Raw genomic sequence first — 70,198 nt, forward strand, 5'->3', positions numbered from 1 at the left:
TCTGTTCCTGTCGGGAAGTGGGGCCCTGCTCTGTTCTTGCCTTGTGACGGACGCCACCTCAAATATGAGATGAGCTCCGGGAGGGAACCCCGACCAGAGTGCCCCCAACCAGGCTTTTTCCTCATAACTGGTTGGGTTTTACTTCTTCTTAAAAATCTCATGAGCTCAACTAATCTTGGCCTCTTTTGCTTTTCACGCTAACAGGGCAACACCCTTTCTTTGGTTATGTTTATCTAAAATTATTCCCTGATTCCCGCATTTTTCTTGGTATAAATTACCCTCTATGTCCCTTTGTTGTAACAGAAGCTGGAAATAAGAGCTCTGTGTCCCCCTTTTCCCCAGTGAAAAGTGGCGCCCAGGGCACGGGCTTGAAACCAGTGCTTTGCTTTTTTGGGGCAGATGGTCTTGACCGTACTCAAGGCGCTTCTCCTGTCCTGTGTTGCCAGGGAGGCTGTGCAGTACGTTCAGTGCCTCCCAGCACCTGCCTCGGGGCTGGGGCCCAGCTCTGCGCTTCCCAGCTTGAGGCCTCGGCTCGTTGTGGCCTCCTGCCCCCAGCCCCCTGCCTGCCCCCAGCCCCCGCCCCACATCCGGTCTGTGAGCTGGAGGGGCACTTCCCGGCGGGGCTGCAGGGGGGACTGTGCCTGCCGCACGGTAAACGTCGTATCAGCTTTAGGTATTGGTATTGGTGTTGTTTGTGTGACTGTTTAGCTTATTAATCTTTTAGTTCATTAATCGCGTCGACAGAATTCCCGGTATTAAATTACCTGTCTATTCCAGGTGTAAACCTCACTGAGGTATTGTGGTTAGTAGTCCTCCAACATTGCCGATTCTCTTTGTTAATATTTGACTCAGAGCTCCTAGCTGATCAGAGGCTGGAACTACTGGCCCGCGGCAGGACCGGCTCCCCAGTGACGGGCCTGCTGCCCGCATGACTGCGGCTGTGCCTCCGCCTTGGGGGCTCCCAGGGGCTCTGCACCTGCCTCTACACTCCGCTGTGCCGCGCACCCGGCTCATCCTGGTGTCCTGGGCGGACGCCCACCACACACACGTGCAGGGACACGTCGCCGGACGGTGGGGTGGGTACGCACGGCTCCATCCGTGCCGTGTCCCTCCTGCCGGCCTCCAGTCCACTGCACCGGGCCAGGTCACGCAACATCAGAAAACTCAAGCTGTTCTTGGACCGACGCCTGCAGAGCACCAAGTCTGCAGGCCCAAGGGGCGGGCTCCGTGCGCTCCTGCCCTGGTCTCCGACTTCTCCCGACTCGCGGCTCGCCTGCAGTTGGCGCCCCGTCTAAGTGTCCCATCCCCCGTCCAGGGCGAGGGCAGGAGGGAGGCCGCCCACGCTCCCCTTGGGGACCGTTCCCCAGCCTCTGGACCTTCACATCCCATTGGCCAGGAGGCCGTGAGCGACTGTCCTCTCCTCTCCAGAAGAGGCGCTTTCGGCTCTCTGACCTACTTGGAGCACACGGCCGAGGGGCGGGGGAGGGACCGAACGTGGACTCAGCCTTTTGGGCGGCCAGCGGACCAGCCTGCAGCTTGTTTGTCCACCAAACCGAGCCCCTGGAGGGTGAGGGATGCTCCTTGCTCGGTCCTGCGTCCCCAGCACAGGCCCCTGCTAGGAACCGAGTGTTAGATGGACGGTCCCTGCCGTGGTCAGCCTCCCACTGTGGCCAGAGGGTCCAGGGAAGGCAAACGGTGCACAGACAGGCTGAGCACCTGCTGTGTGCAGTGGCCGGCGCACAGAGAAGTCGGGCTCCGGGAGCCACGGCCCCGGAGGGTCAAGTTCACACCCAGGCCTCACCGCAGGACCAGAGTCGGGTCCAAGGGAGTCCCACCATCTCCGCAACAGAGGTGTTATTAATCTTGAAATGGGGTGTTTGAAATAATCGGAATGTTTGCAAGCCGTACGCTCTGATGTAGGTGACACCCTAGACCCTGGGCACTGCCCCAGATGTAGGACAGGAGTATCCCTGGGTGAAGCCCACACCTTCCCAGCAAGAGGAAAGACCCGCGCTCCACGGCCTCTGGAGCAGGGAAGGAGGTGAGCAGGCAGCCAGCCTCCCAGCCTGGCACGTTTGTCTGTCCGGACACCTGAGTGAGGAGCCGGCAGGCTGTGTGCAGCGCTCGCTGAAGTCAGGTTGTGTCGGCCCGAGTCTTTCTAACGTTACCTGAGACCGGCAAGAGCATTTTCCTGCAGAAGTCTCCCCTCCTCCCCAGCCTCAAGGACATGCTCCACACTGTGCGTCCTCCAGGAGCCAAAAGCAGCCAAGAAGCTCCGTGGGTTTGTGCAGTCCTGGCCTCCTGCAGCCTGATGGGGCAGTGAGCTGTTAAACAGGATAAATCAAGTGTGTGGGCCCTCCCCCCACAGGGCCCCTCCACGGTCTCTCCCCGGCACAGCTGAGGCCCTGGGTGTAGCTCTGGACAAAGCACAGCTAACGGGGCAGAGCCGCCGTGCGCTCGCCACAGCCGTGCGGGCCTCAGATGGCACTTGGCTGGCGGGACTTCTCCAGCTCCCGTCTCTGGGCGAGAAATCTCGCGCTGACGCGTGCTGCGCCTGTAGGCAGTGTGACTGCTTTACTGTCCAAGTCTACTGGCCCTCCCCCGAGGAGAGTGCCTCAGGGCTCGGGCATCACATGCCACGTCCACGTCTCCCTTCTTCACATCTGAAGCAAATGCTGTCAATGGCATATGTTTGACTAGTTCACAGTCTGCGGTCAGGCGCACGAGCTTTGGAGCCAACTTGTGGTCACTCAGTGTTGTGGGACTCATGTAAAGCAGGGCTGGGACTGGCCCTCCTGTGTTAGGGCAGAGTGCGTTTGCATAAGTGCAAGCCTGTGTACCGTGTGCGCCTGGCTGCACGTTATAGCCACGTGTTTCTTAGGACAGTAGTTATTGTACTAGGACTCCTTTGAGTTGAATATTCCTTTAAAAAAGAATGATTGGAAAATTTCTTTATCAGAATTTCACTAAGTAGTACTGGCTATAAATAGATTTTGCCAATTGGATCAGTATAAAAGATCAAATGAGGTTTTGGTTGTGGAGCAATGGCGTGAGCAACACCTACCAACTCACATCATAGTTACTGGTGAAAAGCTACTGCTTTCCCCCTAAAATCATCAACAAGACAAGGGTGTCTGCCCTCACCACTCCTGCTGAACAGAGGACACAGCTCTAGCTAGTTCAGTATGACAAGTAAATAAAAGAAAAGGCATACAGATTGGAAAGGAAGAAATGAACCGTTTCTATTTGTAAAAAAACACGATTGTCTACCTCGAAAATCCCATTAAGGCTACCAAAAAAACTCCTGGAACTAGTAATAATTAGCAAGTTGTTAAGAAAGCAAGGTCTACATACAAAAGTCAATATTGTTCTATATACCATCAATGAACAATCAGAAACCAGAATTCAAAACACACCGTTTACAGGAACTCCAAAGAGTATATACTTGCTATACGTGTAACAAAATATGCACAGCATTTGTGTGCTGAAAACTAGAAAATACTGATGAGAGAAATCAAAGATCTAAATAAGAGACCTCCGTGTTCACAGCCGGGACACTCAACATACGGTGCCAATGCTTCCAAGTGGGTCTGCAGGTTTAATGCAGCTCCTGTCAGAGTCCCGGCAGGACTGTTTGTAGATGCAAACAAGATGATTTTTAAATTTATATGAAAACAGAGGAACTAGTTAAACCAAGAGAATGTTTTAAAAGATTGAAGTTGGAGTAATTTTATGTCACCGTAATGCTGCAGTAATCCAGACATTGTGGTATTGGTGGATGGATAGGCACTTACGTAATCAAACAGGATAGAGTCAAGAATACACCCGCACACATATGGACAACTGATTTTTGACATAGGTAATAAAGCAATTTAATACAGAAAGGGCAGTCTTTTCAAAACGTGGTGTTGAAACAATTGGCTAATGCATAAGACAAAACAAAACAAAAAAACCCTTGAACTTCACACCTTACATAAAATTAACTCAAAATGGATCAAATATCCAAATGTAAAATCTAAAATTATAACCTATTTAGGAGAAAATATAGGAAAAGAAGGCTCGCTCATAAAAGATAAAAAAATTAAACAAAAGTCATAGAAGGTAAAATTGAGAACTTGTATTTCCTCACAATTAGAAGCATTTGCTTCATGAAAGATCCTGTTAAGATATGAAAAGACAAACCAGAGCCTCAGAGACAATCGTTGTAAATCACAGATCCAGCAAAAGGCTGTGTCCACAGCATAAAGGCCAAGCCCTTTAACCTCCATGCAAAGAAAACAAGACAGTCCAGTTAGAAGATGGACAAAAGACCTGAGCACACACTTCTCCAAACAGGGTGAAGGGATGGGAAATACGCACCTGGCTGGGTGTTCGGCACCATTCGCTGTCAGGAGAAAGCAGATTCAGTAGCAAGGAGACGTCACCACCGTCTATAAAAATGGCTGAAGTGAAACACTGACACCCCCAAGTGCTGACGGGAACAGAGTGCTGGGTCTGTCTTGCCCTGGGCAGGGGCGTTGGGGGGGGGGCGGTTGGAGGGGTGGAAGACGGCACAGCTGCTCCCGCAAATAATTTGCCAGTTTCTTAAGAAGTTAAAGGTATACTTAACATATGATTCTATGATCACAGTCGTGCTTTGCTGTGCACCTGAAACCATCACAACATTGTTAATCGGCTCTACTCCATATAAAATAAAACGCTAAAAAAATCACAGTCCTGGGTATTTAGCACAGAAAGATGCAACCTTGTGTTCACACAAAAACTGCACCCTGTTGTTGCCAGCTGCTTTATTTGTAATCCACCAGAGCCGAAACCAACCCAGATGTCCTTCATGGGGTAACTGCGTGCGCAAGTCGTGGTGCAGCCATGCCCCCCAGCCACCAAGATGAACAGACTTCTGTTAGGTCCAGCAACTTGGGCTCTAGACCTCAAGAGCAGTATCATGCTGAGTGCATTTGTTTGATTGGATTTATATGAAGTTCTTGAAATGATACAATTGTAGCGACAGAGAACAGATCAGGGCTTGCCTAGGAGAGTGAGAGGCTATGAAGGGACCACCTACAGAGCTCCGCATGGTGGTCCCACTTGTGTGCGTGGTTAGGGAAATCTACACACGTGATAAAATTTCATAGACCCATACACCAAAAGAAGGGCGTGTACAGACTGGGGCCACTTAGGTAATAGTGTTTGACCAGCGTCCCTTACTGGTTTTGCTAATGCACTGCAGTTATGTCAAATGGAAGCTGGCTGAAGGGTACACGGAAACTCTGTATTATTTTTGCAGCTACTCATGAATCTAAAATTATTTCATAATTATACAACACACACGTATAATACACATACACAGACATTAGAGTTGACAGTTATTAAATCTGAAATATAAAAAGTAAATTGTGTAAACAGATGTTAAAAGTAAGAGACGGTCAGAGTGGAAAAAAAAGCCAGATCAATCTGTGCAGCCAGCAAGACACCAACATGAAATCTAATGCTCTTGGCAGGTTGACGGAAAAAGATACGTCACGTTAACACTGATCGAAACCAGGCTGGAGTGACTACAGTAATGTCAGAAGAAGGAGGCTTCCGGACGAGACGGTGACTGGGGTAGGAAGGACATTGTGTGAATGTAAAACGGTCGATTCTCCAGGAAGACACATCCGCCCCAGATGTACACACGTCACCTAACAGAGCCTCAAAACACACGAAACAGAACCTGATAGAACAGAGAGGAGGATAAATTCACAATTGTAGCTGGCGATCCAACTGCGCTTTCAGTGACTGACAGGACAAGTGGCCTTGCAGGACGCCACACCTGGCCACAGGAGGGACATGTTCGTGGCACACAGGGTGTTCCCAAGGTGGACCGTGCTCTGTGTAAAAAAAACAAAAGCCTAACGAACTTAAAACAATTGAAATCACAAAAAGTATATATTCTGACCAGAGTGAAACTGAACTAGAAATCAGTAACCAAAGGTATCTTAAAATTTTCAAAGTACTTGAAAATCAAAACACTCACCTCTGAATAATGTGGTCAATGTGCTGTATCAAAGGAATTTAGGAAATATTTTGGAATATTGGGAAATAATATAATATATATATAATAAACGCACATCTCTAGATCGGTAGGAATCAAGGAAGTCAGTGCCTCTAGAGAAACCTATGGCATGAAATGCTAACATGAGAAAACGTCTGCAAACAACTATCCAAGTTTTTACCTTAAGGAACTAAAAGAAGAAAAGGCAAGCAGAAGGGAGGGAATAATAAAGCAAGACCAGAAACCAATGAAATTGAAAACAAACTCACTTTTCAAATTGGACCAACTCAGATGAAGAGAGAATGGGGAAGAGAGGGGCAGCTTGGTTGGCCGCGGTTCGCTCTGCTTCCTGGTACTTGTCTGCATCCTTTTGTTGGCCTCACAAGACATGTTCCTTCGTGAGTGTTTCCTCTGCCCCTTCCTGGGAACTGGTGGGTTTGTGAACCAGCCTGAGCCTGGGAGGGAGGAGGGTAAGGTCGTGCAGCCTGGACGGGTCCCCAGCTGGCCGTGAGGGAGGAGGCCCCTGTGTCCCGGCTCTGCCTGGAAGCTGGGCCTCGTCCTGCCCTCGGCTGTGTGTGTCCCCAGGGAGCCCCTCCCATCCCAACACACAGCAGACCCTCACTGGTGACCAGGTGAATGAACGAGAGTGGATGGGGAGAAATGAAAATATCATCTTGGACGTTCCATGAGTACTTGAGTTTAGAAATCGCTACATTCTGATTCCAGAATACCCTGTGAGGCCCTAGAAATGGAGCTGGGCTTGGTGTCCACTGCACGTGCTCACCCCGTCTTTAAGTAGGTACTGAATGGGCTTCTGCTCACGGTGGCCCGGGAATGGCGCTGGGAACTGCCGGTTCCGTGTTGAATGGAGGAGATGAACGTGTCCTCTGCCCGCAGGCCGGGGCTGTGGTGGTACGGGGCACAGGAGAGAGGGGGGCGCTAGCAGTTGGGGGTGCAGGTGGAGGCCTGGCAGGGAGTGCCCTCAGCAGAAGGGCCCAGACCCCAGGCTGGCTGGAGCTCAGTCTGTCGCAGGAAGGGAGGCCACCGAGGCTGGGTGGAGGACAGCAGAGTGGAGACTGAGGCAGGCAGTGATCTGTTCATTTCTGTACTTTTGTCATGTCAAGAATGTCGTATAAGTGGAATCATAGAGTGTGTGACCTTTGGGGACTGGATTTTTTCACTCAGCCGAATTCTCCGAGGTCCCTCCCGTTGCTGAGAGCGTCAGCAGCTTGTTCCGCTTTGTGGCGGAGTAGGTTCCGCGTGTGCGGTCCCTGTCGCGCTGCCCCCGGCAGGGATGCACCGTGACTGGCTAACCAGCCACTGGATGAAGGTGCTGCTTCCTGTTTTTGGCAATTACAGATAAAATCACAGCCTTTTGTGAGGGAATAAATTGTTATTGCTCTATAGTAAATGCCCAGGGGTGCCACCACCAGGTCGAATGGTAGTTGCGTGTTTGGTTTTCTAAGAAACTGCCAAACCGTCTTCCAAGTGCGCAGAGGCCGCATCCCCGCAGCATCCGAGTGGCCTGCCCGCCGCTCCGCGTGCTCTCCGGGCTTGGCGTGGCCACTGCTGTTTATTGTGGCCGCTGTGACACGTGAGTGTTGGCCCCTCTCGTGGTGTTAATTTGCATTGCCCTGATGGCTAATGATACTGAACATCTATCTTCTCATGTGCTTGTTCGCCACCTGTCTATCCTTTTTGCTGAAATGTCCATGTCTTGTGCCCGTTTTCTAATTGGATTGTTTCGTGTTTACTGTTGAGTTTGATCATTATATATGCTTTAAACTAGTTCTGTGTTGGGTGTGTAGTTTGCAAATATTCTCTCCCAGTCTTGGCTTGTCTTTTCATCCTCTTAGTATGTTTTATGGGAAAGCACAGGTCTTTAGTTTCGACACATCTAATTTATCAGTTTTCCCTTTTGTATATCACGCTTTTAGTGTCAAGTCTAAGAATTCTGCCTTACCATGGACCCTTAGGATTTTTCCTTTTCTTTTCTGAAAGTTTCGTTGCTTTACGTTTTACATTTAAGTCTGTGATCCTTTTTGAATTAATTTTTATATAAGGTATAAAGTTTAGTTCAAAAAGTCCATTTTTGCCTACGGATGTCCAGTTGCTCCAGCACCATGTGTTGAAAAAGCTGTCTTTCCTCCGTTGAACTGCTTTTAGATCTTTGTCAAAAATCAGTTGGGCATATTTGTGTGAGTCTGTTTCTGGGTTCTGTATCTGCTCCATTGGTTTTCTCCACCAACACCACAGGCTTGATTGCAGCAGCTGTATAATAAGTCTTGAAATCGGGGAGGCCAGTTCCTTCTACTTAATTTTCCTTTGTCAGAATTGTTTTAGCTATTCTAGTTCCTTTGCCTTTCCGTATAGATTTTACAATGATCTTTTCTGTATCTCTGAAATTCTTGCTGGAATTTTAATAGGAATTATGTTAAAGCTGTATGTCAACTTGGAGAGAACTGACATCTTTACTATGATGAGTCTTGCAGTCTGTGTTCTGTCTCTCCATTTATTTAGATCTCTAATTTCTTTCAACATTTTGTAGTTCTCAGCATATAAGTCCTACACGTTTTGTTAGATTTACACCTAAGTAGTTCATGTCATCTGCAAATAGGGACAATTTTATCTTTTCCTCTCATTACCTTTCCTGCCTTTTTGAACTGACTGAACTCCCCCGACTGTGTGAGTAATGGCCGTGAAAGGAGAGATGTTGTGACTTGCTCTAAGGGGAAAGGATTTAACCCTAAGTGTGTTGTTGGACGAAGGTCTTTTTGTACATGCTCTTTATCGAGTTGAGGAAGTTCCCTTCCATTCCTGTGTTTTTTCCTGAGAGTTTTTATCACGAGTGGGTGTTGAATTTTGTCAAGTGCCTTTCTGCACAATATAATCCAGTGATATCTTCTTTAGGTCTGTCAATATGATTGATTACACGAGTTGACTTTTAAATACTGCACCAGCCTTGCATCGCTGGAAGAATGGGCATAGTGTATAATTCTTATTGTATACTGATGAATTCTATTTGCTAATGTTTTTAAAGGATTTTTGCACCAATATTCTTGAGGGCAGTTTTCTCCTTTTGTACCGTCTTTTGTACCATCTTTTGTACTGATTTTTGTATCAGGCTAATACTAGCTTCATCAAATGAATTGGAAACTTATTTCTCTTCTCTTCCGTTTTCTGAAAGAGATTATGTAGAACTGGTAGTAATTCTTCTTAAAACTGTTGGTAGAATCCTCTAGTGAAACCATCTGGATCTGGAGAATTTTTGCAGGGGAGTTTTAAGACTATGAACCCAATTTCCTTAACAGTTATGTAGGGCTATTCAAATTATCAGTTTCATATTGGATGAGTTGTGGTAGTTTGTCTTTTCCAAAGAGTAGGTCAGTTTATCTAAGTCAATTTATTTGTGTAGAGCTGTTCTTAGTGTTCCTTTGTTATCCCTTTGATGTATGCAAGCTTCTTAGCAATAGCTCCTGATTCATTCCTTATAATGATGTTTTGTCTTCTTTCTTTGTCAGTCGTCCTAGAAGTCTGTCAATTTTATTGACCTTTTCAAAGAATCAGCTCTTTATTTTATTGATTTTCTCTGGTTTTTCTGTTTCCAACTTTAATTATTTCTGTCTTATTTCCTTCCTTCTGTTTGCTTGAATTTATTTTGTTCTTTTTCCAGATTCCTCAAATGAGAGCTTAGATTATTAGTCTGAGACTTTTTCTCTTTTCTGATATATGTATTTTGTGCTATAAATTTCCCTCTAGGCAGCGCTTTAGTTGTGATTTACAATTTTTGATATGTTGTATTGTTTTTCGGGTATGTATTTTTATTCAGGTATACATTATACATTCAGGTCAACATATTTTTATAACCCTTGAGATTGCCTCTTTGACCTGAGGATTACTTAAATGGGTGTTGTTTTAGTTTCCATGTGCTTGGAGATTTTTCTGTTATTTCTATTATTGATTTCTAGTTTGATTCTTTTGTGATCTGAGAACACACCATATGATTTTTTGTTTTTTGTTTTTTGTTTTTTTTGCGGTACGCGGGCCTCTCACCGCTGTGGCCTCTCCCGTTGCGGAGCACAGGCTCCGGACGCGCAGGCTCAGCGGCCACGGCTCACGGGCCCAGCCGCTCCGCGGCATGTGGGATCTTCCCGGACCGAGGCACGAACCCGCGTCCCCTGCATCGGCAGGCGGACTCCCAACCACTGCGCCACCAGGGAAGCCCCACACCATATGATTTTGAGTCTTTTAAATTTGTTGAGGTTTGTCTTATGGCCAGGGATATGTTCTGCCTTGCTACATATTGTGTGTGTGTTCTGCTGGTGCCAGACGTGCTGTAAATGTTGACTAGGTCCAGTTAGTTGGTCGATGGTGGTGTGAGTTCTGTATCCCTGCTGGTTCTCTGCCTAGCTGTTCTTTCAGTTGCTGAGACGGTGTGGAACTCTCCAGCTGTCACTGTGGATTTCTGTGCTCTCCTTTCAGTTCCCAGTCTTCACATACGTCACAGTCCTGTGCTGGATTCGTACACTTTTAGGACTGCTTGCCGTTTGCTCCTTCATGGGTTGGCCCGCCTTTATATAATGCCTCTCTCCATCTTTGATGGTTTTCACTGCTCTGAAGTCAACATTATCTGGTATTACTATAGCCACTCCTGCTTCCTTTTGGTTAGTGGCTGTGTGACACATCTTTTCCGATCAGTTTATTTTCAGTCTGCTTACGTCTTTCTATTTGAAGTGAATGAGTTTCTTATCAACAGCACATGGTTGAGTCATTTTTCTTAATCCACTCTGCCATTCTGTTTTTTTAATTGGTAAATTTAGACTATTTGCATTTCATATAATTATTGAGATGTTAGGGCTTCCGTTTGCCATTTCGTTTTTTGTTTTCTGGCTTTTCTCCCTATTTTGTTTCTCTGTTTCCTTATTTCCTGCCTTCCTGTGGGTTACTCAACATTTTTTTAATAATTCCATTTTGACTTATTGACAGTGTTTTTGAGTATCCCCTTTGTGCAACTTTTCAGTGTTGCCCAGATATTACATTATATACATATAACGTAGGCGCTGTGCTCTTGAAAGGAGGCATTGCCTCCACTTCCTCACCATTACCTCCCACGTCTGCCCTGCCCCCAACTCACTGCCTCCTCCCGATTTCTTTCACAAAAGGAGAAAAGCAGGCGCGGGGTTATGTGGTTGGTTCGGTCCTATTACTGGCAGCCTCCCAGAATTCCTAACAGATCGAGTGGGGGAAGAGTTGGAGTGGGATTATGACCAGTGGCTCCCAAACATGGCCTTGCTCAAAAGGAGTCTGGAGAACCTTAAATGCAGCTTCTAGGACCACCTGGGTCTCCTGAGTCAGGCTCTGAGGGGTGGCACACACACACCTCGACTTCAGTGCCAAGGCCTCCATGCTCTGTCATTGTAAGATGGCCAGGTGAGCCCTAGGCCACCAGCTGAGCCCTGGGATACCAGGTGCATCAGTGTCTCCTTTCCCAGACCTGAATCTTGCAGGTACACCACCCTCCTGGGATGGGACGAACTGTGTAGCCACTGCCCTCTGAGCAGTTCTGGGAGTTGGGGCAACAGTCCTTCTCAGAGCTCCCCCCGGGAGCACACACAGCCCCCAAGTGCTGCTGCCTGAGGACTCAGCCTGGCCTGTGACTGACACCCAGAGGGCTCCACGTTGGGTGGGGGCGTCTCCTCCCGTTCCTCCGGCTCCTGTCTCACCATAAGGATTCCTTGACAGGCCCATCCCTCCCTCAAAACGGTGCCCTGTTTACTTCTCTTTGTAGGACAGCACAGTGCCTGGAGCTTAGTAATTGCCCAGGAAATATTTGTTGAATTAACAAAGTTATTTATTACCAATTACCTACGAGGCAGATTTCAACCTGCATCTTGCATTTATGTGTTCTTGTAGGAAAGGACAGGGGCGGGGAGCAGCCAGCACTGGCTCTGGTACTGGTCTTTGACGCCCTGTCTCCTGTGCCCTATCCAGCAGGGCTGTGCCACGGCGGGGGGGGGGGGGGGGGGGGGGGGGGCATGTGGCTTCAGCAGGCAAGCGTCCCTGGAGGGGCCATCGGAGGCGTTCTCAGGAGCCTTCCTGTTGGGCTGCTGAGTGGCAGGACGGCCCTCTGCGCTGACCAGGCACTTGGCATCACAGGGAACTTCGCCTCCTGCCGGCTTCCTAAATGCAGCTTCGGCAGTTTACCCAGAGCCACCCATTAATGCTGACTTCCTAAATCCACCAGGAGTTTTAAGTGAAAAGTAAACGAGTGTATTTTACACACGTGAACAGAATCTGTACATGTGATGATTATAAAGTTAGCATGTCGAATAGCCCTTATGTTTGCTTCCCGAATGGACACCGAGAGGTGGTGGCTGGTAGGGGGCAGCAGAGTCGAGGCCGGAAAGCTCAGAGGCGCTGCGGGGCCGGCGGAGCGGGAGAGGGGCATACTCGTCAGATGCGGGCACGCCCCACGACTGCCGGCGACGGCAGCACAGACGCCACGCCCTCTGTGTGTGTTTCCTTTGACTGGAGAAGAGTCCACTCACACGGCCTGGGTATGTTTAGAAATCGTCAGGATTCTGCCGTCCACCCCATCCTGCCCAGATCTGAGTGGGGGGACTGTCGGCCGGGCTCGGCGAGGCTCCTCCAGACTGAGGCTGGTCTTTTCTGCGGGCGGGCTCCGCAGCCTGGACCAGCTGCGCAGCGAATGTGAGGCTCCATCTGCTCCCCTAGTGTCTCGTCAGCCCGTTTTCCCTCCCAAGGGAATCGCAGCGCCCCCGGGAGACCCGCTCTCCCTGCCGCTCGCCCGGACCTTAGTCTCCCCACCAAAGTGCAAGCGGCAGGACTTGGAAATGGCCGCAGACACGTGTTGCTGGACGTGCCCCTCGGCTCTGAGTGTGCACCCATCTGTGGCCCCAAAGTCCTTGAGGGAAGGACACGAGGTTTTATATAGACACAGGGGATTGCAGTGTCACAAAACCTGCCTCCATCCCCCCAGATCTCCCCAGCCTGGCATCCTGGGGCAGATGCCCTTGAAAACCAGGGGGCTCTCTTTCGCGTGGCTGTAGCACGTGGCTGCTTCTGCCCTGCCTGGACGTTGAGGCCAGCTCCTGGCCCTGGTTCCCCCGGTGACCTCAGCGCAGGACCCACACCAGGGCAGCCGGAGTCCTTCCTCGGGACACCACAGATGTGGACTGAGTGTCCCTTCCCGGTGCTGGGTGACATCGGCTGAGGACACTGGGATCTGTGGCAGGGCGCCTGCAGGCTTTCTGCACAGGAGAGATCAGAGCAAATGTGAGACCTGGGCTGCGGGGGGAGGGCTGCGGGTTCCCATCCCGGGCCTTGTCCCTGCGGCCACCCTTTCCTTAACTCTAGCCTCAGGCTTTGCGTCAGCGGGACGAGGTGACTCGTGTCCTCCAGCCGAGGAGCCGAGCAAAGCAGTCGCAATGGATTTGTGTCTCCCGTGCACTGGAAGCGGGTGGTCAGATTTGGATGATTTCCTTATAGACGGGACTGAACCGAGGAGGGCACCCTGGCCACGTGCAGGATCCCGCCCGTGAAATCGGGAAGAATGGTGCGGCTCAGGGACAGGCCGGGCCTTCAGGTTGGTCTGAGGCAGTGCCTAGATCTCCTCCACCCTTGGCTGGTGGGTTTTGGCTGTGCTGCCCCCGGAAGTGACCAGGTGCCGCCGGCACTCACTCTGTGACCCACACGGGAAGCGCTCTCGTCACTGTCACGCGGTGTCAGGGCTGCATTCCACTGCCTGGCCCTCGACCCAGAAACGATGACAGTTATACAACCAGGGGACACGGACACTGATGTCATCGTTATGACTATACAGCCTGTGTTCAGGAAGCAAGAGGAAGGTCGAGTGTGTTCAGTGGAGACGTGATGACACAGAAGAGGACGCGTGCCAGGCTTCTGGGGGTGACACTGCAGGATCCGAGATGCCAAGTGCACTGGATGGTCAACAGCAGAGCGGCCCATCCAGTGAGTCAGAGGAGAAATGGCACCTCACGGAGTGAGACTCAGGGACAGAGGGCAGAGCCTGACATGCCTGCAGATGGAGGCCCTCCCTGCGCGGGGAGCAGAATATATACTCGAGCAAACAATGGCTGCAATTTTCCGAATCTGATGAAAATTCTAAGACTGCAGATCCAAGAAGTTCAGTGAAGCCCCAAGAAGAAAAAACAAGGCACAGCATAATAACATAATTGCTCAGAGCCAGTGATTAAGAGAAACACCTTTAAATATGCTAGAGAAAAGGAGGTTACGTTCAGAGGACAAAGGGGAGACTGCCGTAGACCCCTCCGGACACAGTGCAGTGAGGAGGGAAGGGCAGCACGGCCCACCTGGAATTCTGCACCAGGTGAGACAGGCTTCGAAAGAAGGTGACTGTCCAGACACACCCAAAGCTGAGAGAACTCATCACCAGCAAACCTGCCCCACACAAATATTAAGGGAAATTCTCACAGTAGAAGAAAAATGATAGCAGAGCTACATGGTTGAGCATGAAAGACACCTTTGTTATTATCCAAATCCCTTTATTGGAATCAATCCCTAATTGATCCCTTTATTGGGATCAATCCCTAATTGACTGTTTAAATTTCAAAAATAAAGTACTGTAGGATCTATAACATAGGTGGAACTAAAATGTGTGGCAGTAACAGGGCAAAGGCCGAGAGGAGAAAGGAGACACAACACGCTGCTGTCGGGTTGTCCTGCACCCGTCAGGCGGTGACGCCACAGCTCATGGGCTGAGTCAGGTTAGAGGTCTGTGCCTAAGCCCTGAAGCCACTGCCTGGGTGACAAAACCCAGAGTGGAGACTAGTAAGTGAATGAAGGAGATGAGGTGGAATCACAAAGTGTATGCGATTAATCCAAAATGTGGCAGAGGAGGCATAGACACGGGGGCACGAAGAACAGACGGCGAAAGCGGAAAACAAATAGTGGAATGATAGACCCAAACTCAGCCATATCAACAATCACTGCGAATAGTCCTAACACCCCCAATTAAAAGGCAGATTGTCGAAAAAGATTAAAAAGTTTCTTGGAGGCAACTATATGTTGCCTCCAAGAAACTCACTTTGAATATAAAGACACAAATAAATTAAAAATAAGAGGTGGAAGAAGACACACCATGCTAACCCTAATCAGTAGTAAGGTCGGGCGTCTGTATTAACGTCAAAGCAGATTTCAGAGCCAAGAATATTACCAGAGATAAAGAAGGACCTTCCATAATGGTAAAGGGCTCAATTCATCCACAGAACATAACAATGCTAGACGTTACGATGCTAACGGTGGAGCTTAAAATACATGCAGCAAAAAAAGATAGAACTGCAGGAAAAACAGACAAATCCACAATCACAGTCAGAGACGTCAGCATCCCTACTCAATATTGGGATAAGCGGACAGAAAAGCATGCCCAGCCGTCTAGCTCTAGTGACATCTGTAGAACATCCCACCCAGTCACACAAGATAGACCATGTTCTGGTCCATAAGCAATTCTCAATCAATTTAAAATATCTCAAGTATTACAAAATATGCTGTCTAACTTTAATGGAATTAAATTTGAAATCAACAGAAGAAAGCTATCTAGAAAATCTCCAAATATTTAAAAACTCGATAACACACGTTAAAATATCCCATGAATCAAAAAAGAAATCAAAAGAGAGATTAAGTCTCTTGAAATGAGTGGACCAAAAGCACAAATATAAAACTTTGTGGGATGCAACGAAAGCCACATGTAGAGAGAAATTTATAGAACTAAACATTGTATTAGGCCAAAAGTAAGATTTTAAATCCATGCCACCAGCTTCTTCTTCAAGACACTAGAAAAGAGGAATAAATCGTGGACCCTGCCCCTGTGTCAGGACTTGGTAACAAGTGGGGTGGGTCGGGGGACCATGTCTGCTTCTCCTCTTCCCCTCATCAAGTGGAGTAAAATACATTAAATCCCCAGCCTGAGGAGGACAGAAGGAGGGGTCCTCGCTGGCGAGAGGGATCTGCCGGTTTCTGGACACCGAGTGTGGGGAGGAGTGAGTCTCAGGAGAGGCTTTTTCTGATGAACTGGCCGCCTGGCTGGGTGTGGACGGCTGTACCCACAGGAGCGCAGCTGCTGCTTCCTGCAGAGCGTCCCTGGCAGCCACAGAGGTGGGAAGCAGGCCCAGCACACTTGGGGTGGCCTCTGATGGGAGGTGTCCCGGGTCCTGGCGGGATGGCCAGAGGATGCCCCCACCTTCCCGGCGCCCCTCGCCTGCCATCTCAGGGTGGGTTCTTCAGGGTCGGGGGTACTGAGTCCGGTTGACCTGAACAGCCCCTGGGGCTGCTTCTGTGGCCAGGGTCCACAGAGGCCTGGGATGCCCACTCGTGGCCACGTGAAGCAGGCCGGCGCTCACTGGCCCGTGTGACTGATGGTGGCTGACAGCCTGCAGCCTGGAGCGCCCCTGGCGCTCGCTGACCCACTTTCTCCACCGTGGGCTGGAAACATTTACATAACAGATGGCCCCAGACCCTGGAGGAGATGTTTCTAATTAAAAAGGAGGCGCGGCGTCCCCGCCTGGACCCCCCCGCCGTCCGGTTCATCGGTGCAGGTACCTTAGCCTTGGCACGCACCCTGAGCTTAGGAAGGGCTTTGCAGGGCTGCTGCAGGGTGTCTGCGTGGCAGGGAGCCGTGTCTATTTGGTGCCACTCCGACCGTTTGAACTCGGGCCTGGACCCTGTGCGGACCTTGGGCGGGGGCCTCTCGGCTTTGTCCTCCACACAGTCAGGCTGAGTCACCTACACACGCGCCTCGCTCTCCAGCCGTCCTCAGGTCTGCTACTGTGACCATTCCTTGCCTGTAAATCTTAAAACGGAGCCGAAGTGCTGAACCGATACACTGCAGAAATTATACAATAAGCGGACCCGTGCTATGGGTTGTAAAGCATTTTCTGAAAACTTCCTAAAGGGGGACTCTCAGCTGTTTGGCCGTTTAGTTAATAGAGACTGAATCCACTTTAGAACGAGGATAACTAAGGAATCTCGACTCTAGACATAAAGGGAACACAGATCTGTAATCTCCTGGCTTTTTAAGGGTGAAGGGGAGGATTCTGGCACCAGCGTGGTGGGAAATGGGCAGACCCAAGGTGACAGCAGAGCAGACACTCCCCAGACACACAGGGGTCCCCAGGCTTGCTGGTCACCCCTTTTCCCCTCCAGAGGCTGAGGGAGCTGGTCCGGGGTCCCTCATCACAGAGGTGACACTGAGGCCCAGGACCATGCGTTAGTCAGCACTGATGCCAGGTCACTCGCTGGCGGGCTTTCCCTGAGGCCCATCCCCCCTGCCATGTACCCCAGGCCCCCACAGGTGCCACACCTTGAGTGCCGGGACCAGCCCTTCCTCGTGCTGACTGGGGTGCCCAGGAAGCCTCTGCCTTTCCCCAGCAGCGATGCTGAAGGCGGCAGCCCACCGACCCACCCACCCGCCCAGGCCCGGTCGTACAGGCCCGGTCACCTGACGTGTGCCTTCCCTTGCCAGGTGACACCATCTGGGCCCCATCTGTCCTTCCTCACGGCACCCTCGGCACCTTGAGCCACCACCCCCAGCTACATTTTGGAAGAAAGATGGAGTCCAAGGTCTCAGAAGGTGGCCTGAACGTGACGCTGACCATCCGCCTGCTGATGCATGGAAAGGTATGGGGGCGGGAGAGCGGAGGGGAGGCACGGCCCCCGCAGGGGTCTTCGTTTCATATGAGGCTTTTTAAGTTCTAAGCAATCTCCGACTCCAAATGACGTTTCTCCCAGAACCTTTCGAGACTGAGCTGCCCGCCTGCTGCCCCGTCCCCTATGCCCTAGTGTGTATTTTCTACATGCGAGGGCATTCTCCTCCAGGACACTAACACTGATGCACACGTGCCAGCCAGGTGGCTAGGGCCCCACTCAAGTGCACCGGTCATCCCAGGGCTGACCTTCAGACAGGCGCTCCCCACGCTTCCTTTGCCTTTTGCTTTGAATGCAAAGTTCCCACCCAGTTCTTTTGTAGAAAGCATGTCCCTCACTTTGGCTTTTTCTGACGTTTCCTCACCATTGGCAGGAGTGTCACAGAAGCTTTCCTATCAGGTAGTCCAGATTTCAGGGTGTCACTTGGTGGGGGGCACCTGCTGGGCATCTCCCCAACTCCTCTTCCACAGTCATCAGGGCGTCTTTGCTGGCGGGTACTTAGGTGCTGCGTGAACGTCCTGTGTGCCACCCTTGCTTCATTCATGGCTTCCTGGACGCAGGGTTTGCTGTTTTGTTCACATCACCCCCCACGCTGTCCCCACACTGTCCCCGCGCTGTCCCCGCGCTGTCCCCACGCCGTCCCCGTGCTGTCCCCACACTGTCCCCACACTGTCCCCGCGCTGTCCCCGCGCTGTCCCCGCGCTGTCCCCGTGCTGTCCCCGCGCTGTCCCCGTGCTGTCCCCGTGCTGTCATTATTAGTCTTGATGCTCACATTGTCCCTGACTTGGCGTGGTTGCCCCAGCAAGCTGGCGTGTGTCCTCCCGGGGGGCCCCACCGTTCTGACTGCACATCCTCTCTGCACACCACTGTTGCTCATCCTTACTTTCCTGCTGGTCCTGGAATCAGCCGTCTCTGGAGGATGGTGGGATGGTGTTAGAGCCCAGAGGTGGGCACATGGGGTACTCACGGCTTTTGGGCTACTGTGGGCCCCAGACAGAGCTAGGGAATATGTGTGTGTGTGTGTGCACGCACGCGTGCGCTTGTGTGTGTGGGTGTGCGTAGAATCATACACACCTATGTCTGCGCACACTTGCATATTTCTCTCTAAACTGGGCTCCCTGAGTTCACACCCCCTATTCCAGTCCAATAGCACAGGGTTCATCCCGGCTCCTCTGTCTGGTGTTTGTACCATGAGAAACCCAGGGGACGGTAGAGGCTGGCATAGTGCCTGGGGCACTGCTCTCCCTAGATTTCCGGAAGCTGGTGCTCACACCTAGAGCCTCCCCTTCCATGATGGAGGGATGCTGACCGCCTTTGCCGCTCCCAGGGTGGGTGGCGTTTGGTCAAGGTTGTCCGGAGCTGGGTGTGTACCGTGGAGGACAGTCTGAGGTCGGATGCACGGCCCCACCTCCAGCAGCTGCTGCCACAGCAAGCACCAAACCCTGCCCCTGGGAAGTGAGGCAGCCTGACTGCCGGAGGGGCCACCGCCCCGTGCCCGGCTGCCCTTTGCTGCATACGGCCCTCCTGGCCTCGCGGAACTGAGGCGTTTCCCCAGGACACTGTGATCGCTGAGGGCTTCACTGTAGTGAGGAAGATGAGCTTGATTGTGGAAGCTGCTCTCTGCAGCTAGAAGCAGGCTGGCCACGCCTCCCTGAGGTGCCGTGGCAGAGCCTTGTGGGTCTGTCCCAGGCAGGGAGGTGCTGCGACGGGCAGTCCTGGCCGGGAGCGCGTCTGAACCATTGCGGGCCGCAGGCTTTAGAACCATGGCGGTGTGCTCAAGAGTCTTTCAATGTTCTACCTTTTTTAAAAAAAGTCAAAGAGCAATAGCAGCGCTAAATTTTTATGCGTCACAGAATCACTGGGGGAGATTTTATCTCTCATCCATTTCTTGCAGGGTTTCCTTGAGGCCTTAAGTGCACAGGTGATACCTGTTGACATGTTTATCTGGAAAGCAGCTGGCCATTCTCTTTCTCTTTGTCTGTCTGTCGGTCAGAGGCAGGGCAGCCTGCCTGCCCGCTCCCTCCTGACCGTCCAGTCTCCCTTCCTCACTCATGACTCGGAAGCTGGACGGCCTCGCGGCGCCTGTCACAGGATTTATGCTCCTTCTGCTCTATGACATCATCTTTCTGTGATTCTTTTCCTACAGGAAGTTGGCAGCATCATCGGGAAGGTAATTATTTTTTTATTTTTATTTTTTTGGCTGCCTCGGGTCTTCGTAGCTACGCGCGGGCTGTCTCTAGTTGCGGTGAGCGGTGGCTTCTCTTGTTGCAGGGCACGGGCTCTAGGCGCGCAGGCTTCAGTAGTTGTGGCACGTGGGCTCAGTAGTTGTGGCTCGCGGGCTCTAGAGCGCAGGCTCAATAGCTGTGGCGCACGGGCTTAGTTGCTCCGCGGCATGTGGGATCTTCCCAGACCAGGGCTCGAACCCATGTCCCCTGCATTGGCAGGCGGATTCTTAACCACTGCACCACCAGGGAAGTCCCAGGAAGGTAATTATTGAGTGAACTCTGCCTCAACTGGGGTATCTCAGAGGCACAGTGAGGTGTGGACCAGCCCTGTGCAGGGGGTGAACCGCGCACGGTGCGGGATCCCGCGCACGGTGGGGATCCCGCTGGAATCCTGCCCCGTCGCCTTCAGGCTGCACCCCCATGAGGCTGGTCGCAGAGCTTCCCGTTCTCCAGCCCTGTGGGAGCTGGGGAGTCACCCCCCGAGGCAGCCCTGCTGCTCACCTGCCCTGGTGGCCAGTCATTCCTCCCGGGTTTGAGAGCTCAGGACCAATTCCCACGTGCATTCCTGGGAGCAGTCTCCCACCTCCGGCCTGAGTGGTGGTGAGTCCATTCTCAAAGAAACGTTCCCCTGGGGAAAGTGAGCGCTGGTTTGGAAGCTGGGTGTGTGTAGGAGAGAGGTGGGCCAGGACCCCGCACCCCCGTTCCTTGCGACCGTCTCTGGCTTCGCTGGTCCCTCGTGGTCCCTGAATTGTGGGGGAGCCCCCGGAGCTCAGAGTCAGGCTTCTTTTCACAAGTTCTTCATGGGATCGCCCGAGGACCTGGTCCCCACTTTGCCGGCGGTGAGGCTGGGGGACGGGTGCAAACCCGCCCCGTGGAGCAGGTGCCCAGGCCAAACGTGGAGCTGCATTGGGTCCCTGGGGCCAGGTCTGCCCAGCCCACAGCCTGTGCCCTGGGCGAGGTGGTGGGCCGACTGGGGAGTCACGCATGTCAGGCCTGGAGCCCACCTTCAAGGGCTGGGGCGCCCAGCCTCCCGTGCTTGTGGTGGAAGCCCGAGTAACCCCCTCCCTTGTCTGAACTTCTATTCCAGAAAGGAGAGACCGTGAAGAAGATGCGTGAAGAGGTGAGTTGGCGCCCTGAGCCGCGTGCTGTTTCTGGGAGGGCAGGAGGGAGGAGGCCAGGGCCTCCTAGCAGCTCTGCGCCCAGCCCCACGCGGCCGGGACCCACCAGGAGCCCCGCATGGCAGGGATGTGAGCGAGGGGTGGCCATGCGGAGCCCCGAAGCGCACACCAGCAGTTCAGGTGCCCTCCCAGTCACGACCGGGCCACAGCCAGCACAGTAGGACAGGACCGGCCATCGGTGCTGAGGCTCGGGCGCCACCAGCCTACACGAGTCCCCGGTGGTCAGTAGGCCCTAGGATGCAGCCTACTGCCGGCCCCAAGGCTTTAATCCAGTTTCTGGGGTCTGCATATCTCCCTCCCAGAGCGGGGCAAGGATCAACATCTCGGAAGGAAACTGCCCAGAAAGAATCGTGACCATCACAGGCCCGACAGACGCCATCTTCAAGGCTTTTGCCATGATCGCCTACAAGTTTGAGGAGGTAAGGGACGCCCCTGGGGAGCCCTGTCCCGGAAGAGGGGACCTCTCAGCCCCTCTGCCTCCTCTGCCTCCCCGGGGACTGCCCCCTCCGGTCCACCTGGTGACAGACCAGGGTCCCTCCTCCCCCAAGGCCCCCCTCCCTCACTGAGCGGTCCCTCGGGGCCTGCCCCCAGACCACGAGTCCTCAGGAAAGGCCTGGCACCAGCAGTGAGGCGGCCACGTCCAGGCCTCAGCCCTGTCCACAGCAGCTGACCCCCAGTGTGTTTAGCTTGGCTCAGATGTGGACGGACAAAGGGAGAGCCAGGCCCGGGAAACCTACGCGCATTTGTGTGTCTGTGCGCCTTTGTGTGCGTCTGTCAATGAGTCCGACCTTAAGCTTTTTATGTGTTCCGGAGATTTCTGAAATTGCTGAAAGTTATCTGGAGATGCATTTGGTGTCTTTACTGGAAGGGTGATCAAGCCGGGGAGTAGGTCCTTCTGTCAAATGGATCCCCCTCTGTCCAAGCCCCTCTCTGCCCGCCAGGCCTTAGGGACAGAGGTCGGACCCTGAGTCCAGGCACCCTGGGCGTCGGCGCCCCACCCTGCAGCAGCAGCGTGACTGCACAGACGTGCACGCCTGGGGGTCCCCTTGTGTTCTCCAGCCGCCCCCCCTCATCCCCTGAGCCTGGCCCGGCCTCACAGCCCCTGTGAGCAGCCCATCCCGGCCACCGTGTCCTCCCGCTGTTCACCCTCAGCCGTTTGCCATCGTGCCTCTGCCTCCCCCTCGTCCTCGTCTCCCCCACCCCTGACAGGGAGCCTGCTAGGCTCTCGCGGCCGACGCACGTGCCTCTCCCTCCCCAGGACATCATTAACTGCATGACCAACAGCCCGGCCACCAGCAAGCCCCCGGTGACGCTGAGGTTGGTGGTCCCCGCCAGCCAGTGCGGGTCCCTGATCGGCAAAGGCGGCTCCAAGATCAAGGAGATCAGGGAGGTAACGAGCCCTCCCCGCCCGGGAGCTGAGCGCCAGGCGGTCAGGATGTCCCTAGAGCAGAGCACTAGCCGGGTCCCTGCAGACCCTGCAGCACAGAGCTTGCGGCAGGGGAGGGACGAGCCACAAGGCAGAGTGACCGTGGGAGCCCCCGCTGTGGGCGTCACGCAGAGGAGCCCAGGCCTGACTCCTGGGACGCGGCCGTGGCACCCCTCCACCCAGTCCTGGGCTCTGCTCCCCAGGAGGCCCCTGCTCCCACTGCCAGGCCCCGTTGCCTGAGAGTCGCTGAGCCGTCCCAGCTGGGGTGGGGCTTGCCTGAGGGGCCCACCTTACCTTCACAAGTTGCTCTCCCAAGGAAAGCCCAAGGCCTTCCCTTCCCCAAAGGATGGCAGCCCCCAGGCTTGATTCCTTCCAGGAAAGACGGCCACTCGCTTTAGGCCCTGTGACTGGGATCCATCTTTCTCTGTGACCTCAAACTCCACAGAGAGAGAGAATTCCACATATTTGAAAAAAAACTCTGCCTCCTGAGATGCCGCTTCCTCACCCAGTGTCGCCCGCCCTGCTCCAGGTCCGCGGTGCCCTGGCAGCAACGCGCTGAGCTGGATGGGGCTGCCCCAGGGGCTCCAGACGGAGCGTGCAGAGGGCATGGGGGGGTGACCTGGGGCAGCGTCGGGGGGTGTCCCAAGGCGTGCTGTGCCCTCGACGCCCCCGGGGGCACCCAGGAAGTGCCGCTGCAGTGCACACTGCCCCACTCGGTGGGGCCCCTTCCAACGTCTGGTCTCTCCAGTCCACAGGTGCCCAGGTCCAGGTGGCCGGGGACATGCTGCCCAACTCCACGGAGCGGGCAGTGACAATCTCGGGGACCCCCGACGCCATCATCCAGTGTGTCAAGCAGATCTGTGTGGTCATGCTGGAGGTACAGTCTGTCCACAAGTCCAGGGCTCCTCGCCAGCCTGCCCCTCACTCCGTGCCGGCCGGGGCTTCTGAGCGTCGGAGGCCTCGGGGCCCTGAGGCTTCATGTGGTCAGGGCCGCGTGAGGGCAGGCCTCAGGGACGGCCTGAGTGAGAGCTGTGCTGGGGTGCAGGCTCCGTGGGAGGGCAGCCGCCGGCTCCGGCCACCTCGGGTGGGTCGGTCATCTTCACTGGGGACCTGGGGGGCGAACGGAGAACGTGGGGAGCGTGAGCCCCTCCCCTCATTTCTGGAGTTGGATAAAGGGTTAGCAGTCCGTGGTGTGAGGGGCATTCAGCAAAGGGTCAGTCCTTAAAAGTGGTGCAGGTGTGCCCTGGGGCCAGGTCCGGGCTGGAGATGCAGATGGAGTGAAGAGGCCCACGCCATGGACAGGACCCCACTGCGTGGGCCCAGCCTGCGGGCATCAGAGACGCCGCCGAGGTACAATGGGCAGGACTTAGGAAAAGCACACGAAAACGCCCCAACTTTGAAGACAGAAAGAAGTAAACAAAAGGATTAACCAAAGGAGAAGCAAGGAAGGCACAGCTGAGCAGGAAAAGCCTCTCTTGAAAATCTGAGGGAAAAAAACCCAAGATTGAAGTTTCAATCAACACCCAAACTGCTGCAAGATTAATTGAAGCTGTCAGTAATAGTTGCTGGTCTTTCTTAAGCTAAAATGAAGTCATCGTGCCTCAAAGGAAAGGTTTCAATACCTGTGCTGGTGGCCCGGCCCCCTGGGCCCTCCTCCCCCCATGCCCGAAGCAGTCTCCCCCAGGAATTAGCCTCGGGGGCGGGGGGAGGGGCAGCTGTGGGTTCTCCCTCTTTTGTACTTGACTTGGTGTTAAAGCACCATGTCCAACCCCTTAGGAAAAAATTTGTATGGCTTTTATTTTCCTGAAGTATGATGTTGGGAAATCAAAAATATTTTTCTAGATATTTTGTTCTGAAGCTCTCCCCACACGCTGGTCACGGTGAGGATCTGTGTTCTCTTCAGTCCCGGCGCTGGGACTGCGAGGGGCCGTGAGGGTGGGTAGCAAGCAGGGCCCGGCACCCCTAGTGTGGCAGATGCCCAAGCGGCCTGGTGGGCGGCAGTGCCCGGGCGAGGCGGGGTGACGTGAACCGCTCCAGGAGGGACGCCGCCTCTGATGTCCCCGATGAGGTCAGAACAGGACATGTGGGCTCCTCAGGACCCCTCCCACGTGGCCTTGCTTGTGCCACGTTTGTGGTCAGATGTGACCCCACAGGAGAGCTTGACCCCGTTGGCTGTGGGGCGTTGGTGCCCCCAGGGCTGTGAAACGGTGAACGCTGAAGCACACGGGCAGGCGTGATAGGTCCTCAAGGGACGGGGACGAAGCCTCCTGCCATTGGTGTCATGAAGCCCCCGGAGGCCGGAGCAGCCACTTATGGGGGAGGAAGCATCACCGCAGCTAGGAGCCCCTGGTCCGATGTTAAATGAAGAGTGACTGGAGTTTCGGCCTCTGGGGTGGGGGGGTCCGCCCATGAAATCACTACCAAAGGAGGGAGGGGCTGCTCAAGGAGTGGCGGGTCGGTGGAGAATGTGAGGGTCGGGGCTGCAGCCCTGGGTAGGGGGGGCGTGTGCTCAGAAGGCCTCCCTCCACCAGAGGTCAGCTCAAAGGGAACTGGGCGTCATGGCCATCAGGGCCAGCGGAGGGCGGGCGCTGCCGTCGGCGGGGTCGGAGCGCACCATGGAGCAAGGTGACAGTTGAGGCTGAGAAGTGGGGAGCCCACCCCCCAGCTCAGGGATGGAGTGGGGTCAGCAGCGGAGTCCTCCTTTCACAGCGGAAACGGTCACTCAGGGTAGTCACGCTTCCTGCCCTGTGACCCCTAATCGCCCTGAGACCACAGAGAACCCCGCTGCAGAGGCGCCTGGACACGACCTCAGACGAACCGGAGACAGGAGGACAGGAGCCCAGCGTCACCCACACGCGGTCAGCACACAGGCCCTCGAAGCAGCCCCTCGTGCTCTCCACAAGGTCACACAACGTGTCAAGGTCATGCAGAACATCCAAGGTCACACAGCAGGCCAAGGTCACACTGTGTTCAAGGTCACACAGCACACATCCAAGGTCACACAGTGTGTTCAAGGGCACGCAGCATGCACGAGGTCACATGATGTGGCCTGGGCTGCAGAGTTGAAGCTGCCAACCCCTCTGCTGTCCCCACCTCCCTGTGTGTGTCTTGGGTTGGGTCACTCTGAGGTCGCACCGCCTGGTGGCTGGGCCTGGGTGGGCAATGGCCGCAGGAAGTCCCAGCAAAGACAGGCCGCCCTGGTCCCTAAGCTCTGTCTCTGGCTGGTGGTGCTGCTGACTCAGGACTCCGGACAACAGCCCGGGCCCAGCCCTGTGGACTTTGCTCCCAGGGAAGACGGTCACCCAGGCAAGGCGACAGGGGAGGCCTGATGGCTTCTGACCAAGGGGTCTGGTTGACATCCTCAGAATCTGGCCGACTTCTGGCGCTTGAGACTATCGTTCACCCCAAGATATGAATCCTATGCTTTTGGACACAGAATAATGAAAGGAAATTGTAGCAAATTGCATCACAGCTGTGGACTATTTCATTGGGACTCTAAGGTGCATTAAATGATGGCTCTTTTCTCAAACAGTGAAGTTGGATGTTTCTCACTCTCCTGTGATTATGCCGACTGAACGTCAGCCCAGGCCACGCGAAGCCCCGGCACTGGCACCGAGTCCCCGGGGGCCCTTTCCCAAGGACTGAAGGAGGGGCCGCCCCTCTCAGAACGCGGCGCCTGTGCTGGCGCCTGGGGAGGGGCGCGGGCGCGGGCGGGGGCGCATCCGCCCGCCTCACCCGCCACCCGCCGCCTCCTGCTGCGGCTGTGTGTAGGGCGGTGGTCCCTGGCGGACCTGGGGGCTGGGGAGGGCGGGGGCGCGGGGGGGTCGGAAGGAGGCCTCACGACTGCCCGCTGCGAAGCTGCTCTGACGCTCTCTCTCCCTCTCCTGTCCCTTTTCCTAGTCCCCACCGAAAGGTGCCACCATTCCCTACCGCCCAAAGCCCGCCTCCACCCCTGTCATTTTTGCAGGTGGTCAGGTAAGAGCCGAGCCGCTCTCGGCCTCCACTGCCAACCTCAGCCTCTTACTGCAGCCCCCGCCGCTGCCCGTTAGTGCACTCAGGTTTTCTCCCTCCTCACGTGCACGTGTCCCCCGCGCACGCTGGACGCAGAGCTCTCCCGGCACGCAGCCGGCCCTGGGGTGGACGCGGGCCACCGCGAGAGAGACCCACCAGGCAGCGTCCGTGGACAGAAAGGGCTGAGGCGGACGCCCTGTGGCGTCCAGGCCCAGGAGGACCCTGGTCCGGGCTCAGGCCTGCTCAGCCGGGCAGCACCGCCCGAGTCTAGCTTCCTGGTGTTTTTAGGAAGCTCGGAGGCAGCAAGGGCTGGGAGCGTTACCAGGGGTTTTATGACCTGGTTGAGGCAACTACGACTGTGAGAACTGGCCCCATCTCCCCTGAAATACACGTTCCCAACTTCCCACACACGAGTTCCGCCCAGGAGCATGTGAGGGAGAGACAAGGATGAAGGGGAGGCCAGCTGGGCGTCCCGTTACAGGGACGACCCTCTCTCTCCACCCTGCCCCACGCTGGCCGCAGGCCCAGCAGGCCGGCCATGGCCACTTCACACACCTGCTGTTTTGGTGGGAGCCCCTGAGCTTTCTCTCCTGCCAGGGAGGGCCTGGAAACCAGGGGTCACGGAAATTTCTGTCTGAGGCCAGTGGTTGGCTTAGCGGGACCTGGAGGGGCCGACAGGGGGGCCATGCCCTGTCTTCTGCCCTTGGACACTGGGCTCAGAGGCGTCCGCCAGGAGCTCGCTTTGTCCCTTCACAGCAGGGTCACGGCAGCCGCGGTTGAGGGACTTTGCAAAGGCCAGGCCAGTGTGCCAGGAGAAGCTCTGCGTCCAGGTGGCAGTGCTGTGTGCCTTGTTCAAGGGAGAGTTAAGACAGAGACTTCCCAGATGACCCAGGATGGGAGGGCCGTGAAGGAAAAGAGGCAAATACAAACTCTCCATGTTTTTCTCTGCTCTGTAAAAGAACCTTGTCCGGTTTCTCTCCCGCTGAGCCCCGTGAGGTGAGGGCAGGGTCTGAGCTCCCGCGGCAGCGTTTGTGGCGAATCCCCTGGGGGGAGGGGGCAGCGGCCCTCGTGGTTCAGGCCAGCCGCAGACGGCCCGCCGCATTCAGAGCTCCTTTCCTACCGTGCATCCGTGATCAGCGGCAGGTGAGTTACCTGCGTGGCCTCAGCCTCAACATGCAAGCAAGCCCGCGATGATTCCACATGGAGAAGCGCTGGCTTTATTCAGAGGGGAGGCATGTTAACATGAGCCAGAGCCTGGCAGCCTCCCGGGCCCAGCCCAGCCCCGCCCCGGCCGGCAAAGCAGGGCATCACCCACCCCCCCAGTCAGGACAGCGAGGTCCCCGCCGCCGTGGGCTTCCCAGGGGCTCAGCACCTTAACCCAGCGCCTGCGCCCTGGGGACAGGTAGTGTGGCCAGCGACTGACTAGTGTTGGTCGTCGGCAGGGGACAGAGTCACAGGAGGGTCACCGCGGCGCTGCAGGTAGCGGGCAGAGGGGTCACTGTACCAGGCCCCGGGCCCTCCCTGCCCGCGTGCAGGACGCGCTGCACACCCAGGCTTCAGAGCCTCCCACCTTCCCCTGTCCCTGGGAAGATGCCCGCACATCCCTGCTGCCGAGAGGCACTTCTTGCCATCCCAGCAGTTTCGGTCCATAAAGATTTCATCCAGACAGAACCTGTGACCTGTCGTCTGTCTGTACCTCTGCCCTGAAATGATGGTAGGCGGCCCGTGCACTTCCAGTAGAACTAGAAACCATAACACCTGAGTGATGAAAAGATAAGTCAGAAACTGAAAGTGTCTGGGATAAAGAACGGCCAGTCGGGGAGCACATGGCGGCACTGTCCCAGGGCCTGTCACACTCGGGGACACGTTGGCGCAGTGCCTGGTGGCGTCCCACGGCCCCGAGCACGCACAGCCTCCCCGATGCGTGCTGTTTCTGGTCAGGTTCCTTTCCTTCCCCACGAGGTGCCCGGGCCTCCCCCAAAACGGGGGCTCTGCACCTGCCCCACCTGCAGGCCTAGCGTGGCTGGTGCCGCACGTTCCACGTCACCGAGTCCCAGTGGCAAGTCTTTGTCTTTACTCTCCCTCGACTCTGTGTGGTTTGTTTGTTTTTTGGCTGTGAGTTTCTGGAAGCATCTTGGCTGAGGGACTGTTGAGGCAGGCGGGGCGGGCGGTGGGAGAGGCTTCGGGGCCCACTCACATGCTGCGGCTACTCCGAGTCACTGTCTTGAAGGCAAGTGACACGGTGAAGGCAAAACAAGCCCCCTCTGGGAGCTGTGCCACCAAGAGCACGCTGCCCCCAAGTCACAACGGCCGCCTGGTCCTCTGAGGCTGGAAGACGATCGGCCAACCTGTGGCTGATTTGGGTGCATTTCTCACTTAATCTGGCGTTCCCAAAATTGGTTTTGAGTCAACTTTTAAAGTTTTCTGTTTTGTTGTTTGGGTTTCTTGGAGTAAATATGTCCCGAAAGTGTTTACTCTGATAGCCGATTAAATTCTCAAAGGGTTAATAATCAGTGACTCATAGCGAGGGTCAAGCGTTTGTTCTTAGATACTGTCAGCTGAGGGGCAAGGGAGTGAGAGTCGGAAGCCGGCTGCCTGGCCCTTCCCCTCCCCCCCGCCTCGCCCCGTCGTGTGTCTGGTTGTAGCTCCAGCCACCGAGGGACCTGGGAGGCTCAATGCCAGGACCCTGCCCCCAATCTCTGCACCCCGGGCCCTGGGAGTGTCGCCTCTCCTACGTGAAGGGGGAGGGCCTTAACCAGAGGGCCCGGGGCCTGCTTGCAGGAAAGCCCTTCCCAAGGAGGGCCCTCATCCCGCAGGGGAGGCCGCGGTGGGGGACACATGGCTGCCGCTTCTCGAGCTGACGGTGTCTCTCTCTCTCTAGGCCTACACGATCCAGGGACAGTACGCCATCCCCCACCCAGATGTGAGTTTTTACTCTGTCCCTTCACCTCTCTTCTCGTCTCCACTTCCCTCCTACCTGCATGCTGCTGTCCATCGCTACTAATATTAATATTACACCATAATATTAATACTGTTCTCAGTGTTCCTGACCTGTGTCCTATCCATATGGCCCTGAGTAACCTTTAGTCTCTTAGCACTGATTCTGCTCCTGTGGAGGACTTGGCCTGACGTCCAATTGTCTTGATCGTGGCTGCAGTCCCGGCAATTCCTGCGCACGTGGGGCCTCGGGCGGGGGCCACGGGGCTGCTCTGTCCCCGGCGCCTGCCCTGGTGGGCGGGGACAGCTTGGGCCCCGTGGGCACCTGAGCAGGCAGGTGATGTGCCATCAGCAGGTCTGCCGGGATACTTTGGATGGGCTTTGAACAACTGGTGAAGCTACATGCTCCCTTTCAGGCCCCAGTCGGAGCAGGGTCCGTGCATGCACGAGATCCAGGCTGTTGGGAGCCCGTGCGGCAGACAAGGCTTTGTTCTAGCATTAGGACGCGCTCCACGCCCAGGGCCGCTCCGGACTGGGTTCCAGTCTGAGCGCAGTGTTGCTGCTGGAGGACTGGACGCCCCGAGCATGCTGCAGGGGAGCCGCAGGCCACAGGGTTGTAGATAGGCTGGGCCGCAAGGTCTGTGCTGCTGGCCCGGGCAGCGGGGTGCGGGGAAGAGAGGGAAAAGGTGGGTGGGTTTGTGTGCCATGGCCGCAGGCACGGCAAGCTGAGGTCCGACCCAAGAAGTGTCCTCTGTCCTGGGAAGGCGGGTCCACGTGCGCTGCTCTCGGAGAGCCAGTGGGGGGCGGGCTCTGTCCAGGCAGAGGGACCGCAGGTGACAGCGATGCCCGCCCATCTTGTGCAGACGCTCGCACTTTCGAACTGGCAGGTGAAGAGCCGGCCGCCTTAAGACGTAAAGTCAGGGCAGGGAGAGTTATAAGAATTCACCGACACTGCGTACATGTGAGATTCAATTCACCATCATTGCAGGACATTTCTATTGAATAGAAAAGAAAAACCAACGGCTTTTCCTTTTTAAAACAATCCTCATTACGCAACACACATGAATCAAAAGTCAGAGGAAGCTGGTGGAGACGGGGCTGGGGGCCGTCCTGAGCCACATGGGGGACGCCTGCCCTCGCCATCCCACGTGACAGTTGGCTGCGACCCAGGGCACGGCAGGTGCTGGAACCCGGGGAGGGAGCCCATCACCCATGTGGAGTGAGCAAAGCATAGCACTGGTGGGGTCGGGACAGGCACCGTGGCGTGTGGGTTCCGTGGACCCCAATAGAGCGCCCGCATGGTGTGACAGAGATCGGAGGAGAAGCCGGTTTACAGGGTGGCACAGCCTTCACTCCCCGTGGCTGGTGGTCTTGTGCCTTTGGAAAAGCATCTGTGCAAAAGCAGACTCAGAACTCAGCACACTTGGTGGTCTGGGCCATGAGGGGCAGTTTACCCAGAGCAGGTCTGAGGTGAGGCTCCGACCCGCAGCCCATGGCAGACCTGTGCTTCCCTGCTGCCCGAGGCCTCCGCGCTGCAGGCCTGAATTCCTGGTCTGGATTCCCTAGGCCAGGGCACACACACCGAGCGAGGCTGGGGGACTTTGACTGGTTTGGTTGGTTGGTTTTCAAATCAATTGGTTGTTTTGCTCTTTCCGTGTGATTGTCTCAGTATCTCTGAAAAATGGGTAGTTTCAATTTTTTTTCGGATTTTAAACTAATTTATAGCTAGCTATTACATGGTTGCCTCATTGAGTTTGATAGAGATTTGAAACACTTGGTTTTTTATGGTGAAAGGGCTTTTGTGAAGGACCCTGCATTCCCCAGACCGCGTGTGTGATGGAGCAACTGTTAGGACAGAAGAGCAGGAATTTGATAAGTGCTTTCCTTGCAGGAATGGAAAGTTGAAGGCTTGGACCATCACTAAGAATCGTTCAAAACAAAATAAAGCGGTGACGAGTGACCACGGCCAGGAAGGCACTTTTATCTGAGCTTAATATTCAGTAGGAATTTTTTAAAAGCTTCATTTCTTAGAATGCAAGTATAATAATTACAGGAAGTACTAATTTGTTTTATAAGGTAACTGAATACACCATTTGAATATTTCAACACCAGTGGCTGACACACAGCCCACTGTCATCTCAGCCGCTAATTCCTTCCTGAGTCAGGCACAGACTTTGAGAAAATACATTTCTTAGAGCTGAGCATTTCTTCATCTAGAGCTAAAATGTGCGCAGTTTTTCCTGCTTTCTGCTTTAACCCACGTAGGAATCAGGGCCCCACCCTCACCAGTCTCCCTCCAGGTTCTCGCCTGCCTCGGCCCTTGTTTTACCGGAATCCTTCTGGAAGCTCATAGCTCTTGGGCATTCGGAGAAGCCAAGGACTGTTGCATGACTGGGCCTGTCGCAGCTGCAGGCCTTGGTCACGGCCTGTGGCCAGAATGCTCCAGGACGGCCGCCCACGGGTCCTGCCCGAGGGGTCGGGTGTAGTTTCAGACACGAGGAAGGACCATGGTGGCCACAACTCAGGACGCAGGAGCAGATGCGAAGCCTGGACAGACACAGCGTGGCCACCACTGCTCTCTCCCACCTCCGCTCTTTCTGTCCCTGTACTGATTACACCAGGAAGAAATTGGTTTCTTCTGGGAGAAATCAGTCAACGTCAGGCATGCCCTCACGTTAATGGGCCGGCGGCCTCCCTTGGAGCCTGGACATGGGCTTTCGAGGGGCTCTCACCAGAGCTGGGGGCCAGGAGCAGCGGAGCTGTCGGTCCCCGCGGCGCTGGGTCCCAGCAGAGGGTGTTGAGTATCTGGGGGTAGATGGGCGCCGTGTTAGCCGGGAAGCTCGTCACTTAGAGAGTTAGCAGTGGGGAAACTGGGAACGAGTGAGTCATAGTAAGTAGAAGAAACCAGTGGGAGTGCACAGCTAGATCCCGTGCGGACGGTGGTCCCTGGGGCTCTGCTCACAGCGGACACAGCCAGGGATGGAGTGCCTTCCCCACCCACCTCCTTGGTGTCCCCCTCTGGGAGCCCACAGGGAGGTGCCACTGAGGCTGCTCCTAGCCTCTTCTGGTGAGAGCCCTGCACGGCCACCCCGCTGACGCCCGCACCTCTGGCTCTTTGTTCTTCCAAGATCGGAGGATCTTCAGTCCTCTCCTTTTGCAGCTCAGAGTGGCGGGGAGGCACCCCGGCCTCACCTGCCGCAGAGCAGGAAACAGGGGCAGGTTAACGCTTGCTCCTGCCCCTCTCCCCGGGGTTGCACACCCTCTCCTCGGAGCTGAGCTCTTCAGTGGCACGGCCCTCAGCCCGCCCCTCCCAGAATCAGAATGTGCATTTTCACAAGACCCTGGGTAACTTGTTTGCCCGGAAAGTCTGAGAAACACCGATAAGGAGGACTGAGAAGGGAGAACACAGATCCAGTTGAAGTCCCAGGGTTAGCGGATAGGATGGAGGGAGGGAAGCTTCTAAGAGATGAGCACAGAGAATTTCTCAGAATCAATAAACAAAAAATTCTCACATTCAGGAATCCCAAGAAATCCCCAACTAGATCAACCAAAATCCATTTTAGACGCGTCCAAGTAAAGCCGCGTGACACCAAAGACCAGAAGTGAATCTTCCGAGAGGAGAGAGAGAAGGAGTATTATAAAGGAGCAATTGTGGTGGCAAAAGAAAAGAAAACAACTGTCAACCTAAAATGCAACCTCCAGAGGATCTCCCAAGTTACAGATGTTTTCAGACAAACAACTGTGACCTTCTAAGGGCCGCCAGTCAGTAGAAGGAGAATGATCCCAGAAGGAAGGCTATAAATGCAAGAAAGAATGGTGAGCAAAAAAAATGACCATTTCTTTCCTTAACATAAGCACAAATCATAAAGAAAACATTGATATTTTTGACTACATTAAAATTTAAACATTTGGGTCAATGAAAACAAACTTTATAAAATCAAAATCAATGCTATCTAATTGCTGGGATTAACTATCAGAGCTAAATGGGCACCGACAGCATACATAAGATTAGGATGTGTTTGAGGGGATTAAAACATCCTGTAGGTCATTGTATCGTGCAGGAGGAAGGCAAAGATATTGAATTAAGACTAAATGGGGCTTCCCTGGTGGCGCAGTGGTTGAGAGTCTGCCTGCCAATGCAGGGGGCACGGGTTCGTGCCCCGGTCCGGGAAGATCCCACATGCCGCGGAGCGGCTGGGCCCGTGAGCCATGGCCGCTGAGCCTGCGCGTCCGGAGCCTGTGCTCCGCAACGGGAGAGGCCACAACAGTGAGAGGCCCGTGTACCGCAAAAAAAAAAAAAAGACTAAATGTACGTGTTAAAATTTCAAAGTGGTGACTACCAGAAACACGTTCACTTTCATAACTTCCATAAAGGTACGGAGGGGAAAGCGGGTGGCAGGAAAAGATCAATCAGCACAAAAGGAAGGGAATGAAAAAAAGAAAAGAAACCCTTGAAGATCAGGACAATTAACATAAGATGACAGAAATTCGTCTACATCTGTGGGTAACTGTGATCAAAGCGGGAGAAACTTTCCAGTTAAAAAACAAAGGCTGTCAGAGGGTTTTTTAAGAAAAGCTAAACAAAAAGACAAGCAAACAAAAACAAAAAATATATATCAGTTTTTTTTTTCAAGAGACACACCTAAAGAATAAGGACCTAGAAAAATTAAAAGAACAGAAAATCTATTCTAGGAAAATACTAACCCAACGAAACAATACACCATTATTATTATTAGTGGGGGGAAAAAAACTTTACAGGAAATTACTTAGTCATTACTTATTGATAAATGCTTCACTAGAAGATAAAACATTTAAGTTTGCACCTAAAACATAGCTTCAAACATATATAAAGGAAAAAATTAACAAACCATTAAGAGAATTTAACAGATGTTGCAGTGGAACCTTAACAGACCTCTTTCAATGAAGGCCAAGTAGACAAGTACAGAGATTCTGACAGTGCAACGTGAGCCCGAGTTAACCGACGTGCACCGAACACTCCCCCAGCACAGCCACTGAATTCATGAAAACGTTTACACAGCTTGATCACACCCTAGACCGTAAAGAAGACTCACCATCTTTCAAAAATTGGAATCAGATAGATGACTCTCTCCCCATAGAACAATTAACTTGAAATCAATAATTAAAAGGTGAATTTCAAAAAAAAAAACCTTGTCGTTATTGAAAGTTAAAGAAGACCAGAAGACCACAGTGAATGGAGAGACACACGATCATCCTGGAAACGACACCAAAGATCTTTCCGGGTTGAGGTACGGATGCAGTACAATCGCACACAAAATCCCCGCAGGCTGTTTGGAATTTTACGTGAAAGAGGAAGAGCCGAGGATCACCAAGCTAGTCATGCAGACGACATCTGATAGGACAGTCTTTACAGCGTAAACAAAAACCCACTCCTTATGTACCAAGAACTTCAACACGAGAGAGAAAAATTCAGCACTTTTGGAAGAAAACAGTATCTTTCAGTTCACAGATCAGGGAAGGATTTCCTAAAGCAGAAGCACAAACCATGAAGAAAATAGTGATGAATTCAACTACATTAAAATTTTTAAATTCTGTTTCTCTCAAGGCTCCGTAAGGAGAGTGGGGAAAAGATCTTTTCAGCACATATAACCGGAATAGGATTAGTATCTGAAATACGTAAGTTTACGTGAATCGGCGAGAAACAACCCAAGAGAAAAATGGGCGAAAGACACAAGCATTTCGCAGAAGGGGAAACGGGACTCGCAGACTAAACCACGAGGCGGCCCGTCCCTAGATGCGCGCGCTGGCGCGTGGCATGTCCGTCTGGTGGTGACTCGTGGAGCCGTGCGCTTATGGATCCTTCTGACTTGTCGAGTATTTGTCTATGTTTTATGTCCTGACACAGAGTTCGGTGGAAAAGGCAGTTATGGAGAAATGTCTGTGACTGATGCCTGCCTGCTGGCTCCGCCCTCCACCCTCCCCTCCTATCTTCCCTCGCAGTGGTTTGTAGGCACTGGCCAGATTAGAAAGTCTGATTCTCGTTTTGTTTTGTTTTACGGCAGAAATATCTCGAAAAGTGGGAAGTCCCCTTAGCACTTAGTGCTGTGCCCTCCTTTACAAATGTAGAAATGGAGGCAAAGTTAAGGCCAGAGCCTTAACAGACAGAGAGATGCCAGCTGACACCCATCCGCCCACCCACTCAAGGGACGGGTGCTCCTCCAGGCACCACCGTCCGGTCAGTCCTTCCCGAGATGTCACTTTGTATTCGTGGGTGCCTGAGGGGGGATCTATTTGCTGGTGTGGCCACTGTTTCATACAAAGCAGCAATCCATTGCAGTGGGACAGGTCAGGGCCTGAATCCCTGAACTTCTGCGTGCCAGACTTTGCAGGTACAGCGGAGCCCACCTCGCGGGTTATCTGGCTGTGCCTATAACGTGCGTGGCCGACGGGCTCATCCATTTAACTGAGAGCAGGTGATGGAGAGACCAGAGGAGCACCCGCGGGTGCAGGGGCTGTGGGTGGCCAGGTGGGGACGCCCCGCTGGTTTGCGATGTTCATTCACCCCCAACTCACGTGGGCAGCACTTCAGCCTGCCCATCCCTCACGTGGCACCGGGCCTCGCAGACAGGGGCACGAGGCCCACGGAGACCGGATGTGCCCATCTCTACAAAGCTGATCAGTGTTGGAGGTGACTCCAACCAGTTCTCCCGCCCCCAGAGCCCCGCTCTCCCCTGCCATCTCGACCAACGCACAGCAGTGCACTCTTGGAGACTCAGGGACACGTAGGAGAGGGCCCTGCCCTCATGGGGACCATGCCAGCCCGGCCATCGGACACATAAGCATGTGATGGGGGTAACATCGCAGACCAGGAGCAGAGAGCAGCCTGGCCAAGGCCCCTTAAGCCCTTCAGGTGCCACAGGGCCGCCCCTCGGGCTCCCCGCTGACCCCCGGCCCCGGGTGAAGGGCTGGAACCCCCAGGATGCCAGTCCCGCGCCAGGCGGCTCTTCTTGCACCAGTGCGGTGTCTGCACGAAATCCCAGTGACGGTCAGAGCAGGTGGCCTGCCTGCCCTGGGCTGGGCTCTGGACAGCCAACTGGAGGTTTGTTGTCTCCAGAGACGGGGTTTCCTTCTCCATCCTAGGAACTTGTGTTACCTCCTTGTGAGGAGACCTTAGACCCGGTTCCAGCACTCCGTGTAGGTGGGCTCGGGGCGCAGGCGCCGCCCGGTGTCCCCGTGATTCAGGGTGATGATGTACTCAGGGGAGGCGGGGTTGCAGGACCCAGTCGGTGCCCCACACACACACCCTCAGGCCCCAACGCCCATGGGTCCTTGCCACCTTTCTCATGGAGCCCTGGAAAGAGGAGCCGTTGCTAGGGTACCCGAGCCGCGCAGCGGGGTCCCCCACCCTTCAGCGCCTTCCCTGCGGGGTCACCTCGCCCGTGGCGTGGCAGGTACGGGTCCCGTCACACCTCTTGTCCCCAAGACTTGGGTTGGTGTCCCCATAGCGGTGTTTCCCGGGTGTGCTCTTCTCAGGGGGCTTCTGTGCATGTCTGCTCAGGCCACGCTTAGCCCAGCGGTGTCAGTCACAGAGCAGACCAGCCGGGCAGCAGGTGTGCTCTCGGCCCCCGGCCCCCCCGCACTGGGGACTCTCAGAGCTGAATCTGACCTCAGGTCACCACGTCCCCGCCCCAGAGCTGCCAGGCATGACACCTGAATCTAGGATGAGGCCGGTTCTCTCCGAGCAGGCCCACCCCCAGAGTGGGGAGAGGCCTGGGGCGGGGGAGGGCTGCTTTTACGGTGGGCTTACCGTTTCCAGGGAGGGAGGGAGGGAAGAGACAGCCCCACACTGGCAGATACCACAGGAGTGGCCAGGAGACACCAAAGTTTGGCTGCAGTGACAACCCACCCACATCCCAGCGGCAGCACAGCGGAGGTTCTACCGGGAAGGTGTGCCCGGAGGCCACAGGCTGGGCACGGCTCGGCCCCTGGACCCCGACCTGTGGAGGCAGAGGAGGCCGGACTGGCCGGCCAGCGCGCCACCAGCCCTGTCCCCACGGCCGCACCTGCCGGACACGTGACGGGGTGGCAGGCTCTCGGGAGGAGCCCCCGTGGGGCAGCCGTGATCCCCCACGTACTGGGAAGGGGCGTTCGGCATTTGTTAGGAGAGCGCGCCTGGCCCATGGGAGGCCAGCAGCATACCCACTCCTCTGTCGCCCGAGGGCTCGCCCGTGAAGGCCATGGACGTGGAGATCCCAGCACTCGTACCTGCCCCCACCCCCGACACGTTCTGCAGAATGGGACCCACGTGGTGACTGGTCAGACCCTCGTCTCACCTGGGGGCGCCCTCCACGCTCCCTGGGTGCCCACACCTGCCAGCCGCAGGGGCTCTGTGGAGGCCCCATGCCGGCCTCCGGGCTCTGGAAGCATTCGGGCTGGGCTTCCTTTGTGAAGGTTGGGAGTTGAGTGCACGTCCTGGAATGTCCTGGGCCTGTCTCCGCTCGGCTGGAGATGTGGGCCGGGCCAGTGGGTGAGCCAGGGCTGAGGATGTGCCCAGAAGTCTCCAAGGCCGGGGGTCCCAGCATTCAGACAGCCCCTATCTTCTGTTATTTGTAGTGTTTACTTAAGAAGTGAAGCTCAGATAAAATAACTAAAGAAACTGCATTTCAAAGCCCCCACCAATGTCTAGTGGCTGGGGGATGGGGGCCAAGGGGCAGGTGACAAGGGATGGGGCACGGGGGTGGTGGGGGGAAGGGGCATAGGCATGGGACCCCCCCCCCCAGGAGCCCTGCACCCTCTTGGCGGCCCTTGCAGCTCCCTCGGTGGAGCCTTCCAGCACTGCTTCCTGTAATCCTGGAGGCCGCAGGGGGCGGGCGGTGGGCCCCGCAGGTGGCCCCTCCAAGTCGCCCCATGGGTAGAGTGAGGGCCTGTGGTGGAGGATGCCGGCCGTGGAGTGGGCCATGCCCGGGGCCGGGGCCAAGTTTGCAGAAGAAAGCCAACCCACCGATGTGAGTGGGTCCCGCGAGTGACAGCGTGACGTGGAGGCACTTGGGGCCCAGCGGGTCCTGCTCTGTGGCTCTAGGCCCTCCCCGTGGAGCCCGGGGGCCCGCCTGGCGGGGGCCGAGGGAGGAAAGGACTCAGTGCGCCTGCCAACCGACCACGGCCCTTTGGTTATCCCAGGCCAAGTCCTTACGTGCTGCTGCGTCTGCCATGTGTCGCATGGCCCCCTTTCTATCTGTGCAGACTTCCGTTACGCGTTTTTAATTTGGTGTGACTTGTACTCGATGACAATAACCTTCTTAGCTCTCGTGTCCCTCCTACCCCAGCAGTTGACCAAGCTCCACCAGCTGGCCATGCAGCAAACCCCCTTTCCTCCCCTCGGACAGACCAACCCCGCTTTCCCCGGTACGTACCCAGCCGCCCTTTCTGACCTCCTCTCTTCTCACCTGGGGCCTTTCTCTTTCCGAGCGGTCTGTGTTCAGGGCAGTGAACGGAACAAGTACAGCTCTGGAGTGAGGGCCAGGGACGCGGCGCTCTGCACGCTGCCGCGGGTGGGCGGGGGTATCTCTGTGCGTCTCCATGACGGGTCAGTCACCCTACAGCTGGCCTTCCTGAAGGAGACACCCCCCCCTCGAGGGTCCACCCTGCTCTCTGCTGCCCACCGGCCGTCGGGGAGGCCCTCCTGCAGGAGGTGGTGCACCCGCAGGGCGGCTCGCCTGGGATGGCGCCCCTGTAGCTCAGAGTGGCGCACCAGTCAGACTTTGAGCTTCCCTAGTTGAAGTGACCTTGCTTCTCTCCTTGAGGGCAAAACATTAAATCTGTTTCTTCTTTGCTCTCCAGGAGAAAAGCTGCCTTTACACTCCTCCGAAGAAGCTCAAAATCTGATGGGCCAGTCGTCAGGTAAAAGAAAACCACGCTAAAGGGAGAGCAAGCAGGCCAGGAAGGGACCTGGCGGGAGGAGGGGGTGAGGGGGCTGCTGGCCAAGCGCCTCGGGGAAGGGACACCGGCGCCACCCAGGGCCGGGGCCCAAGTGGCTGGCCCCAGGTCTGCACACGCGGCTCCCAGCTTCCGCCCCGTTCCTGCTGGGAGCATGGTGGGTCGGCTCTGACTGGGCTCGGGGCACAGCTGCCCTGTCATCCAGAGGCCCCACCTGTGTGTCATTTATTCTCCCAGTGGCACAGCGTGTGGGGGTCTGGGGTGAAGGACTGACCACGCTGTGTGCCTTCCAGAAATGTGTTTCATGGGAGATGAGATCACTGTGGCCTGGATTTGCACTAAAACACTCCCCGGACAGGGCAGGGCAGGGCGTGGATCCGCAGGTCCTGTCACCCAGGCTTGGAGCAGTGGGCGCGGCCCGCTCACAGGCCGTTGGGGAGCAAAGCCCCTGCAGGCATGTGGCCCGGACCTGCCAGGTTCCCTGGGAGGGAGGCGGCCCCCACGCTCCCATCCCCACCCACACGGGCCTCGTGAAAGCCTGGATCAGAGCAGAAGAGCGAGTGCCAGCTAAAGGGGAAATGCGGGAGAGGCCTGTTTGCAGCGGTCGTAGCCGTCACCCCCACTGGTGTGTTCCGGGCCTCAGGGTGCGTCCGCCCCTCACCCATCCCTCATGACCACGTGGGCCCAGCTGAGACCACGGGGCTCAGGAGGCGTCTCTCCAGCTGGGACCCCAGCTCTGATGCTTCACGCGCTCACTGTGGGCTTCTCAGTGCAGCCTTTAAGTTAATGCAGAATTGAATGAGTGAACACTAGAGAAGAACATTTATAGAATGTTTCTGATTTTGGAACTGGATACCAACCTTTACAAAGTTATGTGTCTGGTGGTAACACATGTTTGGGTGTCTGTACAGTTTATAACGTGATTGCAGATAATTGCCCAGCCATCGTCTCCAGGAGACGACCTGGGGACTCCAAGCACCGGGCTTACCTGGGACACACGGCCCCCACCCCACCCCGACACGGCCCTCCCAGCACGGCCTCGGGGACGTGGGACCCGTGTTCACATGCCCCTGTGACGACCTCCCTCCCCAAGGCCCCGTGGGACCCAGAGCGCTCACACACCACACTTGCACGCACACGCGCACGCTCCCGCCACGGCCGCGGGTCGAGGAGGCCGGGCGGTGGTCGCGTCGTCACCCTGAAGGCCATGCCACGCCGCTTCCCAGGCAGCTGGGCTTTGTGTTGGGGAAGCAGCGTTCGTGACTCATGGGAAGCTCACCAGTGGGTGTGACTTCAGCCCCTTCTACAAGAAGCCCCCTGATCAAACATCATAAGCTATAGGTGAACAGGTGTGACCCCCCAGCGGTGTCACCCAAACCAGGAGGCACCGCACGGGACTCGGGACCAAGGAAATCTCTTAAGTGACATCTTAAATGTCACTGAGGGTTGAATGTTTATAGGTGGCTCAGCAAGTAAGTACCTGTATTGGAAATACCTTTACGAGAAGAGATAAAGAACAGAAACCGCAGGTTTAGCTGTGACACAGAAAAGTGACGGATGCTCTGGGGTGAGCTAGCTCGTTCAGCCTAGCTGAGCCCCGTGCCCCGCGGGCCCCAGGGCAGGCCCGGTCTCACCGGCTCCCTGTGTCCTCGACACCGAGGGCCACGGCACATCTGGTTCCGGGGACACTCGTGCCATGGAGGAGCATGCCTGTGGGGCCGGGGGCCGGGCAGTCGCCTTTCTTGGGACCCCTCGGTGCCTTGTGGGGATTAGCCTGAGGGGCAGGGGCCAGGGAGGGAGGAGCGTGGGGTGGGAAGAGGGCTCAGGTTCTGGAACGTTCCGAAGGTGCGTGAGCCGGGTCTGCGATAGTGTGCCACGGGGAAGGTGGGTGGAGCTGGGGGCTCCGGGTCTGGGCTGAGCTGCGGGACCCACGACACTGGGACACACGGGTCTGGGGCGGGAAGAGTGGGGTCTCGGCTGTGGGCTCTGAGTTTGAGACGCCTTCTGACGGGATGGAAGCGCCTCGTACACAGGAGTGTGTCTGCCCCAGTGCTCACCCGCGAGGGCAGACCCTGCGTCCCCTCTGGGCCCCTCACACCCCACCTGCGTTTTGTGATCACTGTTTCCAAAGTGAGTGTGGATCTTGTCCTTGAACCCTGAGAGGCTGGCTCTGACTTGGTGGGTGCTGAGCTGACATTTGTAAAGACGGAAGCTGGGCGTGTGATGAGCTGGGCCTGGGTCTCAGACCGGGACGCCCTGTGGAAGGGCACGGCCTCCCCTGCCCGGCTCTCGGGCCTCCCTGCCCCCACCGGAAGCGCTGCCCGGGGGCGGGGGCCGCAGAGCGTGGGAGGGAACAGGGGCAGCGGAGGAGGCCTGCTGTTGGGTGTGGGGGCGGGAGGGTGGGCACCCAGCACCCAGCACCGGCGTGAGCAGTGCGGCCCGTTCTCGGGGCGCCAGGCAGAGCCGCCAGGGTGTCTGTGAAGGGCGTCTCGAGAGACTACACAGCAGAGCAGACGAGTGGCAGTGTCGTGCCCAGAGCGAAAACGTGAACCTGCGTCCTGCTGGGCTCCTCTTCCTTGTCTGAGAGACGCTGGGGTCAGGAGGGTGGTCCAGCCTGGGGCTGAGCGCTCACAGGCCGCGGCCCCCGGCTGCGCAGACCCTGCCCTGGGCAGCCCCGGCCCTGCCTGCCTATCGGCCCAGCGGGGCCGAGCGCCGGGTGCAGCGGGAGCAGCCTTCTGCCCGCCTAACCGTCTCCCCTCACTGTGCCCAGGTCTGGACGCCAGCGCCCCCGCCAGCACTCACGAGCTCACCATTCCCAATGATGTGAGTATGCCGGGCCCCGCCCATCCTGAGCCCGTGTGTGCCCCCCCGCCCATCCTGAGCCCGTGTGTGCCCCCCCCGCCCATCCTGAGCCCGTGTGTGCCCCCCCGCCCATCCTGAGCCCGTGTGTGCCCCCCCGCCCATCCTGAGCCCGTGTGTGCCCCCCCCCGCCCATCCTGAGCCCGTGTGTGCCCCCCCCGCCCATCCTGAGCCCGTGTGTGCCCCCCCCGCCCATCCTGAGCCCGTGTGTGCCCCCCGCCCATCCTGAGCCCGCCCATCCTGAGCCCGTGTGTGCCCCCCCGCCCATCCTGAGCCCGCCCATCCTGAGCCCGTGTGTGCCCCCCCCGCCCATCCTGAGCCTGCCCATCCTGAGCCCGTGTGTGCCCCCCCGCCCATCCTGAGCCCGTGTGTGCCCCCCGCTCCCTGCCCTGGATAAGCAGCTTGATGCCCATGGGGGTGGGTGATATCACCCCAGATACCAGCCAAGGAAGCAGCTGGTGGCGCTTCAGGGTTGACTCGGAATTCAGATGCCGGAGCTGCCTGGGGACCCCGGCTGCCCCCATTTGAAGGCCCTGCCTGGTTCAGGGTCAGCCCTGAGAGTAGGGGGCCCAGAAGTGCTCCATGGGCCCTCGGAGGGCCTCACACGCTCAGTTATCTCCCGACCGCCCTCTGGATCCCTGGGTTATCCTAAGAATGTTGACTCCCATCCCCAAACCAAGACAACAGGGCTGGTGTGGGGCACGTGTCCTAGAGGGGTAGCTGCCTGAGGGCGGCATGGTGATGGCTGGGGACACGGCCTCTCCAGCTCCCGTGTCCACTCAAACATACATCCCTCCAGCCCGGGGGCGTGGCCTAGAGGGGCCAACATGGCCTCGGGCCCACGGAGGACGCTGGGCCAGGTGATGCGGCCGCATAGCCGCTGTGTCTCGATTTGTCGGGACTTCTTGCGGTCGAGGCCAAGCAGAGGCCAGGCACCCGCGGCTCCCGTCCTCCAGCAGGAGCGGGGTGGGCGTGCCTCTTCCCTCTGGAGCCTTTGACGTGCTGGGGGTGGGCGGGCCAAGGCAGTGCTTCCTGCAGCTTCCCCAGCGGCTCGGCAACGCACACGGGCTGCGGTGGATTCTCCTCTAAGAAGCTCCTCCGTCCTTTCTTCCAGCTAATAGGCTGCATAATTGGACGCCAGGGGACCAAAATCAATGAAATTCGACAGATGTCTGGAGCGCAGATCAAAATCGCCAATGCCACGGAGGGGTCGTCAGAGCGCCAGATCACCATAACGGGGACCCCGGCCAACATCAGCCTTGCCCAGTACCTCATCAACGCCAGGTGAGGCCGGCCAGCCTGCACGGGCCTGCACGGGGCTGCCTCCCGGGGCTTCTCTCTCCTGGCTGGGTGTGGCGGGGGAGCGTGACGGGGAGAGTCTCCAGGTGGACGCGGGCCCACATGCTCCTCTGCACTCTCATACCTGACCTTTCACCTCCGGTGGTGCCTGCACGGCCCCAGACAAGTCGCCAGGCGTTGGCGCCTTAGGCGGCAAACTGTGGGGAGCCCGGCGTCCACACGGACTCGGGGCGTCTGAAGCCAAGCCTCTGGGCCTCACTCTTCACAGCTACGGGGAGCTGTGAGGGCCAGCCTGCGCCCTGCCTGTCCCTGTGCAGTGGGAGGGTCTGGGCCCTGTGATGGCAGCGCCAGCCTCGTAGCTGTGCTGCCAGCTCTGCACACCCAGGAGGTCCCTGGGGTTTGGAGCTGCAGGGGGGGCTGCTTCACTGGCCTTTCCTGGGACCTCCGGCCTTCTGCCCACGGGGACAAGCTGGGAGTGGCCTGGCCAGCACCTGCCCTGTGCCCACCCCACGTTCTCTGCTCGGCAGAGGCCTGGGTCTGGGGTCATCGAAGGTCAGCATGAAAGGCTCTGTAGTTTCAGGGAACAGGTCACTGGGTTTCTCTGCTCTCACACATCTGTGGTTGTAAAGACCCCCCGACCCAGACACTTGGTGGGCGGCTGCCAGGGAACCGTGCAGAGGGAGGTCCTGTGGCCGGAGAGCCAGGGCGGAGCTCCTGGGCATAGCGGACACCTCCCTCGGCCTCCCTGCTGAGGGCGACCACACCCAGGAAGCCTCCAGAGCCGAGGCACAAGGGCCCTGCGTCCCTCTCCCTGGCAGTGTCACTCCCACGCCTCTCCCGGCAGTGGCTGTAGAAACAGTTGTGGCAGCCTGGGCCTGTCCTGGTGGCTGTCGTCACGCCCCATGTGGTGACAGGTACATGGGCCCCTGTGGCGGGGAAGGAAGGCCCCGTGGCTCTGGTCCCCGGTCCTCAGCTAGTGGCCACTGCGCTGTGAGCCAGGACCGTCCATGGCAATGAAGAGGGAGGTGCAAGCCTCTAAGGACGCCTCCGTCTGTGAGGACATGGTGACCTGTGCCCTGTGCCCTTGTCTCTTCCAGGCTGACGTCCGAGGTCACCGGGATGGGCGCGCTCTAACCCCGCCGACGTCCCCACCACTCGCCTGTGCAGACCGCCCCCCTTGCAGATATAGAGGTTTCTTTACTACAGAAGGTGTCTGTGCCCTAGAGATGCACCCACAGCGCTCCATCTGTGTCTGTGAGCCCCCGGCTCCACCCCGACGCTGCTCCAACTTCACTTACGCCCGTCTCCTCACGCGTTGGCATGCCGTGTTCATTATTTTAAATGCTTTGGGGCCACTCCCATCTGTGAAGTTTTAGAAACGTTGTTCCTTAGTGTCCGTGTAACTGTTGTTTTAAGATTTGGTTTGACATTTGGACGGCGCTTCCAGCAGCCGTCCCCTCCAAGCCCCAGGAGCTGTGGCCGCAGGGAGCTGCCCCTCCCCAGTCCCTCGGCCTCGGCTCCCGTGGCCACACGGGTCAGCGCCGGGCAGGGTGCACGTCTCCCTTTGTCCAAGGGCAGGAGAAAGGAAGGCTCGGGGTCCTGACCCGGGGTGCAGGGCGAAGCGGGGATGCTGGGCCCCGGGCGTCTTCGGGGCTGAGAGAGGGGACCGGCCAGAGGCGTCTCCGCACCGCGTCCCGGCTCAATAAACGTGTGCACTGCCCCTCGGTTCTGGCCCCTCTCTGTGCCCCCCGCGCTCAGACGCCCCCCCACCCCACGCTCGTGCGGCCGCCTGCCGCCCAAGGAGCAGGTCCTTCTCACCGAAATCGCCCTCCCACCCTCTCCCACCTTTAAACAAGTCATTGTCTGACTTCCACGAGTCTTCTGGTTTTACTTTTGCAAAACTGCGTGGGGGGCAGCGATGCAAACCCCAGCCCAGTGTCGGGAAGTAAGGCTGCTGCCCCGCCGCGCCCCGGGCACGGTGGCCCCTGCGCTTCCCAGCGGGAGCCCGCACGCACCCTCCTCCCGGCTCAGCTCGCCTGTGCTCACCTGAGGAGCCCGCTGCGCCCCTCTCGGCGCTGAGGCCCTGGAGGGCCCAGGCCCGGGGCAGACAGCTCTGCCTGCTCGCGTCAGAGGTGGGCTCACGGCCCCGAGCAGGTGGGCGGCCGGGAGGTGAGGCAGGGCCAGCCCCGCGGGGGCACTGCCCTCCCCGCGTCGCTGGGAGTCCGCGTGGCCTGAGGGGCCTGCCCTGGTGCCCGCCCCTTGGCAGGAGCCCCTCCTTGTCTGGCCCGCTCCCCAGGCTCCGGCCAGGCCTCCGGTGCTCGGGCCGCCCATGCACAGTCCGCCGCCCTCCCGGGAGTCCCCTGGTCGAGGCTGGGCGCACAGCATAGCGGTGCCCGCCACACCACAAGCCCAGCGCTCGGGGCTGCAGTTCACTCACGCACCCACCGGCCACGTGCCGGCCTCGCTCAGGGCCTGGGAGGTGGCGGGGCCGAGGTGGACACGGGCCTCCCTCTGGGCCCCTCGGTCAGCTTTGGGGTGGCGGGTGGCCGGTAGGCAGGGTGAGGAAGTGCCTCAGAGAGCCAGAGTGGCCGTGGGCAGAGCCAGGCGTGAGGAAGACGTGGGAAGTGCAGCGTTAGCGTGGGGCCCGGGAGGTGCGGCCCGGTGCCCACGCGTCCGCAGAAGAGCAGGGGGAGGGGTGGCCGGGGCGGAGCAGCGGGGGCGGGGGTGGCGCACAGGAGTGCCGGGGGCCAGGGGAGCCCTGGAGGCTGCGGGGCTAACAGAGCGTGCGGCTCAGCCAGGTGCACTGGCTCTGGAGGCGTCCGAAGGAAGAATGAGCAGGGTTCCCTTGGGAACCGAAGTGTGCTGTGGAAGAAAGAGGGTCCAGGCCACGCGAACGAAGGCTCTCGCTCTGAGCCCCGGAAAGGCGGTTTGCCCTCTGTGAGCGGGGAGGCTGCGGACGAGGGCTGGGGAGACAGGCGCTCGGTTCTGGACGTGTCAGTGGAGACATGCCAGCCCCACGGTCCGGGCGGGAGAGGCCGGGAAACAGCAGGCCAGGTGCCACTGGAGGAGCCCCGAGGGCACCACGCGGGATGCCCCCAGAGTCAGGAAGAGGGGCCTCACTCGTGCCACCCGGCGTGGGGCCCGGCGTAGGGCCCAGAGGAGATGATCGTGTACCAGGCACATCGCCAGCCCCGGCTGATGCCCAGCACCTGGAGGAGCGGGGCCCCTACGCAGCTGCCCACCCTTCCGTGTCCACAGATACAACTGCTGTGAGCTGCGTGTACAAGTCTCTGTTGGAGGTGAATACCTAGGAGGGAAGTGACTGGGGCACATGACGGGTGTATCTTTAACTTTTAAGAATCTGCTAACCTGGTTTCTACAGTGGCTATGCCATTTTATGTTCTCTCCACATTGCAGCGGAGTTCCAGTCGCTCCACACCCGCAGCGGCATGTGGTGTGCTCAGTCTTTTTAATATTAGCCGTTCAAGTGGGTATGCAGTGGCAACTCACTGTGGTTTTAATTATCATTTCCCTTATAACATGATGTTGAGCATCTTTTCACGTGCTCATTTGCCCTCTGTCCTTCTCTGCTGAGGTATTTATTCAAACCTTTTGCCCGTCTCTTAATTTGGTTCTCTTATTATTGAGTTTTATTTGTTCATTTTTTGAGAGTCCATGGGCATTTGTTTTAACACATCTTTATTGGAGTATAATTGCTTCACAATGCTGTGTTAGTTTCTGTTGTACAGCAAAGTGAATCAGCCATACATATACATATATCCCCATATCCCCTCCCTCTTGAGCCTCCCTCCCACCCTCTCTATCCCACCCTCCCTATCCCACCCCTCTAGGTGGTCACAAAGCACCAAGCCGATCTCCCTGTGCTATGCAGCTGCTTCCCACTAGCTAGCTATTTTACATTTGGTAGTGTATATGTGTCAATGCCACTCTCTCACTTCGTCCCAGCTTACCCTTCCCCCTCCCCATGTCCTCAAGTCCATTCTCTACGTCTACCTCTTTATTCCTGCCCTGCAACTAGGTTTATCAGTACCATTTTTTTTTAAGATTCCATATATATGTGTTAGCATACAGTATTTGTTTTTCTCTTTCTGACTTACTTCACTCTGCATGACAGACTCTAGGTCCACCCACCTCACTACAAATAACTCAATTTCTTTTCTTTTTATGGCTGAGTAATATTCCATTGTATATATGTGCCACATCTTCTTTATCCATTCATCTGTCTATGGACACTTTGGTTGCTTCCATGTCCTGGCTATTGTAAATAGTGCTGCAGTGGTACATTGTGGTACATGACTCTTTTTGAATTATGGTTTTCTCAGGGTATATGCCCAGTAGTGGGATTGCTAGGTCATATGGTAGCTCTATTTTTAGTTTTTTAAGGAACCTCCATACTGTTCTCCATAGTGGCTGTATCAATTTACATTCCTACCAACAGTGCAAGAGGGTTCCCTTTTCACCACACCCTTTCCAGCATTTATTGTTTCTAAATTTTTTGATAATGGCCATTCTGACCAGTGCACCGTGAAACCTCATTACCCTCACCAAAGTGGGTATAGAGGGAACATATCTCAACATAATAAAAGCCATATATGACAAACCCACAGCTACCATCATACTCAAATGGAAGCATTTCCTCTAAGATCAGGAACAATTCAAGGATGCCCAATCTCACCATTTTCATTCAACATGGTATTGGAAGTCCTAGCCAGAGCAATCAGATGAGAAAAAGAAAGAAAAGCAATCCATATTGGAAAGGAAGAACTAAAATTATCACTGCTTGCAGATGACATGATACTATACATAGAAAATCCTAAAGATGCCACCAAAAAACTAGCAGAGCTCATCAATAAATTCAGTGATGTTGCAGAATACAAAATTAATATACAGAAATCTGTTGCATTTCTATATTCTAACAACAAACTATCAGAAAGAGAAATTAAGGAAACGATCCTATTTACAATTACATCAAAAAGAATAAAATACCTAGGAATAAATCTAACTAAGGAGATACCAACACGTGTACTTGGAAAACTAGAAGACACTAATAAAAGAATTTCAGAAGACAACACAAACAGATGGAAAGGTACACTGTGTTCATGGATTGGAAGAATTAACATTATTAAAAGTCCATTCTACCCAAGGATATCTACAGATTCAGTGCAATCCCTATGAAAATACCAATGACATTTTTCACAGAACTAGAACAAATAATCCTAAAATCTCTATGGAAACATGAAAGACCCCAAATAGCCAAAACAATCTTGAGAAAGAAGAACAAAGCTGGAGGTATCACACTCCCTGATTTCAAACTACACGACAAAGCCACAGTAATCAAAACAGTATGGTACTGGCACAAAAAGAGACATAGATCAATGGAACAGAGTCCAGAGCCCAGAAATAAACCCTATATGGGCAATCAATCTTTGACAAGGAGGCAAGAATATACGATGGAGAAAAGATAACCTCTTCAATAAATGATCTTGGGAAAACTGGACAGCTATTCAGTATATGGAAAAGAATCAAATTGGAGCACTTTCTTACACCATATACAAAAATAAACTCAAAATGGATTAAAGATTTAAGTGTAAGACTTAAAAACATAAAAATTCTAAGAGAAAACATAGGTAGTATGCGCCTTGATATCAGTCTTAATAATTCTTTTTGGATATGTCTCCTCAGGCAAGAGAAATAAAAGCAAAAAGAGACGGATTGGGGCCACATCAAACTAAAAAGCTTGTGCACAACAAAGAAAACTGTCAACAAAAGGAAAAGACTGCCTACTGACGGGGAGAAGATATTAGCAAACAAAATATCCAATAAGGGGTTAATATCCAAAATATACAAAGAACTTATACAACTCAATAGCAAAGAAACAAACAACCCAATTGAAAAACGGGCAGGGGATCTGAATAGACACTTTCCCAAAGAAGACATGTAGATGGTCAGGAGACACGTGAAAAGATGTTCAACATCACTAATCATCAGAGAAATGCAAATCAAAACCAGAATGAGATTTTTTTTTAAAAGCCACAATGAGATATCACCTCACACCTGTCAGAATGGCTTTTATCAAAAATACAACTATCCAGTGTGGGTGAGAATGTGAAGAAAAGGGAACCCTCCTACACTGTTGGTAGGGATGTAAATTGGTACAGCCACTATGGAAAACAGTATGGAGATTCCTTTAAAAATTAAATATCCATATGATCCAGGAATTCAACTCCTGGGTATTTATCTAAAGAAAAAGAACACTAATTAGAAAAGATATATGCACCCCTATGTTTATTGCAGCATTATTTACAATAGTCAAGTTATGGAAGAAACCCAAGTGGTCATCAATAGATGAATGGATAAATAAGATGTGGTGTGTGGGTGAGGGTGTGTGTGTGTATGTGTATGTATATATAATGGAATATTACTCAGCCATAAAAAAGAATGAAATCTTGCCATTTGCCAAAAGGATATTTTGCTAAGTGAAATAAGTCAGACAAAGACAAATACTGTATAATTTTGCTTATATGTGGAATCTAAAAAACAAAACAAATGAACAAACATAACAAAACAGAAACAGAGTTACAGAGAACAAACAGATGGTTGTCAGAGGGGAGGGAGGTGGGCAGAGGAGAGAAATAGTGAGGGAGATTAAGAGGTACAGGCTTCCAGTTGCAAAACAAAGGAGTCACAGGTATGAGATACAGTCAATTCCTACGGAATACCTTTGTGTGGTGACAGATCAGAGTTAGACTCAGTGTGGTGATCATTTTGAAATGTATAGAAATCTTGAATCACTATGCTGTGTAACAGGAACTAACATAGTGTTTTAGGTCAACTATACCTCAGAAACAAACTCATAGAAAAAGAGATGCAGTTCGTGGTTACCAAAGGTGGGGGTGGGAGGAGGAGGGATTGGATGAAGGTGGTCGAAAGGTACAAACTTCCAGTTATAAGATAATAAGTGCTAGGGTGGTAACGTACAACGTGGTAAGCATAGTTAACACTGCTGTGTGCTGCTACGAGAGCTGTTAGGAGTTCTCATCACAAGGAGCATTGCTTCTCTTTCTTTACTGTCGCGTCTATATGACGTGATGCTGTTCGCTAAACTTGCCGTGGTGACCATTTCGTGGCGCGTGGACGTCAGATCACTGTACTGCACCCCCTGGACCTGACTCTGCTGTGTGTCAGTTGTGTGAACCTGGTTCTTGTTTCTTTGGAGAATCTGCGCTCTCCATCTGGAACGTCCATACTTCACCCTAAAATATCCAGGCCCAAGCGCCCCACATGCCACTCCTCCATCCTACGTGCCACTGGCACCTCTACGTGCACTGTTCAGGGCAGGGCGTTCACCTTTCTGTAGCTCTAGAAGATGTATTTTCACTATTTCATTAGATAATTCCTCTGTCTGTGTGTTTCTCTCATTCTGTAACTTCTATCTTCTGGAATTGATTGTCACCTCCACTCGGCACCCCTCTTAGTGCCTTTTTCTTCTCCTTCTACCTCTTCCCCAGTGTTCTGTCTCCGGGGCCTGCATCCGATCCCCCAGTGCTCTGGTCAGTTCTTCAGCCTACACCGCCCTGTTCTGGGTCCCGTCTGTCCGCTCTTCAGCTATCACACTTGGGATGGCTAATAGGCAGCCACTTCTCATGGTTTCTTGCCCTTATTTCACGTCGTTAAGGAAACCCCTTAAGTTTTAGGTGTATTTCTTTTTCTCACACTTATAGGACCTCAAGATCCCAGAAGGGTCCAGTCCAGCCCATCATAGATCAGGAAATAAGTCCGGGAGCAAGCAGGCCCCTCCCAGGATGACTCAGCCTCAGCCGCCCTGACCTCTTCCAGCATCATGGTCAGTGTGGGGGGCAAACTCCTCCACTGGGTGTCCCCCGAAGATGGGCAGGCAGAAGAGGAAAGGGGCATTAGTGTCGCAGAGCTGGGCCCCGGGCCAGCCCTTCCAGAAGGACCCCAGTGGGTGACTTGGCCCTAGCCCGGGGCTCCGTTCCCCACATCACGAGGGGATTCACTTTGTCCTGTTGCCGCTGAGGAAGGAGTGGGCAGGAAGAATATCTGCAGGAAAGCTGGAGGCTCTGAGGGGCTGTGACCCCAGGAGCAGCAACTCCGGGGGGCACTGCCAACGGCATGGGGGCCTTGGCGGCCCCCGCCCATGCGTCCCCCCACCCCGCCCCCATCCTGGCGGACACCCAGCAAATGCTTGTCAGGAGGCGCAGGTGTGTCTGCAGGGCCGGAGCTTCAGGACACAGCGTGTCAACCTGTGTGACGCTGTGTGTCCCCCATGGCCGCAGCCCGTCCCTCTCACAGGGCGAGATCCATTCCTGGCCAGAGCAGAGCCAGACTTTCTGTTGCATCAGAAGAATTGAGAAAGCAGAAGAAGACCAGCTAGGAGATCACGGGCTGCTGCGTCAACTGTGTAAGGGCTGAATGAATCTTCCCGTGAATATGCTTGTAATTACAGGCCTGCCCCTGTCTTCACGTTGCGTTAGTTTCTGGGGCTTTCTAGAACGTTGTGGAGTGAATCTAGCTGTGTTTTGAACTACATGAGGACAAATCATGAGGCGCTCCCCAAAAATGTATTGCTCGTGACACAGCGCCGCTCGGTTTCCTGCGAGGCACTGTGGAAAGTTAAAGGAAAGCAAGCGTCTTTGTAAGTGGTGTAAGAACCAGGTCTGTTTATGGCTGAGTAATATTCCACTGTATATATGTGCCACATCTTCTTTATCCATTCATCCGATGATGGACACTTAGGTTGCTTCCATCTCCTGGCTATTGTAAATACAGCTGCAATGAACATTTTGGTACATGACTCTTTTTGAATTATGGTTTTCTCAGGGTATATGCCCAGTAGACGAAACTGAGTTATTTCTAGTGAGGTGGATGGACCTAGAGTCTATCATACAGAGTGAAGTAAGTCAGAAAGAGAAAGACAAATACCATATGCTGACACATATATATGGAATTTAAGAAAAAAAAATGTCATGAAGAACCTAGGGGTAAGAAGGGAATAAAGACACAGGCCTACTAGAGAATGGACTTGAGGATATGGGGAGGGGGAAGGGCGAGCTCTGACAAAGTGAGAGAGTGGCGTGGACATATATACACTACCAAACATAAGATAGCTACTGGGAAGCAACCACATAGCACAGGGAGATCAGCTCGGTGCTTTGTGACCGCCTGGAGGGGTGGGATAGGGAGGGTGGGAGGGAGGGAGACACAAGAAGGAAGAGATATGGGAACATATGTATATGTATAACTGATTCACTTTGTTATAAAGCAGAAACTAACACACCATTGTAAAGCAATTATACTCCAGTAAAGACGTTAAAAAAAAAAAAAAAAACAGAACCAGGTCTGTGACCAACGGGGTCCTGCTGCAGTCTGCCTTTTAATAGTTACTTATCAAAGAAAATAATTCCATATCAAACTGAAAAACGTGTTAATGCACTTATCACTCCAATTACACTTTGCTGTAGCGCAGCCCTGTTCCTTGTGAATTTCCAGAATTGCCCGGATTTATGCTGAATGTGACCAGTGTCTCGCCCGCCCCCAGGCTGAGGAACCTCGCGCCCCTCACGGGACAAGTTAGCGGAGCAGGAGACTCTCCGAGGGGGTAGGCAGGTTCCCCAGGGGAGAGGGCGGCGCCTGGCGCTAGGTGAGGCCCCGGGAGGGACGTGTCCACGCAGCTGGATGGAATGGCCTCACGTCCTCACAGCTGGACAAATGACCACACGTCCCCACAGCTGGATGGAATGGCCTCATGTCCTCACAACTGAACAGAATGGCCTCACATCCTCACAGCTGGACAAATGACCTCACATCCTCGCAGCTGGACAGAATGGCCTCACGTCCTCGCAGCTGGACAAATGACCTCACATCCTCACAGCTGGATGGAATGGCCTCACGTCCTCACAGCCGGACAAATGACCTCACGTCCTCACAGCCGGACAAATGACCACACATCTGCGCAGCTGGATAAATGACCTCACGTCCTCACAGCTGGACAAATGACCTCACGTCCTCACAGCTGGACGGAATGGCCTCACGTCCTCGCAGCTGGACAAATGACCTCATGTCCTTATGGCTGGATAGAATGGGCTGGCAGCACTGCTGGGTGCACCGTGGGGCTGAACCAGTGGAGGAAGGGAGAGTGTCCGATGTTCTGGTCTTGCTGGTGACCCGCCCACAGTGCTCCAGGGACAGCGACCTGGGCAGACAATGCACAACAGCCTTGGAGGGAACTGCTACTCCCAAGGGATTTGTGGGGCCACCCTGGAGGAGGGAGGTCACGCCCTGGGCACCCCCTTGTGCAGCAGCAGCAGGGAGGGGTCCTCCATCAGTTTCTCTCCCAGAGCACAACCTGAGAAGGGGCCATGGGCCGCCAGCCAAGCGCTGGAAAGGCCTGGGCTGGTCAGAGGGACAGGACCTCTCGGGTCAGCATGGTGCCTGCTGCGTTCCATTCCTCACTCATTTGTTTAAAATTTTCCCTCACCCTTTTCCCGTGGGCACCCCACCGCCTCCCCCCGGCCACCTAAGGGTCCTAGGTGCTGCACCGTGTTTCAGCTGAGCCCAGCTGGCACCCTCACCAGCCAGACTTGGCCAAGAGCCCGAAACAAAAAGAGCGACATAGAATCCAAGGAAGAGAGTCAGTGAAAGTGACCTTATTTCACCCCATGGAGTTTACTCTGGGAGCCAAGTGAAGATGTGTCTGGGCTTCAAGAGTCTAGTCAGCCCAGAAAGCAAGTTCTCGGCCATCTGGGCAGAGCCTCCAGGACTATAAGTGTACAGCTCCAATTATACGAACCGTGATGCTCAGATGACTGGTGTCCGTTTATTGATAAACATGCCTCCAAGAGTCCCGTGTGCATGGGAGATTTAAAGGAGGTCATTTAAAGAAAAGGCACCGTATTTTCTTGTGGATAATTGTGATTTGCAAGAAAGAGAAATCTTCCAAACTGTACCCTTGAGATGACCATAGGAGTTTAAATGTTCATGGTTTTGGAATCACTGGTGAAACTTAAATCAAACAGTAAAATCACTCATCTTTCCAGGGCATTTAAAAGTGAAGGTGGGGCTTCCCTGGTGACGCAGTGGTTGAGAGGCCGCCTGCCGATGCAAGGGACACAGGTTCGTGCCCCGGTCCGGGAAGATCCCACATGCCGCGGAGCGGCTGGGCCCGTGAGCCATGGCCGCTGAGCCTGCGCGTCCGGAGCCTGTGCTCCGCAACGGGAGGGGCCACAACAGCGAGAGGCCCGTGTACAGCAAAAAAAAAAAAAAAAAAAAAAAGTGAAGGTGAAGCCAAGTGGGAGGCTGGTGTCTGGAGGTCAGCTCAGTGGGGGAAACCAACAGCTCCTACTTGCTTTCTTCCCATGAGCCCCCGGGTTCCCCTCTGCAGGGGATAGGGTGACATGCCTGCCTTGTGGTTGGGGGCACTGACCTCGGTAGGCCCTGCCTCTGGGACTGCCCCCCAGCCCTCCCGCCGGGACCAGGAGCCGCCCAGATCACATCTGCACCTGCGGAAGCTTCCTGCTCAGAGCCTTGCAGCCTTGAAGTCTTGCAGCCTTCCTTGCAGAGGACAAAAGCAAGTCTGTGAGCAAAATGCATTCTGGGTTTGGTTTCTAGAACTTTCCAAACCGATGCTGAGCCTATTAACAAGAAACATGTCCCTCCAGCTTGGAGCGTGTGATTAGAAAATGCTGTTGAACTATTTTGGCCTAGGAATTCAGAATTTAACTTCAGTCGCAGATGATAAGGTGTGTCTAGAGTTATTTTCCCCATGGCATTAAAAATATACACTTTCTATTATAAAATTTAAAATGCACAGAAAATTTGAAAAAATATGCAGTGAAAACCCATGTACCATCCTGCCAGCCTCTGTCTCTGTCTCTGAATCTCTCTCTCTCCCAGTATCTGAGAGGATTTGCTCCCCAACTGTGTCAGCCTGAATCTCCTTTTCTCCTAATAACAAGGGCGACCTCATACAAAACCACAGGACGGTCATCATGGCCCAGAAGCGTGTAGCCCACAGCGCCCCTAGTCCATGTTCCCCTTCCCAGGTCACCCCGAGGGTGTCACATGTAGCTGTGTTTCTGGGTCCACCCACCACATGGTCTTATGTTCCCTGGTCTCCTTCAGTCTGGAGCAGCTCTCCCGACGGTTCCTCGAGAACAGTGACTCTCTAGATTTTTATATTTAGTTTAATACTCTAAAATCCACCCTTTGTGATGTTCAGTTCTGTGAGTTTGGACAAATTCACCACCATGCAAGATTCAAACCAGATCATCACCCTCACAAACTCCCTCCTGCTGCCCCTTCAGTCCAGCCCGTCCCCTGCTCTCAGTGCACAGAAACCGCGAATCTGTGATCTGTCTTTATGGTCCTGTCTTTGCCAGAAAGTCACCTATAGGCAGACCTAGGAGATACTGTGGGTTTGGTTCCATACCATAGCAATAAAGCAAAAATCACAGTAAAGTGAGACAGGAACTTTTCGGTTTCCCGGTGCACGTAAAGTCATGTTTATACCATACTGTAGTCTATGAATTGTGCAGGGGCTTTACTGAAACCCAGCAGGACTCTGCGGGGCCTTCCCGGGGACCCCCCACCACCCCCGCGTTTCCCCACCTCTTGTTTGTAGAAAAGTCTTAGCCTCCTGACTTCCAAAGAGCGCATTTAATCAGAGAAGAGAGCAAATGCAGAAACAAAGGAAAACAGTCAAGCAAGACATAAAAATACTAGTTTAGCCATAAAACTAAGTCAAGGGCCTTTAGTTCCTCCTCACGGACTGTAGATGATATTCTGAGCCATGTCCTTTGAGCTCTTTTGCAGATACGGAAACTCCCACCAGGTGGAGAAGTTAACTGCATGCTGCCCTCAAGCACGGAGACCCCAGACCGGTTGGAGCCAGAAGGTTGATGATGTTGACTCCCAATTACATCACCACCAGCCAATCATAAGAACGCCCAGGAGCTGACCACGCCCTGCGACCCTCTCCTCACACTGCCTTTAAAAACTTTTCCCCGAAAGCCATCGGGGAGTTTGGGTCTTTAGAGCATGAGTTCCCGTCCTTGCTCAGCCCCACGCTGGGCACCTTGCAGTAAACACCACCCTTTCCTTCACCTCAACCCGGGTCAGTACATGGGTTTGCTTCAGGTTGGGCCAGGAGACCTGAGTTTGGTTCAGTGACATGATGTCTAAAAAACAACCTACACACCTTAACTAACAAATACTCTATTGCTAAAAATGCTAACCATCACCTGACAGCACGGGGCTGCCGTAAACCTTCAATCTGTAAAATACGCAGTATCTGGGAAGCTCAGTGAAGCCAAGGGCAGTGAGGGGAGGTGTGGAACCAGACAACACGTGGCTGCAGAAGGGCTCCTTGGCGTGAAACCACCGAGACCCAGCTGAGCCGCTGCGCCTGTTCACAGTTTGTTCTTTCCATTCTGGGCCTGTGTGGACCCGTCTGTTCAAACATACACTGGACACTGGGTTGTTTCTAGCCTTTGGTGGTACAAGTAAAGGTGTTATGAACACCCATGTGTGGGTTTTGTGTGTAGGTAGGTTTTCACTTCTTTAGGGTAAATGCCCAGGGCATAACTTTCAGGTTTATGGTAGGTATAGGTTCAATTTTTAAAGAAATTACAGGCAGATTTCCAGAGTGGCTGTGCCTGTTCCCACGACACTGCAGGGGGGCGCCCAGCAGCTACAGCCCTTGTGTGTAGTCATTCTAGAGGATTCCTAGCGTAGCTTAAACTTTAATTTGCAAATCCGTCATGACTGCCGGTGAGCAGCTCTTCATGTGCGTATTTGCCGTGCGTACATCTTCTTTGGGGATTGTTAGAATTAATTTGCCCATTTTTCATTGAGTGGCTTTCTTATTGTTGAGTGTGAAGAGTTCTTTATACATTCTGGGTACAAGTCCTTTGTCAGATAGGTGATTTGCAAATCTTTTTCAAACATTGTATTTTTGAATTCTAAAATTTCCATTAGGTTCTTTTTATAATTTATTTTTCTCTGCTGAGAACTTCTGTCTTTCCATTCATTTCAAGTGTTCACATTTACCTGATGGAAAGAAGAAAAATGGAGTCGATTCAGAGAGTCTCTCAGATGGAGACGGGCGGCCACCAAGGACGAGTTTTAGGCTCCTCCCAGCCTGGACGGACTCTGACCCTGTGACCTGATGAAGTTCCGTCTTACCTGCTGTGTGTGGTCGATCCAACGTCGGCCCAGTTTTCAAAGCCTTTGCTCTGCTGTTTGAGTTTCCCCAGCAAAGGTGCAGCTCCAGGGTTGGTCTCGGGCTGGGGTAGTGGTCCATGTAGAATTCTGTTCTTTTTGGTGGTTCGTGTGGAATTCTGTAACTTTGACTCCGGGACAAGTATCTTGTGGAATATCCCATATCCCAGATCTTATCAACCAAAACAATAATGCAAGTGGCTGCACATAAGAAAAGAGTTTACTTGGGGACTGCAAGTAAAAACTGCAATTCAGGAGACCCAGATTCAGGTAACCCTGAAAGAGTGTTCAAGGAAGAGAAAGAGTCAGGGGCTTCTGAAGACAAAAAGCCAAGAGGCCTTTTTGTTAAAAGTTGCCTGGTGAGAACTGATTGGTCCTGATGGGAGCTGGAAAACACTCGTTCTTAAGGGACCACAAGTTGCTTTAGGGCAGGGGTCTGGTAAGTAGACTGACCTCATCAGGTCACAGGGTCAGAGTCCATCCAGGCTGGGACAAGCGAAAGTCCCATCTTCAGTGGCCTCCTGACTCCATTTGAGAGACCCTCTGAGCATCACTGACTCCACTTTTCTTTTCCTTTCACTATCTGATTTTCTCCATACTGTTAAAATGCAGACATTGAAGCCAAAAAGATGATAAAAGAATTCATATTCAAAAATGTTGTATTTGTGTGTTTTGGTCCCTAACGCAGTGGAAAGAGTGGCTTCGCTCCCTGGGGATGGTGGCAAGCTGGGTGGGGAGCTGCTTCCGGTGTGGATGGTGGCGTCTCCATCACTGCTTGCTGGGCAAAGGGTGAAGGACGCGGCCGGTTGCATGTGAGCACTGGGCAGCCAGGCTGGTGAGTCCAGCTCAGCGACTCTCCCCCCAGCCCCACATCCGGCGAACTCACGTGATTAGCTTGACACCCTCCCAGGGGGCATTTACATCCCAGAAACTGGGAAATGCTCCCCATCGGGGCTTGTCCCCCAGAGAGTCGGTTTCCAAGCAGTGACCAGTGTACCACCAGTGTGAATGTCCCCCAGGCCATACGGACCCTCGCCATGGGGGTCCAGTCACGCCAGGAGAGGTGGCCAGACCACAGTGCCGTGGCCACCAGAGGGCCCCAGCACTGCTCCTGGGAGAGTCACTGTCCCGACTGCACTGGCATTCAGTTTATTTTTCATTACAAAAGCTTTTAAGTGATCTTCTTATGGTAAAATACGCGTAGTATAGCATAAAATTGACCATCGTAACCAACTTTAAGAGCACAGCTCAGTGGCATGAAACGCATTCACACTGCTGTACAGACATCACCACCACCACCTCCAGACCCCTTTCTTCTCCAGAACTGAAACCCCGCCCCCATGAAACACTCACTCCCATCCCCCCAGCCCCCGGCCCCCACCAGCCTGCTTTCGGTCCCTATGAATCTGACCCCTCCAGGGACCTCGTATAAATGGAATCACACAGTGTGTGTCCTTGGTGACTGGCGTATGTCACTGAGCATAATGTCCTCAAGATTCATCCATGTGGTAGCACCTGTCAGAATGCCCTTCCTTGTTGAGGCTAAATAATATTCCACTGTGTGTGGACGGACCATGTTTTATTTACCCATCACCCATCAATGAACACCTGTCAATTAATGTTATACTTTTCTTTTTTTCTTATTTTATTTATTTTTTATACAGCAGGTTCTTATTAGTCATCTATTTTATACATATTTGTGTATACATGTCAATCCCAATCTCCCAGTTCATCCCACCACCACCACCACTCCCCACTTTCCCCCTTTGGTGTCCATAGGTTTGTTCTCTACATCTGTGTCTCAATTTCAGCCCTGCAAACCAGTTCATCTGTACCATTTTTCTGGGTTCCACATACATGCCTTAATATACGATATTTGTTTTTCTCTTTCTGCCTACTTCACATACTTCACTGTATGAGAGTCTCTAGATCCATCCACATCTCTACAAATGACCCAATTTCGTTGCTTTTTATGGCTGAGTAATATTCCATATATATATATGTACCACATCTTCTTTATCCATTCTTCTGTCGATGGGCATTTAGGTTGCTTCCATGACCTGGCTATTGTAAATAGTGCTGCAATGAACATTGGGGTGCATGTGTCTTTTTGAATTATGGTTTTCTCAGGGTATGTGCCCACTAGTGGGATTGCTGGGTCATATGGTAATTCTATTTTTAGTTTTTTAAGGAACCTCCATACTGTTCTCCATAGTGGCTGTATCAGTTTATATGCCCACCAACAGTGCAAGAGGGTTCCCTTTTCTCCACACCCTCTCCAGCATTTGTTGTTTGTAGATATTCTGATGATGCCCATTCTAAGTGATGTGAGGTGATACCTCATTGTAGTTTTGATTTGCATTTCTCTAATTAGTGATGTTGACCAGATTTTAATGTGCTTCTTGGCCATCTGTATATCTTCTTTGGAGAAATGTCTATTTAGGGCTTCTGCCCATTTTTTGATTGGATTGTTTGTTTTTTAATATTGAGCTGCATGAGCTGTTTATATATTTTGGAGATTAATTCTTTGTCCATTGATTTGTTTGCAAATATTTTCTCCCATTCTGAGGGTTGTCTTTTTGTCTTGTTTGTAGTTTCCTTTGCTTTGCAAAAGCTCGTAAGTTTCATTAGGTCCCATTTGTTTATTTTTGGTTTCATTTCCATTACTCTAGGAGGTGGATCAAAAAAGATCTTGCTGTGATTTATGTCAAAGTGTGTTCTTTGTATGTTTTCCTCTAAGAATTTTACAGTGTCTGGTCTTACATTTAGGTCTCAAATCCATTTTGAATTTATTTTCGTGTATGGTGTTAGGGAGTCTTCTAATTTCATTCTTTTACATGTAGCTGTCTAGTTTTCCCAGCACCACTTATTGAAGGGACTGTCTTTTCTCCATTGTATTTCCTTGCCTCCTTTGTCATAGATTAGTTGACCATAGGTGCGTGGGTTTACCTCTGGGCTTTCTATCCTGTTCCATTAATCTATATTTCTGTTTTTGTGCCAGTGCCATACTGTCTTGATTACTGTAGCTTTGTAGTATAGTCTGAAGTCAGGGGATCTGATTCCTCCAGTTCTGCTTTTTTCCCTCAAGACTGCTTTAGCTATTCGGGGTCTTTTGTATCTCCATACAAATTTTAAGATATTTTGTTCTAGTTCTGTAAAAAATGCCATTGGTAATTTGATAGGGATTGCATTCAATCTGTAGATTGCTTTTGGTAGTATAGTCATTTTCACAATATTGACTCTTCCAATCTAAGAACATGGTATATCTCTCCATCTGTTTGTGTCATCCTTGATTTCTTTATCAGTGTCTTATAGTTTTCTGAGTACAGGTCTTTTAGGTCCTTAGGTAGGTTTATTCCTAGGTATTTTTTTGTTGTTGTTGCAGTGGTGAATGGGATTGTTTCCTTAACTTCTCTTTCTAATCTTTCATTGTTAGTGTATAGAAGTGCAAGAGATTTCTGTGCATTAATTTTGTATCCTGCAACTCTACGAAATTCATTGATTAGCTCTAGTAGTTTTCTGGTGGCATCTCTAGGATTCTTTAGGTATACTACCATGTCATCTGCAAACAGTGACAGCTTTACTTCTTCTTTTCTAATTTGTATTCCTTTTATTTCTTTTTGTTCTCTGATTGCCGTGGCTAGGACTTCCAAAATATGTTGAATAAGAGTGGCAAGAGTGGACATCCTTGTCTTATTCCTGATCTTAGAGGAAATGTTTTCAGTTTTTCACCATTGAGAATGATGTTTGCTGTGGGTTTGTTGTATATGGCCTTTATTATGTTGAGGTAGGTTCCCTCTATGCCCACTTTCTGGAGAGTTTTTATCATAAATAGGTGTTGAATTTTGTCAAAAGCTTTTTCTGCATCTATTGAGATGATCATATGGTTTTTCTCCTTCAATTTGTTAATATGGTGTATTGCATTGATTGATTTGCGTATGTTGAAGAATCCTTGCATCCCTGGGATAAATCCCACTTGATCATGGTGTATGATCCTTTTAATGTGTTGTTGGATTCTGTTTGCTAGTAATTTGTTGAGGATTTTTGTATCTATATTCATCAGTGATATTGGTCTGAATTTTCTTTTATTGTAGTATCTTTGTCTGGCTTTGGTATCAGGGTGATGGTGGCCTCATAGAATGAGTTTGAATATAGATTTTTGCATCTATATTCATCAGTGATATTGGTCTGTAATTTTCTTTTTTTGTAGTATCTTTACCTGGCTTTGGTATCAGGGTGATGGTGGCCTCATAGAGTGAGTTTGGGAGTGTTTCTTCCTCTGCAATTTTTTGGAAGAGTTTGAGAAGGATGGGTGTTAGCTCTTCTCTAAATGTTTGATAGAATTCACCTGTGAAGCCATCTGGTCCTGGACTTTTGTTTGTTGGAAGATTTTTAATCACAGTTTCAATTTCATTACTTGTGATTGGTCTGTTCATATTTTCTATTTCTTCCTGGTTCAGTCTTGGAAGGTTATACTTTTCTAAGAATTTGTCCATTTCTTCCAGGTTGTCCATTTTATTGGCATAGAGTTGCTTGTAGTAGTCTCTTAGGATACTTTGTATTTCTGTGGGGTCTATTGTAACTTCTCCTTTTTCATTTCTAATTTTATTGATTTCAGTCCTCTCCCTCTTTTTCTTTATGAGTCTGGCTAAAGTTTTATCAATTTTGTTTATCTTCTCAAAGAACCAGCTTTTAGTTTTATTGGTCTTTGCTCTGATCTTTATGATTTCTTTCCTTCTACTAAATTTGGGTTTTGTTTGTTCTTCTTTCTCTAGTTCTTTTAGGTGTAAGGTTACATTGTTTATTTAAGATTTTTCTTGTTTCTTGAGGTAGGCTTGTATTGCTATAAAATTCCCTCTTAGAACTGCTTTTGCTGCATCCCATAGGTTTTGGATTGTCATGTTTTCATTGTCATTTGTCTCTAGGTACTTTTTGATTTCCTCTTTGATTTCTTCAGTGATCTCTTGGTTATTTAGTAATGTATTGTATAGCCTCCATGTGTTTGTGTTTTTTACATTTTTTTCTCCTGTAATTGATTTCTAATCTCATAGTGTTGTGGTCGGAAAAGATGCTTGATATGATTTCAATTTTCTTAAATTTACCAAGGCTTGATTTATGACCCAAGATGTGATCTATCCTGGAGAGTGTTCCATGTGCACTTGAGAAGAAAGTGTAATCTGCTGTTTTTGACTGGAATGTCCTATAAATATCAATTAAATCTATCTGGTCTAATGTGTCATTTAAAGCTTGTGTTTCCTTATTAATTTTCTGTCTGGATGATCGGTCCATTGGTGTAAGTGAGGTGTTAAAGTCCCCCACTATTATTGGGTCACTGTTGATTTCCTCTTTTATATCTGTTAGCAGTTGCCTTATGTATTGAGGTGCTCCTATGTTGGGTGCATAAATATGTATAATTGTTTTATCTTCTTCTTGGATTGATCCCTTGATCATTATGTAGTGTCCTTCCTTGTCTCTTGTAATATTCTTTATTTTAATGTCTATTTTATCTGATATAAGTATTGCTACTCCAGCTTTCTTTTGATTTCCATTTGCATAGAATATCTTTTTCCATCCCCTCACTTTCAGTCTGTATGTGTCCCTAGGTCTGAAGTGCGTCTGATAGACAGCATATAGATGGGTCTTGTTTTTGTATCCATTCAGCTAGCCTGTGTCTTTTGGTTGGAGCATTTAATCCATTCACGTTTAAGGTAATTATCGATATGTATAGTCCTACTACCATTTTCTTAATTGTTTTGGGTTTGTTTTTGTAGGTCCTTTTCTTCTCTTGTGTTTTCCACTTAGAGAAGTTCCTTTAGCATTTGTTGTAGAGATGGTTTGGTGGTGCTGAATTCTCTTAGCTTTTGCTTGTCCGTAAAGCTTTTGATTTCTCCATCGAATCTGAATGAGATCCTTGCCGGGTAGAATAATCTTGACTGTAGGTTCTTCCCTTTTATCACTTTAAATATATCATGCCACTTCCTTCTGGCTTTTACAGTTTCTGCTGAGAAATCAGCTTTTTACCTTATGGGAGTTCCCTTGTATGTTATTTGTCATTTTTCCCTTGTTGCTTTCAATAATTGTTCTTTGTCTTTAATTTTTGTCAGTTTGATTACTGTGTGTCTTGGAATGTTTATCCTTGGTTTTATCCTGCCTGGGACTCTCTGTGCTTCCTGGACTTGGGTGGCTATTTCTTTTCCCATGTTAGGGAAGTTTTCAACTATAATCTCTTCAAATATTTTCTCAGGTCCTTTGTCTCTCTCTTCTCCTTCTGGGACCCCTATAATGCAAATGTTGTTGCGTTTAATGTTGTCCCAGAGGTCTCTTAGGCTGTCTTCATTTCTTTTCAGTCTTTTTCTTTATTCTGTTCTGCAGCAGTGAATTCCACCATTCTGTCTTCTAGGTCACTTATCCATTCTTCTGCCTCAGTTGTTCTTCTATTGATTCCTTCTATTGTATTTTTCATTTCAGTTATTGTATTGTTCCTCTCTGTTTGTTTGTTCTTTAATTCTTCTAGGTCTCTGTTAAACATTTCTTGCAACTTCTCAATCTTTGCCTCCATTCTTTTTCCGAGGTCCTGGATCATCTTCACTATCATTATTCTGAATTCTTTTTCTGGAAGGTTGCCTATCTCCACTTCGTTTAGTTGTTTTCTGGGGTTTTATCTTGTTCCTTCATCTGGTACAAAGTCCTCTGCCTTTTCATCTTGTCTGTCTTTCTATGAATGTGGTTTTCCTTCCACAGGCTGCAGGACTGCAGTTCTTCTTCCTTCTGATGTCTGCCCTCTACTATCTTTTCTTGATAAAGTAATACATGTACTTAGATTTTTAAACATTTAGGTAAAACAAAAGGACATAGAATGAAAGACAGTCTTCCCACTACATGGACCCCTGACCCTCCCAGCTCCTCTCCTTCATTCTAAAGGCCTGGTCAGCATCCCTTGCCAGACTCACCAGGGTTCATGTCCTGGTCCTTGTGTTGCCATGTTCGACCCTGACCCTGCGGTGAAGGCTGGCACCTCCACGGACAGAAGACTCAGGACCTTGGCCACTGCAGAGGGAAGCTGGGTGTGGGGAAGGGTCAGAGGCACAGGGCTTGGGCCTCCTGTGGATGCTGCCCCACTTAGATGCTACTCTCTGGGCCGGTTTTGGCCATTTGTGTTTTCCTGGAAGATTATCCACTTCATCCGTTTATTTGTTTTGGGTTGAGCAAGTCCTTTCATTTCTTCTACTTCTGGGCTTATTTCCTTTTCTCTTTGTAAAATTCTGTGTTTCTCTTTCTATTTTTCTTAATGGAGTCATCTAGTGTTCTTATCTATTTTATTGTTTTTTTCCCCAAAGACCTGCTGGTGGGTTTATTTATTATTCTATTACTTTTCTATTTCAATTACTCCATGTTTACTTTTATTAATTTTTTTTCTGTTTTAAAATTTGTTTTCTTACATATCATGTTAAAAGCCAGTTGTGTTTATGTCCATTTTTTTTACATTTAGTCGTGTAGATATTTTAAAATATGCTTTTTAAATATATATTTTATTTTTAACCAAATTTTATATTTTAACCATATCCCATAGGCTCTAGTGTTTTTATTATATATTATTTTCTAAATAGCCTATCTTTGAGGCTTTGTTTCATTTTAGAAGCAGTAACTCTTGGAGAGTTAGGGGGTTTTTTTCCTGGTAGAATTTGTTTCCCTATTTTCATTATGAATGCTTTTAAGAAATTTTGCACTTCAACTAGAGAATATGTTCTCTAAATTTACTGAAGTTTTCTTTGCCTCCTCAAACACTCCAGCGGAAAATGTACCCTTTTTCTCAGAGTGAGGAATTCTCGGATGAAACCATTAATCACAAAGGTCTGATGGAGCCATTAGCATAAGAGCACAAGGTTCCGTTGCTCTTGGTAAGGACACCACTACCCAGAAAGATCCACCAGGTCACAGTTCAGAACTTTGCCTTGTTTTTCACCTGCACTTGCCCTGGACTAAGAGGAGAGAATAGGGTCTGTTGATGCTTCTGTGTTTCTGTCTCCTCTTCACTCTGCTCTTGTTTCGTGCGTTTTGACACTGTTCCCTGGGGCACTGCTGTTCTGGGGCTGTTTCCACCGAGGCTGCTCCCTGACCAGGTAGGTGGCTCCTCGACGGGACCCGGCTTCTGTGACCTGTTCTCTCCTCCTGTGTGTGCTGTCCTGTCACGTCCAACATCCACCTGTTACCTCCTCGGAGCCATGCTTCCTATAGAAACACGTGCTTCTCCGTACACCCTGAGGAATTTTTTTCTCTATCGAGTGGTGAACGGGAAGAGGGATACCAGCGAGGTGGGGACCTGACAGCCTGAGAAGGACCCGGAGGGATGGATGAGGCATCTGGAACCCAGACCTCACCACAGGGCCTCAGTCCCACTGGACTGGGCACACCCTAGTGTCCAGACCAGGACACCCTCAATCCCCATCAGTGGCTAGTGTCTGAAAGGAGTCCTGGGGGGTCCCCAACTACATGAGAATTATATTCACTACTGGGCCTGGCCCCCACCTGACCTGACCTGGCCCCACCTATTTCCACATGACCCCACCTGACCCCACCTGGCATCACCTGATCTCACCTGGCCCCACCAATTCTAACCTGACCCCACCTGGCCCCCACTTGACCCCACTTATTCCCACCTGACACCACCTGACCCCACCTGGCCTCACCTATTCTTACCTGGCCCCACCTGTTCCCACCTGGCCCCACCTGACCCCACCTGACCCCACCTGGCCTCATCTATTCTTACCTGGCCTCACCTGTTCCCACCTGGCCCCCACCAGCCCCAGGCCTGTGCCCACCCGTCCCTACAACCCCCTGCTGCAGACCAGTGACATCCACTGAGCCAGCTCTCCCACCCTCCCAGCTCCAGCTTCCTGCTCGGGGAGGACCGTGGATGCCTCATTCTCCCAGTGATGCCCCAGCCAGGGTGTCCTCACAAGTTCTATCTCGTGCTGTTGGTCATGAGGGTTTCAGTGCCAGTAGCTCTTGGTTGTGGACAAATGCCCAAACCTGGCTGTTGTCCCTGCACAGAGGACAAGAGAAATTCAGCATGTTGGTCCTCTCTTGGCTTTGTCCGACCTGTGTTCTGTCCCCTCGATGTTAGTGCGGGGCAGTGTGGGGTGGGGTGGGCACCCCTCCAGGACCAAGGTTCCAGGCAGCCCTTGAACTGCCGAGGACAGCCCGCAGACAAGACCCACACACGTCCCTTTGGCCTCAAACTTGGTCACCATCTTGTCCTGTCCTACCTCCCAGGCCCAAGAGGGGAGCGGGTACAGGGCATGGAGCACAGGGGGTGGGGTCGGGGTACCTCTTCCTTATACCAGGGCATCTGAGGCTTCAGGCGTGTCCTCAGACCCCAGGACGTGCAGACGGCGAGCAGCTGGTGGGAGCTGGGCCGTCATCCCTACTTGACCACCTGGATGAAGCTTCCTGAGTGCCCCCTCTCAGCCAGTTTCTGGTTGAGCCCCTCAGACACAGGCCCTTAGCAGAGCCTGGGAAGCCTGGGAGGTCACCCCTGCCCTGCAGGCCAGGAGGCATTGGCCGGGTGGGCCTGGGGGTCCTCGCTGAGGAAGCAGTCTGGGCCGCCCAGCCAGGATGCCCTGCGAGCTCAGAGGAGCCACTGCTTCCCTTCCAGCTTGTCCTGTCCTCCTGCGTCCACAGCAGGGAAATGGGCCATGCCAGCCCAGCTCAAGTGACCGGAGGGGCAGCCTGGGTCCTTTCACCACATCCATCCTCACAGCTCGGCTCAGCGGCCCAACGATGGGAGGGTGTGGCTAGTGAGTCTTTATGGAATAAACTGAGAGCCTCGGGGTGTGTGACAGGACCCCCCCTAACACAGGCAGTCAGGGTCCTGGCTGAGGACCCGGGCCAGGGGTGAGCCTCTGTTGGTGTGGCCGCCAGTGGTCGCGTCACCCCCAGGCCCTCCACTCTCTGCCTCTGCCCTCCGGCCTTCGCCGGCCCCCCGCCGCGTGAGGCTTCGTGGGAGGGCCCTGCCTCCTCCTGGCACACCCTCCCGGCACACCCTCCCTTTTGGGCACCCCACCCTGGCGCCGGCCCTCTTTGGGAAAACCAAGCTGAATTATCATGGAATTCACGCTTCCCAAGCCACTCCGTGTCCCGCGGGAGGGGCTTTCTCTCTGTCTCACCCCCAGTGTCTTCAGCAGGAACTCACCATGCATGGACCAGTTTGCTTGGCATCGCCTGTCCCCCGCACCCCAGTGGGGTCACCGGCTCCAGCTGTGGGTCGGATGGGCACCATCCGCATCCCAGTGACGGTCACCAGAGCACACAGCCCGGATCTGAAGCCGCAGCCTGGTCATAGCCACGCTGCCTGGACACTTTCAGCGTCCGTGGTTCTGAAGCTGCTGGGCTGGATAGTGCAGGGCAGTAGGTGGATGGCCCGGGTCCACGGAGCCGGCTTGGGCCCTTTCCCAGCCCCGTGACGTCTCTGCTCTGTCTGCCTAGCCCCCCACAGTGGCCCCTCCACAGGCGCCCTGGCCTCCCATCCCTGCATACGTGGCCGGGTGGCTCAGCCAGAGGCCGGTCCCCAGGGCCCTGCCTGAGGCCACTCAGGAAAGGAAACTTCACACACTGAGGTCTGGGGAGGTCATTCTGGCTTATACACGAGTTAACTTGAATTCTGTGCTAACTTAAAACGGCCTGTTTATGGCCCATCAAACCTAGACTGTCCATCTGCTCTAATTATTAAACAAAAGGGCACGTTGTCCAGAAGTGAAGAATGTCCACGTTAAACATAAAGCTGAAACGCGTCCCTTCCTGGGACGCCGACGCTGCTCCTTTGACGGCAAGCCTCCCGCCCAGGTGTCAAGGCCGCGCTGACTCGCTGTGTACCTGCTGGCTTGGTTTTTTGCACACCTTGAAGGAAGGTATCCCTGACTTGTTCGATGTTCTTTGTTCTGAGAAGACATAAAAACTTTGCTGCAAACCCTGCTTCTCTGGAGAAGTTCCTCAGAGTTATCTGAGAGGCTGTCTTCCAGACTACTCCTCAGTTAGGCTCTAATGAAACTCTTTTCTATTCCTATTACAGATTGTTGGATTATTTTCATCGACCCCACACACAGACCCACCTGAAAGCAGCTCATCCCCCCCGGGGAGCGAGGGTGCCCAGCAGGCAGACCCCGGGAGGCTTTCCTGGAGGGCCCTGTACCTCCGGAGGGGCCCGGGGTCCTGTAGGGGGGACCCTCAGGCTGCACACACTCAGGGACAAAGTCTACTGCAGAGAGCCCATGTGGGGGTTGTGAGGCTGACCGGGACATCCTGGCCCAGGGGAGGCTCAGCTGTGGGTGGCAGGTGAGCCCTGGGGTGTCAGGAACACCCGCATTCACAGGGCAGAGGCCATGCAGCGCCTCTTCTTGGAGACTGCACTTTTATGTGAAAACTCACACTGGTTCCTAATTGAATATTTTTACCACCAGGCCAGGCCACCTGTGGGCTACGTCTGTCCTAAAGGCTCCACACGCCCCCTCGAGACAGGAGCCTGAGGTGCGCCGGGCCCCCAGGGGCTCACCTGAAAGTGTAGAGGTGGCCCCTCCATGTGAGGTGAGGCCGGGCCCACGTCCCCGCAGGCTCTCCCGGGAGGCGGGGTGAGTGAGGTGGGTGGGAAGGGGCAGCGTGTGGCTGGAGGCCAGGGACCCCCACAGGCCACGGTGTCCCCTAGGGTGGCTGTGACGGGGCTTTGCCCCCAGAGGTGCCCGTGAGCACCTCCACCTGGCAGGGCCTCTGGAGAAGAACCGGGGTCCAGCCCAAGCCTGACACCAGAAATGAGCAGCCGGGCAGCGTGGCCGGGGCTCCCAGGGAGGGACGGGGAGAGGACACAGGGCAGCCGAGGAGGCCTGGCTCTCTCCCAGATAGCAGCGGCGGGAGGGGCTGGCGCCGAGGCAGGGGAGCCCAGCCCAGCTGGGCAGAGGCGCAGGGATGTGGCCCTCGCCACCGTATGGGCAGGCAGGTGCCCAAGCCTGGCCAAGCCACCCAACTGCTCAGGGTGAGGCCCAGCTTGGGGGGATCTGACGGGAAATCTGGGGCAGGTGGAGGGGCGGGGATTCTGCACAAACCCGCGGAGTCAGACCGAGGCCGCGGTCCTGCCTCCTCCGGCCGCCGTGTCCGCCCCAGTGCAGCTCCTGGGCGGGCAGCTGCTGCCTGCTTCCCTGTGGCTCGGGTGCCTGGGCTTTGTCACCTGCGGGGCTCCTCCGGCTGCACGAGGGGGCGGGGCGCTGGCTGGCCTCTGCTCCGTCGGCCCCAGGCCGTGTGCTGGGCCTGCTGCTGGCTGGGCCCTCCGAGTGGACCCTGCGTCCCCCCAGCTTGTGCCGACCCCCTTTCA

At 53.4% G+C, this 70,198-nt stretch overlaps 1 protein-coding gene across 8 annotated transcripts; it reads left to right on the forward strand.

Annotated features, from left to right (window-relative positions):
* The first annotated feature begins 17,557 nt into the window (after positions 1-17,557).
* PCBP3 (poly(rC) binding protein 3) lies at positions 17,558-45,305 on the forward strand. Of its 8 annotated transcripts, none has more exons than XM_065876934.1 (13): positions 17,558-17,707; positions 19,881-19,904; positions 21,047-21,079; positions 21,440-21,556; positions 22,396-22,527; positions 23,312-23,440; positions 26,464-26,607; positions 29,456-29,497; positions 38,817-38,892; positions 39,328-39,387; positions 42,194-42,246; positions 43,397-43,566; positions 44,679-45,305. In XM_065876934.1, exons 1-13 carry the CDS (start codon positions 17,639-17,641, stop codon positions 44,713-44,715), a joined length of 1,086 nt encoding a protein of 361 aa, XP_065733006.1. In that variant the 5' UTR covers positions 17,558-17,638; the 3' UTR covers positions 44,716-45,305. The 8 variants fall into 8 exon arrangements, with proteins under 8 accessions (XP_065733006.1, XP_065733008.1, XP_065733007.1 ...); XM_065876936.1 differs by having other exon boundaries at positions 26,464-26,538; positions 38,814-38,892; positions 44,679-44,715; XM_065876935.1 differs by having other exon boundaries at positions 17,570-17,707; positions 38,814-38,892; positions 44,679-44,715.
* The last annotated feature ends 24,893 nt before the right edge of the window (positions 45,306-70,198 follow it).

The sequence above is a fragment of the Phocoena phocoena genome, chromosome 4, assembly GCF_963924675.1.
Source record: "Phocoena phocoena chromosome 4, mPhoPho1.1, whole genome shotgun sequence".
Classification (NCBI taxonomy): domain Eukaryota; kingdom Metazoa; phylum Chordata; class Mammalia; order Artiodactyla; family Phocoenidae; genus Phocoena; species Phocoena phocoena.

Excerpts from the sequence above, each read along its gene's own strand:
- PCBP3 (XM_065876935.1), top strand. The coding sequence starts at position 17,639 with ATGGAGTCCAAGGTCTCAGAAGGTGGCCTGAACGTGACGCTGACCATC. Across the intron at positions 38,893-39,327 it reads GACCAACCCCGCTTTCCCCG|GAGAAAAGCTGCCTTTACAC; the intron begins GTACGTACCCAG and ends TTTGCTCTCCAG. Across the intron at positions 39,388-42,193 it reads TCTGATGGGCCAGTCGTCAG|GTCTGGACGCCAGCGCCCCC; the intron begins GTAAAAGAAAAC and ends CACTGTGCCCAG.